The sequence below is a fragment of the Culicoides brevitarsis genome, chromosome 3, assembly GCF_036172545.1.
Source record: "Culicoides brevitarsis isolate CSIRO-B50_1 chromosome 3, AGI_CSIRO_Cbre_v1, whole genome shotgun sequence".
Classification (NCBI taxonomy): domain Eukaryota; kingdom Metazoa; phylum Arthropoda; class Insecta; order Diptera; family Ceratopogonidae; genus Culicoides; species Culicoides brevitarsis.
The window spans coordinates 24,840,330-24,905,726 of record NC_087087.1 but is presented as its reverse complement, the minus strand read 5'-3'; the positions used below and the strand labels follow the sequence as shown (position 1 = coordinate 24,905,726).

At 28.7% G+C, this 65,397-nt stretch overlaps 9 protein-coding genes across 15 annotated transcripts; 4 read left to right on the top strand and 5 right to left on the bottom strand.

Annotated features, from left to right (window-relative positions):
* The first annotated feature begins 7,212 nt into the window (after positions 1-7,212).
* Positions 7,213-26,874, top strand: LOC134834292 (uncharacterized). Its single transcript, XM_063848913.1, has 7 exons — positions 7,213-7,720; positions 14,610-15,037; positions 15,102-15,168; positions 20,907-21,398; positions 22,499-23,352; positions 24,196-25,807; positions 26,416-26,874. The coding sequence occupies exons 1-7, from the start codon at positions 7,213-7,215 to the stop codon at positions 26,712-26,714; spliced, it is 4,260 nt and encodes a 1,419-aa protein (XP_063704983.1). The 3' UTR covers positions 26,715-26,874.
* Positions 26,875-28,629: 1,755 nt separating this feature from the next.
* LOC134834263 (colorectal mutant cancer protein) lies at positions 28,630-33,771 on the bottom strand. Of its 3 annotated transcripts, XM_063848854.1 has the most exons (5): positions 33,419-33,771; positions 33,235-33,359; positions 31,387-31,657; positions 29,912-31,325; positions 28,630-29,220 (listed from the first exon to the last, which is right to left on the bottom strand). In XM_063848854.1, exons 1-5 carry the CDS (start codon positions 33,492-33,494, stop codon positions 29,037-29,039), a joined length of 2,070 nt encoding a protein of 689 aa, XP_063704924.1. In that variant the 5' UTR covers positions 33,495-33,771; the 3' UTR covers positions 28,630-29,036. The 3 variants fall into 3 exon arrangements, with proteins under 3 accessions (XP_063704924.1, XP_063704923.1, XP_063704925.1); XM_063848853.1 differs by lacking the exons at positions 33,235-33,359; positions 33,419-33,771 and adding an exon at positions 32,516-33,115; XM_063848855.1 differs by lacking the exons at positions 33,235-33,359; positions 33,419-33,771 and adding an exon at positions 32,762-32,780.
* A 1,254-nt stretch (positions 33,772-35,025) lies between these two features.
* LOC134835123 (intraflagellar transport protein 43 homolog) lies at positions 35,026-35,514 on the top strand. Its single transcript, XM_063849988.1, has one exon. The coding sequence runs from the start codon at positions 35,084-35,086 to the stop codon at positions 35,492-35,494; it is 411 nt and encodes a 136-aa protein (XP_063706058.1). The 5' UTR covers positions 35,026-35,083; the 3' UTR covers positions 35,495-35,514.
* LOC134833214 (endoplasmic reticulum lectin 1) lies at positions 35,491-38,495 on the bottom strand. Of its 3 annotated transcripts, none has more exons than XM_063847455.1 (4): positions 38,160-38,495; positions 37,402-38,106; positions 36,284-36,343; positions 35,491-36,178 (listed from the first exon to the last, which is right to left on the bottom strand). In XM_063847455.1, the coding sequence occupies exons 1-4, from the start codon at positions 38,283-38,285 to the stop codon at positions 35,534-35,536; spliced, it is 1,536 nt and encodes a 511-aa protein (XP_063703525.1). In that variant the 5' UTR covers positions 38,286-38,495; the 3' UTR covers positions 35,491-35,533. The 3 variants fall into 3 exon arrangements, with proteins under 3 accessions (XP_063703525.1, XP_063703526.1, XP_063703527.1); XM_063847456.1 differs by having other exon boundaries at positions 38,163-38,495; XM_063847457.1 differs by lacking the exon at positions 36,284-36,343.
* A 1,757-nt stretch (positions 38,496-40,252) lies between these two features.
* Positions 40,253-43,114, top strand: LOC134834290 (E3 ubiquitin-protein ligase ZNRF2). Of its 3 annotated transcripts, none has more exons than XR_010162161.1 (6): positions 40,253-40,553; positions 40,716-40,947; positions 41,073-41,168; positions 41,228-41,333; positions 41,403-41,808; positions 43,052-43,114. XR_010162161.1 is itself a non-coding variant. In XM_063848910.1 (5 exons), exons 1-5 carry the CDS (start codon positions 40,476-40,478, stop codon positions 41,458-41,460), a joined length of 570 nt encoding a protein of 189 aa, XP_063704980.1. In that variant the 5' UTR covers positions 40,253-40,475; the 3' UTR covers positions 41,461-41,899. The 3 variants fall into 3 exon arrangements, 1 of the variants encoding a protein (XP_063704980.1); XR_010162160.1 differs by lacking the exon at positions 43,052-43,114 and adding an exon at positions 42,651-42,971; XM_063848910.1 differs by lacking the exon at positions 43,052-43,114 and having other exon boundaries at positions 41,403-41,899.
* A 1,928-nt stretch (positions 43,115-45,042) lies between these two features.
* On the bottom strand, positions 45,043-45,857 carry LOC134835406 (uncharacterized). Its single transcript, XM_063850282.1, has 3 exons — positions 45,730-45,857; positions 45,551-45,677; positions 45,043-45,483 (listed from the first exon to the last, which is right to left on the bottom strand). The coding sequence occupies exons 1-3, from the start codon at positions 45,855-45,857 to the stop codon at positions 45,043-45,045; spliced, it is 696 nt and encodes a 231-aa protein (XP_063706352.1).
* A 6,330-nt stretch (positions 45,858-52,187) lies between these two features.
* On the top strand, positions 52,188-54,061 carry LOC134836140 (UDP-glycosyltransferase UGT5-like). The gene is made up of 2 exons (XM_063851372.1): positions 52,188-53,462; positions 53,521-54,061. The coding sequence occupies exons 1-2, from the start codon at positions 52,204-52,206 to the stop codon at positions 53,822-53,824; spliced, it is 1,563 nt and encodes a 520-aa protein (XP_063707442.1). The 5' UTR covers positions 52,188-52,203; the 3' UTR covers positions 53,825-54,061.
* A 213-nt stretch (positions 54,062-54,274) lies between these two features.
* LOC134836141 (thymidylate synthase) lies at positions 54,275-55,801 on the bottom strand. The gene is made up of 2 exons (XM_063851373.1): positions 54,872-55,801; positions 54,275-54,806 (listed from the first exon to the last, which is right to left on the bottom strand). The coding sequence occupies exons 1-2, from the start codon at positions 55,619-55,621 to the stop codon at positions 54,597-54,599; spliced, it is 960 nt and encodes a 319-aa protein (XP_063707443.1). The 5' UTR covers positions 55,622-55,801; the 3' UTR covers positions 54,275-54,596.
* A 704-nt stretch (positions 55,802-56,505) lies between these two features.
* On the bottom strand, positions 56,506-58,812 carry LOC134834347 (UDP-glycosyltransferase UGT5-like). The gene is made up of 2 exons (XM_063848979.1): positions 58,538-58,812; positions 56,506-57,853 (listed from the first exon to the last, which is right to left on the bottom strand). Exons 1-2 carry the CDS (start codon positions 58,779-58,781, stop codon positions 56,550-56,552), a joined length of 1,548 nt encoding a protein of 515 aa, XP_063705049.1. The 5' UTR covers positions 58,782-58,812; the 3' UTR covers positions 56,506-56,549.
* Between the last annotated feature and the right edge of the window lie 6,585 nt (positions 58,813-65,397).

Here is a 65,397-nt window from a genome sequence, read left to right as displayed (position 1 = left end):
TATTAAATTAATTTAATTTTCAAATTTGATTTAAAATTAATTATTATTAAAATTTTAATTTAAATTAATTTAATAAAATATATTAATTTAAAAATCATTTTTTAATAATTTTTTTCAAATTTTTTTATTATTAAATTTTTTATAATTAATTTTATTTCAAAAAAAATATATAATTTAAAAATTATTTTAATATATTTTATTAATAAAAAAAAAATAAATAATAAAATATACACTCCTTTCTCGAATTAATCGATAAATAATCTTCATTCCATACAAAAATACAAACAAACAAAACAAGACTATTGAAAATTTTACGATAAAAATCTCGCTCGACATAAAATAATATAAATAATAAACATTTATTAATATATAATAAAATCATAAAGAAGTGAACATCATGAAATTCAAGTTGTTTTAGTTTGTTAACGATTAATATTATTATCATTATATATAAGTTTGTATTTTTCTACAAAAAAAAAATTGTCCTACTATTCCCGCATTTTATACACGAATTTGTGTTGTTATGATTTGCATTTTCAATTATATGTAAATTTAATAATGTTATATAAAATTATAAAAAATTTGTTTTTATTAATATTTTTTTATTGAACATGATTTTTGTTTGTAATTTTCTGTTCATATATAAAAGAATTTGTTGAAAAAGAGAAAAAAATGTTAATCTATAGACAATTTGTCCGGGAAAAATATGTACATTTTGCGGAATTCGTGAAAAAATGTGATTATCAATTAGTTCAGAGATGGATGTTCTCAAAGTATTTAATTCTCATAGTGGAACGAAATGTGTCCAAATATGTTTCAAACAGTAGCTGAAACCGTCATGATAATGTTTAATACAGTATAAAGTGAAGCTTAAACATTGTGATTACTTTTTTCATGCATTTTCGTTCACTACACGAGAAGGAATTATAAAAGAAAAAAACGGATGATGATGTTGATGTTGATGATGATGAAAAAAAAATATGTGTAAAAAGTGCATTAGCGTATGCTACATAACTCGAAGGCATCCAATCAATTATAATCCACTTCATTAGCTGTGTAATATTCGCACCATATCTCAAGTACGAGGACGTTCCATCGACAACTGATTAATGTCATGTAATGTATCTGCCGCGTAAAAAAGAGGCCTTTAAGCTGGCTGAGAAAGACGAAATTAATTGCTTAATTATTGTTGCACTAGTTTATGACATTTCATTGTTTTTCCACTAAAAGTCACCCGAAAAAACATGACAAATAACGTGCTTGTTATAACTTTTGTGCCACACACAACGCTCACCATTGTCACTAAATATTTCAATCAAATATCAACGAAAACAATCAAATAGCACACTTTAAAAGTCATGTTATATTATGAAATACAAAACAAAAAAAAAAAACGGAGAGAAAGAAACAAAGCAAACAAAAAAAAACACGTTTATACGAAAAAAAATATACACAAAAATGTCTAAATATCTATCAGATTCGAATTTCCACGGAAACAATACACTGTCGAATCCAATACGTTCTTGAATGGTTGGTGACCACCGCGCCGTTTTCGATGCAAATCAAGAACTCAATTAAACGAGCACATAATTGACGATTTTCTTTGAAAATTTGTACGGATAGTTGGCATGAACGGAGTTTTTGTGCCTCTTTTTTTGCGCGAATTTCCAATCAATGAGGCAGCTCCCAATGAAGAACGAAAAAAAAGTATTTAACGAAAAAAATGTGCATGACAAAAACGAGATTATTATTTTTAAGAACTTGTTGAAAAAATAAAACAGAAGCAAAAAAAAGAATATATTTGCCAGTTTATCATAAAAAAAGAAGGATACAGAGCGAAATGAGATATGTTGAAAAAATTTTCGTGGAATGAATGGCTTGAGCGTATTTCGTTCTTCTGTATTAGAACTGAATACAAATTAGAGTGAATATGACAAGAGCTTTGATATCATAAAAAGTAAAATTTTAGTTATACGAAATAACAGTCAAGAGCTACCAAATTTTTTGCCAAGAAGTTTAAGATGTCAAATGTGATGATAGCATTTATTAAAAAAAAAGCTACTGTCGTATTGTTGTGCAGTCGTAAGCAATATTTTTGAGAGTCGACCCTTGACGAATGTGCATTTCCCGGAGAACTGTAATTGAGCCCAGCTTCTCCTAATAAATTGCCGAAATAGCAATCGGTGTTGGATCTTTGAAAACCGAGGGCACAAGACGATACAAAAATTTCGTCGATCGCATGCGAACTTCGTCAAGCGATGGAGTCTTTGTTCGTCTTCAGTAATTTTAGTTCGATATAATTATATTCACAGGATAAATTGCCAAAATAGCGATTCGGTTCGATTCGATCATCTGAAATCGATTTTAAGAAACATTACGAATATTTTTCAAAAATTTCGTTCAGAACCATAGATCACCTCGTTAAATTGTTAAAGTTAAAAACCAGTTAAAAAATTTATTTGCAAGGTTCATTCTTCTAGAGCTTTTAATTATTTTTTTGAGTAGATGCCTGTTGAAATTTACTTACTAAACGTCAACCATTTCTAGACTTAGAAGCATAAGACTTGCTTAGCTTAAAACACTTGAATGACTTTCTCTTCTGCTAAAAAAAAGTTAAGGAAGATAAAAATGTCAAAATTCTCTAAAAAACTTTGATTTAAATTTCTTACCTCTTCCGGATGGACATCGCACAACCGATAAGTAGCAAATTTTTCTCCATATTCCCACAAAATTCCCACTAAAAACAGTCAGAATTGATTTTGCACGAGACTAAATTTCATTCAATATAATGACGACTATACTAAGAGTAGTAAAAGCGATAAACAGAGTAAAAAAAATACAATTTCTCGGTTACCTACCGCAATGCATTGTACTTTTTCAGTCATCTCACTGGTGCAATCATAAATGCGCAAAAACAAAACAAGCAAGGGAGAAAGATGCAAAAGCAAAAAAAAAAACGGAAGATGTTTTATAAATGATTGCTTTTCGCGCGTCGTCGTACCTTACTTGCTGTTAAATTTATAAATGAGTTCTAATAACGAAACGCGCATGCAAAGGAGTAACGAGAAAAGTGTAACAAGACGATTGATTGCGTCGATACATGCGCAAAATATGCAAATTTCTTACCTCGTTTTTCTAGTAAATAATCCGCTAACGATGTGATTGGTACGAAGTACGGCGCATGTCCTTCTGCTAAAGACTTGCATTTCACACAAGTAACGAACCGTTGCCCAAACTCCGTGTCCCATTCGAGAATCAAGGTGATAATGATTTAATTTGTGTTTATTAAGAAGTTAACCTCGGTCCCCTTCTTTAAATATTAGAAGAAGAAAAAAAACGAATAAATCTTAAATAAGGGTCTAATATTCTAATAGAAAAATAAAATAATTGACCTTCTGCCCTCCTCTCATCTTTTTCTCCCTCTTCTTCTTCTTTTTTTTTGTGCCGTTTATGCCAATTCTATGCAGATTATTGATCTGCTGACCCTTAAAAAGGTGTCCCTTCTCACTTGGCCAGACAATGAAAATAAAAAGTCTTAAGTGGCTTCTAATATAAAATAAATAACAATTTATGTGCGTTAATAGTTCCTTATTTCCTTTTTTTTAAGTTTTCGCAAAATATTTTTAATTTAATGAATGTTGTGTTGACGTTCGCATGGGAATCTTTAAAGAGAATTGACGAAAATATTTTTATATTTATTTATAATTCTTATGATTTATGAATATCGTAAGAAAACGAATGAAATTGGAAAGAGAAGAATATTAAAAAGGAAACAATTAAAAACGAATGTTCTAAGGAAGTTGCAATCGTCATAAAAGATGAAGAACAGAAGCGCTTTTAATTTTATTTTATATCTTGATATTTTTTAAGAAATCTCATTTTTTATTAAATTATTTTAAAAACATTCATTTATTTAATTAATTTATTTTATTAAAAAAAAATTTATTATAATATTTAACAAATATTTTTTTAAAAATATTTTCTAATTAAAAATAATTTATTTAAATATTTAACAAATCAAATTAATTAATTAATTAAATTAAAAATTTATTTTATATTAAATTACTTTTAAATGTATTTTAAGCCTGTTCGAAGTTTTGTAAAAATAATTTGGAAAAAACTTACCTGATAAGTTCCTCAGACACCTTCCTTGTCCAATCAACTGATTTTTTGCACTGAAAAAATAATTTGCCAAAAATATTAATTTTCAAGACAAAAAAGTCAGCCTAAAAATGAAACATAAATAAACATCACAATATTCCAGCTATTTAAAAATACAAAAATCCAATAAAAATTAACACAAAACACAACCGGCAACTGTCAGCCAAGCCACATTCCAAACTCATAAGATGCCTCCTTTTCCTAAATACTGAAAATATGAATCAATACAGACTAACCGAAAAAAAAAAAATAAAACAAAATTTCAATCAAAAATTAAACAAGACAAAAATAAGAATAATAATAATAAAAACCACACTGCATAAAAATTCATTATTATCAGGCTGCTCTCGCGCATATTTGTGCATTTGATTATTTATATTTTTCCATTCCTTTTTGTTCCTTTCTGTCCAGTACTCGTGGAATTTCATACCCCAAATATGTAATAAATTTCATTTTTTCTTCCACAAAACGAAGGTTTTTTAATTTAAAAAAAAAAAATTGTGCAATCTTTCGGCGCGAAATAGTGATAAAAATTACAAATACAAAACGAATAAAAAGAAGAGGCAAAGAATGAATTCCGAAGATTTATGAACAAGCCAAAAAATTAATAATATTTTTTGATGATTTCTTCTTGCACAAAACTTTTATATTTTTATTATTAATTATGTTTTTTTTTTCGATCTTTTGTTGTTATTTTGCGCTCAAAAATTTCTTATTTTTATTAAAGTTGGAAAAATAACTGACGAGAAATAAAAAAAATCGTCTCTCAAATTAATTTAATTAACATTCTCCGAATTTTCGCGGAGAAAAAAAATATTGAGACACCGAAATTGCTCGATTCCCTTGACAATGACCGTTGCCTTTATTATGTATGACGGAGGATGATGATGGTGCCACTTTTGCAACTCATTGTAATTCATAACGCCAGTTGCTGCTGTCAACAACTCATTCATTTATTCAATTATCGGTAATGTACCTCGTTATGCAATGAACCGCAAAAAAATAGAAGAAAACGATAGAAGAAAGAATTTTTTTGAATAAAAAGTTGTAAAAACTTAAAAAAACAAAAGACCGCACATTGAAAATTTTTGAGCAATATTTCTGGCGGAGAAACATGGCAGAAATATTTTGTCATTTATGTTTACCTCAAACACGGGTAAATAAAAAAAAATATTCTCCAAAAAATTTTGTCGGCAATGTTTTTACAGTAGTAGCAGTACATAAGTAAGTAAAACATTTTTGTGAAACCTGAACTGGCTCCTTGTCTTCCTCGCACAAAGTCTTGCATAAATGCAACACAAAAAGGTATGCAACACGTTGGTGATCTTGTTTTCACCACTCTCTGTATTCACGCGAAAAAATTCACGGAGGAAAGAACAAATATTTACGCTTCATATTAATTTACTTTATAAAAATTAAAAATCAATATGAAAATATGTGAAAAATTTGTGTTACTTGTCGTTCGTGGCATTTGTGGTTTCAGACGAGATCGGGAATAATTTTTTTTTGTGTTTTTGAATTTTTGATGAGTATGAAGGAGAGTTTGGAGTTTTAAGAGATTTTATGAATATGATTTTGAAAGACTTGAAATTTCTGAACTTAAACGCTAAGGCTTTAGAATCTGGGCTTCTTCAAAGTTCAATTTAGAAGGAACTGCTTCGTAAAGAAAGTACTTTTTCAATGGATCCATCTTTTGCAGATGATATTGAACAAAGAGCTTTTAGAGCTTAAGGTCGTCTAAAAACTTTCACGAATCGATCGAAGGTGTTATTACTCGTTTCATTTAATTGTATTCGTTTAATCTTTTGTAATAAAATGAGTTCTAGGCTCCATTTGTCAAGTAATTTGGCAATCTAAAATCACTTCTTCTTCGAAGCTGGCTAAGTTGTCAGTTTATCAGTCTAATATTCTGGAACCAGACCAATTTTTGTTTTTTTTTTTTCAAATAGGGTAGGGTTTACAAGATCCCTTTTAGGGTCTACTATGGCTCGTACTGCGGTCTCTAAAAAGTCCTATTGTATTTCATACTGTGATATCGTAAGTTTGCTCAGTAAACGCCGAGGAATGGGTCTTAGCTTTTTTACAACATTTGAACCTCGTTGAAATAAACTCTTTGTTTCACATCAAGTAAGTCTGTGTCATTTAACATAGTCTCAAAAATCGCACATTGGCCTCTCAGCTGACCCTATTCTCCCATGGAAACTTCGGAAAACAATTCTTGAAGAATTTTTGAAGTTTTATATTCAAAAACCTAAAAAAATCAATTTCTGGTTATTTTGAAAGAATTTTGACTAAGTTTTAGTTAAAAAATAATAAAAACCCTTAACGTCACGGTAGGTGCCGTCTCGACCCTACTAAAAAAGTTAAATTTTTATACTTACCAATTCCTCATGATTTGCCTTAAAAAAATATTCTATGGGTTTTATCACTATCTAAAGCTTCATTGAAAGCCATCAATCCAAATTTTGAAGCGAATGACCTAAAAGAAAAAAAAAATATTAAAAACATAATCTCTTAAATTTGTCATTTAATTAACGTCAAATGGCATTACACCGCTCGCAAATTCCCCTCTAACGATCCAAACAGCATTGAATTACCAAAAAAAAAAACCAAATCTTGTCATTTTATTACGTAAGAAACCACAAAAAAGTCTTCATGGTCCATTAAAATGTACCCGAAAAAAAACTAGAAAAAGGTTAATTGAATTGAATTTCAAGCCAATCACAAAATACAAAAATCGTGAAGTAGATGGAATGGAAATAATCTAACAGGTCTCTCTGTGAATTCATTTAAATATTAAATTTTCGACATTGATTGGACCGCTTCAATTTTTTTTTGTACTTAATTATTAATTTGTTGTTGATCATTATTTCTCGTTGACCAGAAAAAAATGTAAAAATATGTAAATTTTGTCGAATCGTTAACCAAACTAACAAAATACATGAAAAAGGCATTTAATTGAATTTGTTTACGCCCCTGAACTAACACTTTATATTCCATTTTAGGTCACAACTCACAGCAACGATGGAAACAGAAAACCAGACCCTGTCAATGGTACATCGTCAAGCGTCAAATTTATCGCCGGTGCCAGAAATTCACGGATCTGTTACCACAAAAAATAAGCGGAAGAACTTTAATCCGCGTTTCACCTCAGCCACAGAAGATTTCGCGCGTGATCATGACAATAATTCGTCATTAACGACCACTGAGCTCACAGTAAAGATCGAAAAAGGCTCCAAATACTCGAGTGACGAAGAAGACGAACAAGAAACGGAAAACGTTGACACTCTGCATCGATTGCAGCAACAAATGAATCAATTCAATGAAAAAGATGTCGCTGAAAGACTCGCGCGATTTCCGTTAGCGGAGGAGAATTTGGCGAACGCGATTGAACAAACGCGCGCCAAAACCTTAAAAGATGTCGTCAGTCCGGACCAGGAGGCGAAATATCGGGATTTTGCCTTTAAAACGATGCAAGAGTTACTTAACATCTACGGATTGTCGCTGAGCTTCAACGACATGGTCGACGCTTTCAAACAACAAAAACTCCAAATGGAAAGTGAGTAGACAATTTTTTTTTTGCTTTTCCGGAATTATTTACTTTCTAACGAACTTCTCGAAAAAACGAAAGGATACACTTTCTCACGCACAATCCCTTCTTAAATCACAATTTTTACCCAAAAAAAAAACTTTTTTTTCTTGTAACATGATCTGTACAATTTTATGTCATTGCATGTCTTAGAAACCGAGAAAAAAAAACAAAAGGGTGAAATTCAAGAACAATTTATTTCATTTCATTTCACTTCTAAAGTTTAACCCGGATGATGTTGATGATGACGATGACTCACAACTCTTGCTCTTTAGTCGTCTGATCTTTAATTCATCATGAAATAAAAAAAAATCTTCGTGATTTAGGGGTTAAAATGCCGTGAATTCACACAATTTTTGTCCCTATTCAAGACGTTTGCAAAAAAAAAATCTTAAACTCAAATAGGGGTCTTTTTATACATTCACGTACGTACGTATGTCTGTACGAGTTCTGTATGAGCCATACGTAACAGGAATAAAGGTTAGACTATTAAGGTTAAACGATGCACCTTTGCATTCTTTCCGCATTACCCTCGAAGATCATCATTTATTCTCTTTTTTTATTTATTTTACTTCGTTTTTTATAGTTGAAATTATTTTTGCGTAAAAAAAGAGATAAAAACCTTTTTTATCTCCATAAATTACGAGATAGATAATTTGATCTCAAACCAAAATCATTTGTTGGCTACCTGATGTGAAATCTACAAATCATCTCGTAGTGAGGAAAAATTTTTTTTTTTAGGGAACCAAGACAGTTTTACACTTTTAGCTCGAGAATGAGATTTTTCATTAAAAAATAATGAAAAAACGAAGCAATAAATATAAATAAATAAAAATAAAATTTATCTGGAATACCTTGAAGCATTTAAATAATCATCATTTGTTATTTTGCTTCGTTTTGAGATATTTGCTGTTAACTGTAGGAAATACGATAGCAAAGTAGTCAAAGGCAGTAATTAGTAATGAATGTTTGTTTGTCCTTTTATTGTTATTTATTGAGACGTTTATTGGAATTGAGTTCATTAAACTACTTTTGATTGGACAAGAGCTCTAAATTTAAATTTTTGAAGGTTATTAATTACTTAAAAAATGAATAAAATGACTTAATTTAAGATTTTTTTTTCATTATCTTGTTCAGTTTAAACGAATATTTAATTCAGAACGCCATCTGATGATAAGTTTAGACAAAATCATGGCTGACAACGCCATCTTTTGGTAAGATCAGGCAAAAAAAAATAATCAGAACGCCATCTATTGATAAGTATAAACAGATTCTTGTCTTAAAACGCCATCTAACGGTAAATTTATACAGATTTTTGACTTAAAAGGCCATTTTGTAGGAAATTAAGAATATATTTTTGACTGAAAGCGCCATTAATTATATGGAGTTGAAATTGAAGAAAAGTAAAAATAACATTTTTTCAAGACGATAAAACTTTTCTGGTTCCAAATCGTTCCAAAACTAAAAAAGCTAGACAATTTGTAGACAACCTTTGCTCAACATGATGACAGTCTTATATATTTAGTAAAAATTTGACAGTTAAAAAAATGACAGACGTCAAAATTTTTGTTGAAACTTCAGTTTTTAAGCAAATTTAAGTCTTTATCAAATCATTTTTAATTAAAAAATAAAAAATAATTAAAAAGTTTCAAAAAACTCTAAATTAGCTTTAAAACTGAAATTTAAAAAAAAAAAATCTTTGACGTCTGTCATTTTTTAAACTGTCAAAATTGTTAACGTTTTATATTTTATTTCGCAAAGGCGGCTTACAAAACGTCTAGCTTTTCCAGTTTTTGAACGATTTGGAATGAAATTTAACAACGTCTATTTTTTTGATTTTTAATAAACAATAAAATTTAAATTGATTGGTTTTCGGAAAGAATAAATCCAGTCTCTAACCAAAAACCAATCCATTTAAATTTTCTTAACAAAAACTTAAAAAATCGACGCAATTAAATTTCATTCCAAATCGTTCAAAACTAACGCCTTGGGTTACCCGAAAAAAAAATATTCCTTTCACAAGTTATTAACTTCTCAAAAAATAGATTTATTAGACATGTTCAATCAAACATCCCACATTAGAATAGAAAGATTTTTTTTCACGTAATTTTTTTTCACTTCTAAATACTTCTTTTCAATACAAATATTCAAAAAAGGAGAAAAAAATTAAAACCACAAGCCTCCAGCTGTTATAACTCTTACATATTATTTATGAATATATCTCTCGAAAAATTTTACTCTTTTTTTTTGTTATTTGTTGAATTACGCGCGCGGCTGTGTATACGAGACGATAAAGACAAATATGAAGGAAAAAAAATTAAAAACATTTCCATCTCATTTCATTTTTATTTCTCGTTCTCTCCACACTCAAATCACACATGTGAACGATCATATATATATGCATGACTATTAAAATTAGAGTGTATTAAAATAAAAGCAACAAAAAAAAATAATAAGTGCGGGCATTCATAAAATATTTTTCTTAATGTTTCATTAAGTTCATCTTAAACGAACAAAAAAAAAATTTTTTTTTGATGAAAAAACAGACCAAAAAAACGTAACTAACTAGTATATTTTAACGTTGTTTCCAAATATGTAATAATAAAATATGATGAATTCCTCATCATCATCCGCCGAGTGTCGATCAACTAAGTACATACAATGTTTATAATGCCCATCATACATTTGAAGCTCTTTAACGCACCGCGCGCTTACTTACTTCTATCTTAAAATAATCTCGATTTTTTTCTGTTACTTTTCAAGTTTTAAACAGAAAAATATGTAAAATACAACAAAAAAATTCTTGATGAATCATGATTTGTATTTTTTTATAATATATTATTGATGAGCTTCATCATATATGAGCTTTTTAAAGAAGCATGATGCTGCGGAAAAATAATGACAAGAAAAGTTGGAATTTGTAAGAATAATTACAAACTGGAATGAAATATGAGTTAAAGTTGCACAACATTGTTTCATTTCACACAACTTTTTTTTTACAAATATAAAAAAAAATAAATACGCACTAACACATGTACAATTTACAATCCTTTTAAAAATAATAAATAATATAAAAGGATATTTTTACCCCTTTTTTAAACCTTTTTATATGTTTTTTTTTGTTGTAAAAGATGAAATTTCATCAGATGATCAAAATAACGATCATTTCAGCAATGCAAACATCTAACAACAAAAAATAATAATAATAGATTTTCTATGTTTACAATACTTTTTATAGTTGAATGCGCAGCTTATCAATCGATCAGATCAAGAAATTGAAAAAAAAATAAAAAAAAAGATTTAATAATACGAAAGAATTCAACAAGATTTCTGTCAATAAAAGAAAAAGAAAGGAATAGTTTGAAATAATAAAAAAAAAACTTTTATAAGAAAAGGATTTAAACTTTTTTTTTTAGTTTTATATAAAATTTGGCTCCAACTTGTATTTTATAGAAATAAATAAATTAATAAATAATATTAATTAATAAAATAAATTAATTAATTAAATTCATTAAATTAATAAAAATTAAATTTAATTCACATTATTATATTTTTTAAATAAAATAAATAAATAAATTATTTTTTAAAAATATTTTTAAAACTTTAAATTTAATTTAATTCAATTTAATAACTTAATTAAAATTAATTTAATTATTAAATTAATAAATTTTTATATATTTTAAACAAAATAATTAAATTAAGTATTTTTAAAATTTAAAATATTTTAAAATTAAATTAAATTATTATTTTTTAAAATAAAATAAAATTTTATATAAATATAAAAAAAAAATAAAAAAATTTATTTTTTAAAATTAATTATAAAATATTAAATTAAATCATATTATTAAATTTTTTAAATAAAATAAAAAAATAAATATTTTTTTAAATATTTTTAAAACTTTGAATTTTATTTAATTCAATTAAAATTATTAAATTTATTAAAATTAAAATTATTTTAATTTTTAAATTAATAAAATTTTCATATATTTTAAAAAAATAATTGAATCAAGTATTTTTGAAATTTAAAATTAAATAAATTATTATTTTTTTATATAAATATTAAAAAAAGTAAAATTTATTAATATTTTTAAAAAACAAATACCTATGAATTAATTAATTTTAAAAATTATTAAAAAATACAAATTAAATTTTTTTTCGATTGAATAATTTAAATTTTTAAAATAATCTCGAATAATTTGAAATTTTCTAATTTTTAAATAAAATTAATTTAATAAAATTTAAAAAAAATATTAAATATCTCAATAAAATAATAAAATATATTAAAATTTCAATAAATATTTAATAATATTTTTTTTTAAATTTCCCACCATTTCATAAATTCATTATTTCCCGAAAAATCGTTAAACAACATTAAGTAAAATAAAAGACAGATGTACACAATTTATCTAGCAATAAAAACATAACAAGAAGAAAAAAATTCCATTTCCCATATAACTCAACTTTTCATTACTCTTCAACATTAATTTCATTCAACATCATACAAAAGCAGACACTTTTTTTTGCTTCTTTCCTCAAACAAGGAAATTTGAATATTATAAAGAGTGCGGAGAAAAAAATTAAAAATTTTATGTATGAACATATGATTTATGTGCGTTTTTAGTTTGGAGAGAAAAAAAACACAGAAGGGTTATAAAATATATTTTTTATCTGGTTTTCCGAAAACAACAGCCGGAATTCCTATTTAAGTATTTTTTTATTAGATTTTTTTTATTTTAATTACTCAAAAAATAATGATAATAAAATTTAAAAAAAAAATTAAATTTATAAAAAAAATCGATCAATATTTTTTTTTCGCACGACTGATCATATATCATTAATAATCTCCCATATACAATTTTTATAACAATTTTTTCTTACACCTTTATAACGATCGTCTTACAACATTGTACATTTTTTGTATAGCTTTAATTTTTTTTTAAATTTTATTTCATTTCATTCCAAAAACAACTCCTTTAATGTTATGTTCGACTTTCTCTCAGTATTTCGTGAATTAACACTCAAAAAAAGTTTTTTTTGTAGTTAATTATTGATGTATGTTATACATTTTATGTACAGAAGCCCCGCATGAAACATTATACGGAACAATAATTAAAAAGGAAATCAATCAAATATTTGCACAATATTTAATTTTTTTTATATGTTTAATTTTAAATGAAGAGTTAAATAAAATGTGTGTTAGAAAATGAATTTGTTATAAAAAAATAAGGTAGTAAAAGTATGAGAAAGTAAAAAGTAAATAAAAATGAACGGAAACTATCATTTTTCATAGCAAACATTATTTTTATTAATAAAAAAAATATATCAACATCATCAATCTTGTATTTTTTTAAATTTTTTTTTCTTAATCCATTTAAAAAATATATATTTTTTTATAAGAGGACTTTCTTAACAATTTCATTATTATTCGATTATTATTTTAATTTTTATTCAATTTATAACGTATTGAATAAAATATAAAATGACACAATGTTCATGTTTAACTCAATCATTTCGTCAATCGTTTCACGTCATTATAATCTAACAATATTCAAATTCATTGTGAGGTTTATTGACACTTTTAAATATTATTCTTTTTTTTTCATCATATATTATTATATATTTTAGTAAAAAAATAAATTTAAATATCGTGCATATGTTTATTTTGAGGGGATTTTTAAATACACGTATGTGAAAGTGTACAGAAAAAAATATTTTCTTCCTTTTCCGCTCTGTTCCCATCTTTTCCATCCATTAAGAATGATGATCAACAGATTGATGCTGTTGATTCTAACCCTTTTTTACATTTTTTTTTTGTTAAACTTGAATATTTGTCACACAAAAATTATTATTTAAATAAAACGCAGATGTGTTGTTTTATTTTAAAAATATAACAAAAAAATTAATTTTTTTTTTTGATAACATAAAAATATTTTTATGTTAAAAATAATATTTATAATTAACATCTGGAGAAAAATTTAAAATTATGTTACAATCCTTTCCTTTAAAAAAAATAAAATAAAAAAAAAATTATCGGAACTTCTCCTTCCACAAAAAAAAATTGTAACCCGATCTTCAAAAATATATTAGCAAAAAGGTTAAAATTTCAAGAAAATTTTCTCACAATCGACCCTTTTATTTTTTCTACATAAAAAAATATAAGAAATTACGTAAACAACATATACGTAAAAAAAATCAAATCATGACTTGAGTGAGTAATGATCCTTTTAAAAAAATAAAAATCATTTCTTTTAAAAGGGGAATTGTTCTTAAAGATTTTTTTTTGTATTAAAAAATTTCACTGTCAAAGGTATACATTATTATTACCTTTTATGAACTTTTTTATATAATAAACGCACACGACTCTGACTTTTGTCCGTATACGTCATAGAATGCATCGGAACTGGATTAAAAAACCGACCAATAAATCGAAAAGTTGGAAAGAGAGGGAATGTTATTAGTAAAAAAGTAACAAAAAAAAATAATAAAAAAATAAAAAATAGGAGAAGTGTGAAGAACAGCTACCCTTTCACCCTATTTTCGATAAAATATTTTCAAATTATGAGATTTATTTCCGTCTCGGATTTCATTGTGTGTGACCTCTGTTATTTTTTTACCGAAAAAATTTTTTTTTTTAAAATCAGTCAGTCTTTGACAGACACTCGCCTTACACGGATCGATCCGTACTAAAGACACAAATAAAAAAAAATGAACTCTCAACTTGAACTTTTTACCACACTTTTTTTACTGAACTTGGCCAAGCAGCAACAGACACTGAACACAGGACTGATAAATCCTGAGGACAATGACAAAGAAAATGTTGCGCAAGTAAGTAATAATAATATTTTTGATTTTCTTTCAGGTAATGGGCCTCAGCTAGAGCCCCCCACGCCACCACGTACCCCTATTATCTCCGCATCGACAAGTAATGGCGGCGACGTAACGCGGACGCCAACGAAACCCGTGGCAACCAAACCCACAATTACGTTGAAGCCGACTTCGAAGCTGATGCCGGAACATCATCGCGGAAGTGTGTCCGACTTGTCGGAATGTGAAGATGTGAAAAAGCAGAAATTGAGTGATTTAGATGATAATTTTAGTGATCGCGAATCGAATAAGGCATACGACTTTAGTCGCTTCAATGACGACTCGAATATGAGCGATGCCGGCAACAATAGCGATCAAGATAGCGATATGGGTCTGACGATTGACTCAAATAACTCATTTGAATCACGACTTTCGCTACCAAACACACGAAAACTAATGGATAATAAATCACAAACACCTCTGGTGAGTAACAATAACAAAAAAAATTATGATGATTCGTTTTTTACAATTAAATTTTTTTTAACAGCCATTTTTATCGCCGTTGTTACATCTCGCCCAACTACAAAACGAAGCTGGAGAGAAACAATTATCAGGTAAGACTTTTTTTTAAATGTTTTTAAAAAAAATAAAAGTGATCAATAGTGAATGGAGTGTTGTATAAATTTTTCCGCTCAAAATGGAATTCAAAATCTAAAAATTCCTTAAATTTTAAAAGTGAAAAAAAAAAATATTTAAAAAAAATTAAAAATTGACCGAATTTTAATCAATTTTTTTAAAGCCAAAATTTCATGAGAAAAAAAATAATTTGTGAAAATGAAAATTAATAACAAAAATAATTATTATCAATAATTAAATTAAATGAAAATTCAAAAATAATTACTTTTTTACTTTTGACAAAAATGACAAATAAATTATCTAAAATTCCTAAAAAAATTTAAAATTTAACATTTTTTTAAGTTCAGTAAAAAAAATATTTTTTTTTTTATTTTAAATTGAAATAAATTTTTTGAATTATTTTTTTATAAATTTTTTTTATTAATTTATTAAATTTTTTTTTATTCATTAATAATTTGAATTAAATTTTTAATTTATTTTTTTTGTAAAAAAAATATTTTGAAACGAGAATTTGAAAAACTTAAAAAAATATTAATTATAAAATTAATATTTAAAATATAAGCTAAATTTTTTTTTCTAAAATAATTTTTACGAAAATAAAATAAAATAATTTTTGAAAGATTGAAAAAAAAATTTTTTTTGACCTAAAATTTTAATAAAAATTTATTAAAAAAAAATAAATAAATTAAATTAAAATAATTAAATCAAAAAAATTTTTTAAATTAAAGAAATTATTTAAATTAAAAAAATTATTTAAATATAAAAAACGAGTGAAAAAAAAGTAAAAAAATAAAAAATGGCCCAAAATTAAATCGAATTTTTAAAAATATTTTTTGGCAATGTTTTGAACTTCAATATTCCTATAATTTAAAAAATATAAAATCTTAACAATTTTTACTAAAGTTTCATAAGAAAAAATTTTTTTTTTTGATATTCATAAATAAATAATATTTACTTTAATTTTTTCTTAAAAAAGTACATTTTTGTAGGTAAAAAACTAATTTCAAAATTAAAAATAAATTAATTAAAATTTAAAATTTAATTTATAAATTTTTGTCAAAAAACTATTTTTTTTTATTAAAAAAATTTAAAAAAAGATTTTTTAATAATTTTTTTTTATCCTAAACTCATATTTGAAAATTATTTTTTCAAAAATAATCGAGTTTCATTTGGACCGACCTTAAAACTAAATTAAAATAAATTCGTTAAATTTTTGCTTGGTTTGAATTAATTGGAAATAATTTTAGAAAAAACTTGAAAATGTTCTATTGTCCATGTTGAAAAACTTTGTTTTTTGGCGTTTAAGCCTAATCTGCATCAGGATCCGCTACTGCTGAAAAAGACAAAATCAAATAAATTTAACAACATCATTAATAATTATAAAAGAGACAAAAAAAAATGAATGACCGCGTAATAAATAAGACATTTCCTCGTTTTTTTTTCATTTACAATTGAAATCAACATCAACGGATGTATCATGTGAAATAAAGAAGGGCAGTCATTCAACAAAATATAGGAGTGATAAATTGTCTAACTAAACCACGATGTTTGAAAGTTCACTTTTACTCAAAAAAAAAAAAAAAAAAAAATTACACTAATGACCAACCATCACCAACACATGATATGTTTATTAGGCAAGAGCTCAATCAAAACTTGTTTTGATGTGAATTGATCATTCATTTCTGCCTCTTTTTGTTGTCGCTCCAAAATAAAGTGAATGGAACGCAGAAAGAAAAAAAAATAAATTTCTCGTTAAAATCGTTCAATCCTCGGTAATTACAAAATATTCTAGTTATTTTATTCTCTAAATGAGAAACAATTATTTGCGATAAAATTGACTCGATATTTAAATTAAATTGAAAAATCAGAATGATGTGACAATTTATAGAGCATTTGTAAATAAATATATACATGCGACAGGCAAATGAATGGATGTAAGACTTTAATTTATTTATAGAGCAATTCTTTACTCTTTTTTGCGTTCAATTATTTGTAATTAAAGCATCAGAAATGACAGGAATTTGTTACTTCTTTGCAATTGAAAAAAAATTATTTCTATTTCTGAGTTAAATAAAATAAGTGTTTCTAAAAATTTCGCATTGATTTGTGTGTTCATTGTGTTAATTTTTATTCATTTCACGATAAAATGAAAAAAAAAACATTAGAACAAAAATCAGAGAAACACATAAAAAAATTTAAAATTTATTTGCCGACAATAAATTAAAGTTTGTACTGTGAGTTAAATTAATTTTAGTGCTATTTATTTTTATAATATTTAATAAGATCTTTTTATAAAAAAAAATAATTTTATCCCTGATTTTATCTAAATATTAAAAGTTAATAATAAATTAATTAATAATTATAAAATTATAAAATGAAATTTTTGTCTTAAAAAGGCTGAACATAATTTTAAAAAAATAATTAAAATTAAAAATATTTAAAAAATTTAAAAATTGAAAATAATATTTGAAAAAAAAATTATTAAAATTATTTTTTATGACAAGTTTTGAAAAATTATAAAAATCATGAATTATTAAATAATTTTTAATTAAAATTAAAAAAAAATCTTTAATTAAATATTTTTTAAAATTATTTTAATTTAAATCCTTAATTTAAATTTAATTAATTTTTTTTTACATTTTTTGGAATTATTTTCAATTTTTATTTTTTTAAAATTTAAATTTTTTAAAATAAAAAAAAATTAAAAAAAAAAACAAAATTTTCAATCATTAATTTTTTTAAATTAAATAAAAGTAATAGTTTATTTAATTTAAATTGAATTTTTATAATCTTAAACTTTTTTCTTAATTTAAAAACATATTTTTTAAATCAAATACATAAAAAAAAATTCAATAAACTCATTGGTAAAATAAAAAAAAGAGTAAAAAATTGAAATTAATATAAAATAAATGAAATAATTGAACAAGAGTCACAAAAAGGTCGCAACCAACAAAAAAAACTGTATAAATATAATTTTATACAAAAACCATTTAGTGATGGCGTCAAACTTGATATTTCAGTTTTATTTATTCAAAATGTGTGAATCCAGTTTTGGGTTTAGTTTGACTTGCCTTCGATTTGATATAAAATGAAATAAAAAAAATATCAAGTCGTAATAATATAATAATAAAAAATAACGATCGAGGAATTCTTATGATTGGTCTCTCTTCATCGGAATCCATTCACTCATCGTGTACAAGTTATACATCGTGTTAAATTTTTTTTTTCGATAATAATACTCAATTTATATACTTGTTTCATTGGCAGCATATTTGAATATATTTTAATCAAATTATTATTATTTTTTTCTCGGATATTTGTTTTGTGTTATAACTTCGTGTGTATGTAGCACTTCAAACCCAAAAAAAAAGAGAAACATTTAAATTTAAAATTCATTCCCACTTTGATATTTTTGTTAAAGTGTTTTAAAATATTATTAACCTTGATGAGCTGTTTCACTCGAAATTGGTGGTCAAACTCATTCATTTTTCAACAAAAAAAAAGAGATACTTGCTTTGAATATGTTCCTTAATTGGATGAATGATCATCTGAAATTTTAGACAATTTTTTGGGTAAATAATACGCAGTCACTTAATTTAAATGTTTGTTGCGTTAGATGATGATGATGGTAGTTTTCTCTAGTTATTTTACTCGAATTATGATTATTACCATACTTGAACACACCGAATAAATTTCAATTAATTCCAAATAAAATAATTAAATTAATGATGGACGATACATGTGTTAACAAAAGTTAAATGTTTGCGGCGCGGTGCGGAGAAAAATCATGTTCAAACAACATTTTTTATTTTATTTATTTTTATTTAATTTTAATGGTTTTTTATGAGCGGACAGAAAAATGTTTATAATTAGGTTCTTTATCGCGCATAGACAGATTCTTGTTTTGAAAGGGAAAATCTGCCTTTACCTAATTATTACACATCATGTAATTAATTTGAAGTATTCTAAATAAAATATGAAATATTTCTCGTTTTTGTCAAAGAGACAGACGGGAAAAATATGAGAAATTATCCATGAGAAAACAGTGGTCGGTTGTAGAATTTTATTAATTTTTGAAAATAATTAAAAATATAAATAAAAAAAAATAATTAAAAAATTAATTAATTAAAAAATAAAAAAAATTGCAATTTGAAGTTTAAAAAAAATTTTATTTTAAAATATATTTTTTTTTACATTAAATTAGTTAATTATTTAAAATTATTTAAAAAAAGTTAAATTAAAATTTCAAGTTTCAATTGAATGTTTATTTAAAATAAATAAATATTTAATTAATTTAAAATTAAATAAATAAAACTATTTAAAATAAATTATTACTAATTTTTAAATAATTTAATTTAAAAAAAATTAAACTAAAATTAAAATTAAAAAATGAAGCCTAAAATTTTAATTTAAAAATTAAAAATTATTTAAAATTTTTGTCCCAAAAACATTTTTTCAAGCCTTTTCAAAATTTTGTTTAATCAAAAATTTTATGGTATCTACATTGAGAGCTTTTAAAATTAAAATAATGGGACAAAAATAAAAAAAAAAATTTGGAGCGACCTTAATTTAATTTAAAAAATATATTTTAAAATAAAAATTTATTTAAACTTCAAATTGCAATTTTTTATTTTTTAATTAATTTTTTTATTTTATGATAAAATGATTTCAAATAAAAAAAAATTATTAAATAATTATAAAATAAAATTTTAATTAATTTTTTATTATTTAAATACTAAAATTTCATTAATTAGGAAAAATATTAAAAGTATTTATGATGAAAATATTTATAAATAATTAAATTAGCTATTAAAATTAATTAAACTAATTTCTAATTAATTATTTTTTTTTAATGTTAATTATTAATTTATTTAATTTAATTTTAATTATTTAGATTTTTCGGGTAATTTTTTTATTATTTTAATTTTTCGTGAATAAGTCATGAATTATTTTTTTTTGCTTGGTTTGAATTAATTGGAAAAAATTTTAACCTGAAAAAAAAATATTGTTAAAAAAATAATTTTTCTTACCTGAAAAAATTTCTGCTCCCAAAAAAGTATCAATCCGACCACTGTGCATCTATATCACAACAAAACCACTTCAAATTATGTCTGGATGTTTTTTGCGTGAATTTATGTTAAAAATTTAATAACAGAAATTCACAAGAAAATTTCACACTTAAATAATGTGGGACGCTATAGCAAATTATGATGATTTTTTTTGCTGTTTTTTATTTTTTTTTTGCGCCAAAACACGTGAAACGCTGTGAAATGGAGACACAATATGCAATAAATTTGTCATGTATTGTCAAGTGTGTTATGATTTTGCCGTAATTTCTTGGAAAATCTTTCATACCTCCACTTTTTCGGCATTAAAAGATTTAATTTTATTTCATTTTATTAATAATGAGGTCTTATTAAAAGTTTTACAAACAAATGGAATAAGTGCGACTTTTGAACATGGCACTAATTAAATTAACATGAAAACTCTGCAAAATTGAACAAGTAGGTAAAAAACGTGTGCAATCACTTTGAAATTTAACGGCAAAAAAATTATTTGCATTGTTCTCAATTTTTCATACGTTTTTAGCGTAAAATTGTTAGAAACGACGATAACAAGTTTAAAAATAGCAAACTGACCCTTCTATAATTTTTTTTTACTTCCTACTGTGGCCCCTTTTTTCAATTAACGTAATTTTTTTTTGTGTTTGTTGCAGATTACGCGAAATACTTGACCAAATACACGTCGTACATGGATTGCAACAATGAGCAATGTCAAGCGGACAACATGCGAGAACATTATCACTGTTACAACATCCAGTGCTATGGGCGTGTCTTGAACAAGAAAGAGGAAATAATTCGGCATCTCAAGTGGCACAAGAAGCGCAGCGAGTCCCTCAATCACGGCTTCCTGCGATTCAGCTCGAGCGACGACTGCAACTCGCAGTACCCCAATTGCCAGCACAACCGCAAACAGACACATTACCATTGCTTATACTGTGATAAATGCTACATTAGTACGAGTGATGTGCAGATGCATTCGAATTATCATCGCAAGGATTCCGTCATTTATAATGAGGGATTTCAGCGTTTTCGTGCCACGGAGACTTGCAATGCGGATTATTGCACGTTTTATCGGCAACGGACGACACACTTCCACTGTCGACGCGACAACTGTAAATATACGTTCAAAAATAAGGCTGATATGGGTAAGTTGGGAAAATTTCTTTAAATTGATCATTTTCTTCAGAAATTTTTTTTTTAAATCAAAAATATTTTTTTACCAAATTAAAAAAAATATTTTCGGCTAAAAATACAAATTTAACTTGTTTTAATTTAAAAAATTAATTTAAATTTAATTTAATTTTTAATTTTATTTGATTACCTAATTAAATTTAATTAATTTTGATTTTTTTTGTAATTTTAATTTTAATTAAAATTAAATTGTAATTTTGTTATAAGAACATTTTCATCTAAATAAATTTTTTTTTTCAAAACCAAAATTGCAAAAGATTAAATTTTTGAATTAATTTTCATATAAAAATTTTCGAATTATTTTCAAAAAAAATTAAAAATAAATTATTTTAATTAAAATTAAATTGTTTTGTTGGAAGAACATTTTCATCTATATAATTTTTTTTTTAAAAAAACCAAAATTACAAAAGATTAAAATTTTGAGCAAATTTTCATATAAAAATTTGAATTAAAATTTTCGAATTATTTGAAATACCTAATTATTAAAAATTAATATTATAGAATTTAAATTTAAATATTTTAGACCCTAAATATTAATTTAAAAAAAAAACAATAATACAAAAATTAGTCAAAAATTTCTGAAAATTTTTTAATTTAATTTAAAATAAATTTTTCAAAAAAAAAAAAAAATGATCAGCTTTTCTATGAAAAAAATCACACGTTATCTAAATATTCCATAAATTTATTAAATTAAATTTAAATGAATTAAAATTATTCGATTTTAGTCGATTTTGGACAAAAAAAGTGAACCATGTAACAATTTTTTTTATTTTAAATTCAAAAATTAAAAAAAATACAAATAAAAAAAAATTAAATTAAAAAAAATAATTCAAAATTAAAATTCACAAAAATCTCATTTTAAAATAATTTATAATAACGGTTTTATTTAAATTAATTAATTAATTTTTCTCGGTAATTTTCAAAAAATTCAGATTCAAAAAAAAATTATAGAATAAAACTCGAAATTTTTTTAAAAATTGCCTAAAATGCAAAAAAACTTGTAAAAAAATTTCCTTAGATAAATTTTTAATTTAATTTCTCATTTTTTTTCCAGAAAAACACAAGACTTTCCACATAAAAGACGAACAATTGCTCAAGGACGGTTTCAAAAAGTTCCTCAAGGCCGACGAATGTCACTTCCCAAATTGCCGTTTCAGCCTCGTGTGCAACCACATTCATTGCGTACGCGAAAATTGCAACTACGTCCTTCACTCTTCGGGGCAACTTCTCAGTCACAAGCGAAAACACGAACGCATCGATCACGAGGAAGCCTATCGTCGTTACAAAATGACGCAAAAGAACAACGACGGCAGCAGTTCATCGTCTCCCGGTCTTCACGGAGGCGCAATGTCACCCGAAGTCACCTTAACGGTTCCCTTCACCGAAAGTACGTCACCCAGCAACAATGCGGAACTAGTTTTTCAACAACTTCAGATGCAACAACCGTCGAAAAATGCTCCTGCGAAGAAAGTCGTTGAAATTCACAAAGAAAGTGAAAATTTGGAAGATGGCATCCCAAAGTCAATTATTCAGACGTCATCTTTTCTGGAAAAGGCAACAACTGTCGAAGAAGTTGAAAATATGATTCGCACGTATTTTTCGGACAATTGCACGAAGCAACGTGATGAGCCGTTGAACTTGAAGCATGAAGACGAGCCAAGTGGATTAATTGAGTGTTTCATGACTTCGAATGATCCGCATTTGCATTGTTTGGTTCCCGCATGCGAAGCAGTCTTGCCAAAGAGCTTAAACGACATTTCCGAGCACATGAAGATGCACGAATTGACCAAAAATGGCGAAAATATCGGAAGTGGCTCAAATTTGCAGCAGATAACGTCGATCGAGGGATTTTTCAACCGAAAACGCGGAAGACCTCCAAAGAATCGCGTCGTCGAGGTTTATAATAATGTAAGTTTTGCTTGATTTGAATATTTTAGATTAATTTTTTTTGACCCATTGCACATTCTGAAATTTTGTCCCAATGTAAATTTTTAAAACTTTCCCAATGTACATTCTAAATTTTTTCCCAATGCACATTTTAAGTTTTATCCCAATGTACATTTAAAAATTTAGACCCAATACATATTTTAAAATTTTTGCCCAATGCAGATTTTAAAGTTTTGTCCCTTTGCATATTTTGAATATTTTGCATTCTGAAGTTTTATCCCAATGCATATTCTAAAAATTTTTCCCAATAAAAACATTTTGAAAATTTCCCCAATGTACATTCTAAAATTTGTCCCAATGCATATTCTGAAACTTTCTTCTAATGTACATTATTGAATTTTGTCCCAATGCGCATTTTAAAAGTTTGACCCAGTGTAAATTTTAAATTTACATTTTTCAATTTTGTCCCAATGAAGTTTGACCCAATGAACATTTTCAAAATTTTGACCCAATGCACATTTGAAAATTTTGTCCTTATGCACATCCTGAAATTCAGCTTTAATGCATATTTTGAAAATTTGTCCCAATGCACAGTTTGGAATTTCTTCCGAGGCAAATTTAGAAATTTTGTCCTAATGCACACTTTAGAATTTTGACCCAGTGCAAATTTTAAAAATTTTTTGCTTACATATTCTTAAAAATTGTCCTCATATACATTCTAAATTGTCCCCAATGCACATATTAAAATTTTCCTAATGCACATTTTCAAAATTTTGACCCACTGCACATTTTAAAAATCTGACCCAGTGCACATTTTATTTAAAAAAAAAACATAATAATGATAACTTTTTTTTTTATTTTCAGTCCCAAATGCCACCACAAGCCATTTTCACGAGTTTCAAGCTGGAAAAGCACGATCAAGCGCCGTCTAAAATCCCCCATAACAACAACAACAACGAACAATCCTCATCCGGATTCAAATTCCCCAATAATTCCCTGTCTTCGTCTTTGGACAAAGTCCGTATCTACCAACCGACGGAAAAATGTCTCGATTCCGGATGCATCTATGATCAGTGCCTTCATTTCCATTGCGCCTATCCGCGATGCCATTTCGTCGCCAATTACTCCAACTCCATGGAACACCATTTGGACGAGTTTCACGATCAAATCAAAATTCTCGAAAATTACGAATTTTTCGACAGCAACTACGATTGCGGCAAACAACCTTTCGAATGTCCGAACAACAAAAATAACAAGCACTTCCACTGCGGGAAGTGTCAATACAGCTTTTTGAATCCGGCAGAGATGGAAACGCACATTTGTCGCTTGCTCATCAAGAGTTCCAACTCGTCGGAGCAAAAAAGTGAGATTAAGTTGTTCAAGCCGCACGCGAATCTCGATGAAAGTCACAAAAGTGACGAAAGTCTGAACAAATCCACGTCAGATGACGATAAAGTGTCCGTGGTTCGTGCCTCCGGAACATTTTTCCCCGAAAATTCGGATCCCGAGTCTCTGAATACCTCTCAAAACTCGTCTTTTGATCAGTCCTTGTGTGATCGCCCGTTCTGCAAATTGAAGCGAAAGACGCATCAGCATTGCGATTTGTGCAATCAAGCATTTTCTGATGCCGCCAAGTTGGAAATTCACATGCTGAAGCACCAGGCGACGAAATTGGGCGCGAATTTCATGGATGCCGAACGGAAACGACTTGAAGAGAACTCGGTGGAGCTCTTGCCGATTCCGTCGACGTCGAAACAGCAGCAACAACCCCAAGACTTGAGTAAGCCTAGTCACGAGCTCGACGGTTCCGGAGCTTTTCCCGACAATTTGGCTTTGCAAAATTTCCATTTGGCGCAACTTGCGTTACAATATCCCTTCTACTATCAAGGCATGAATCCCTTTTTGGCGGCTCAAGCGGGATTTCCGGGACTTTCTGGATTTCCTTCGGCTGCCCTTGAACCTCAACCTTCCACAAGTTTGAAATCTGGTCCCGCAAACCCTCTTATTCCGTCTCATTTCTCCTTCCCAAACTCCCTTGAATTGACCAAAATTCCCCCGGAGCTCCTTGGACCGATGGCAGAGTTGCAAGAATTTAACAAAGGCACGGCGGGAAAACGTAAATCCGATACGGAACACGCTTACGAGCTCACGAATCGCATTAAAATGATGAAAACGGCGAAGAATGCCGCACAAGCTGCTGGCTTGAAGATGTTCAAAGACGAGCCAATTCCCACGGGATATCTCAAATTTCGTTTTAATGAGGATTGTAACTTTCCGAATTGCGGGTATCGCAATCACCAAAGCCATTTCCATTGTTGCCGGCAAGATTGCTTCTACAGTTTTTGTGATAAGACGCGTTTTGTGCAGCACACGGCACGGCATGAGCGTCTGGATAAGTTGATGGGTGATGATTTCAAGCAATATCGCGCCAATATGCGGTGTGGCGTCGATGAATGTGCTTACAATAAGAATTTAGGTGAGAATTTTTATTTAAAAAATTATTTTTTTTTATAAAATTAAATTAAATATTATTTTTTAATTAACTTAAAATTAGTTAAATAATTAAATGAGATTAATTTATAATTAAATTATTAATTAAATTAAATATTTTATTTATTTTTTTAAAATATTTTTAAAAAATATTAATTTAAAAAATTAAATATTTAAATAGTTTTTGAATAAAATAAATTAAAAATAATTTTATGAATTTTAAACATTAAATTCAAATAAATTTTTGAAAGATTAAGAAAATAATAAATTTTTAATTAATTAATTTAATTATTTGATTTAATTAAAAAATTGATTTGTTAAAAGTTATCACAATTATTTAAATTTTAATTAATTAATTAAATTTAATTAATTTTAATTAAATTATTTTTTTAAATTAATTTAAAAAATAATTGAAAATTACAATTATTTTTTCCTAAAATTTACTTAAATTCTAAAATATTTATTTTTTATTTTATTTAAATTTTCAAAAAAAATCAATTAATTTATTAATAATTTAAATTATTTATTTTAAATTTAAAAGTTATTTTCAAAAATTTAATTTAATTCTAAATTTTATTTTTTTTATTTTTCCAGGTCCCAACAACAAATCCTCCCACTTCCACTGTCTCAAATGTGATTTCATCTGCTCGGACACGAACAAAGTCGTGGCACACCGACGGCAACACAGCAAAATGGAGTACATCCGTGAAGCGGGCTTCCGCAAAATTGCCAATAACGAAAAATGCAACTCCAAGGACTACGACAGTCCGAATCTCGAATGTCCGTACTCGCTCAAGCAAACGCACTATCATTGTCTCACGTGCGACGGCAATGTCCTGAGTCGCGCACAACTGAGTGCACATCGGCACCGACAAACCTCGACGTCGTCCTAAACTAGAAAAAAAATTGTAGATTTTAAGTTTACCTCAATTTCAATCGGTAGAAATAGTTTAATTTTAGAAAAAATAATTATTTAATTTAAAAAAAATCTCTCTTTTCTTACCAATAAATTTAAATTCTTCTTAAAAATGTATAAAAACTGCAATCCGTACTTTTTTATCTTTTTTTTTCAATCGATTTTGTACAAATAAAACAAAATTTTGTAAATAATTGAATGAATGAATTTTAGTGTCATCAAAACTAGCAACTAGTGCCATTGTTTTACTATGTTAATAAATCTTAATTTTCATGAATAAATTTTTTTGGGTATCTTTTTATATGAAAACTTAAAAAAAAAACAAATTAAAACAATTTTCTTTTATTAACTAATAATTATTTAAATGAAAAAAGACATGATGTCAAGATGAGGAGCAACAATTGTAATCGAAAATATGACAAAGTTGATCAGATTATGAAATAAAAAGACATTTTTAAAATTAAAATTTCGATTTTTTTTTTATGAAAATTTTCTTGGGTAAAAAAAGGCTTCAGAATATTCTCAGATGATTTTAAATTTTTTTTTTATAAAAAAAATAGTTTAAAAAATTTCTCAGATTTTCGAAAAAAATGTTTCAAAATTTTATCAAATGTAAAAAGAGCTTCAAAAAACTTAGGATTTCTTAGTCTTAGACTTTTGAAAGTAGTTCCAACGATTTCTCAGATTTTTTAAAAATTTTCTAAATTTTTGAAAATTTTTTCACAATGAGTAAAATTTTTGCTCAATTTTGTTGGAATTGTTGAAAAGACAATTTTTTGGAATTTTGACAGGAGCTTTTGTTTAAATTTTCAGTTATTTTTGGTTTGCTGGCACTTTTGAACCATTTATGGATAATGTCGTCTAAAAATATTATCAGGTAATTTTCTAAAAGTTTCTCAGATTTCAGAAAAATGTTCTTAAAGCTTTTCAGACCTGTTAAAAAATTTTTAGAAATATCATAAGATTTTCAAAAACAATTCTAAAAATTTCTCAGATAACTTTTGAAATCTTTATCGTTCTAAAAATTTATCAGTTTTTTTTGGAAAACATTGTAGATTATCCAAAAATGGTCTTAATACACTCAGTTTTTCAAAAATTTTTCTAAAAAATTCTCAGATTTTAGAAATTATTCCTAAAATTTTTTTAGAATTTTTACTTTTCGGGAATTGTTCAAAAATCATATTTTTAGAATAAATATGCATCGAAAATCATTTTTCATATTTTCTCAAAATTTCGAAAATTGTCTAAAAAGTTCTTTGATTTTCATAAAATGTTTTAATAATTCGTTCAGATTTTTGAAAACTTCTACGAATAAAAAAAATGTTCTAAGGATTTATAATGTTTTTTTTTAATTTAAAATTTTGAAATAAGTTCTAAAAATTTTTTAGATTTTCAAAAATTTTTTCTTAAAATTTCTGACATATTTAGAAACTTTATGTAAGTTACTCAAATGATCAAAAAAAAAAAAAATTCAGAATTTCAGAAATTTTTAATATTTTCCTTAAAAAACCATCTAAAACCGTCTTAGATTTTCGAAAAAATAAAAAAAAAAAACAAATTTTAAATATTTACTTTAAAGAATATTTTTTACTTTATTCAATTACTCATATATTGCTGATGCTAACAAGTTTTTGTGCATTTTACGTACGTTTTTTGTTCTTTTATTATAATTTAATTTAATCATAATATTGTTTGATGTTAATACAAAAAAGATACAAAACTTAATAATATATATTTTGATCTTTTCAATTATTATTTAATATAAAATATAAATATAAATTGTATAAAAAATGAATTAAAAAATGCAAAATTATTTAAATTTCTCTGGATCGACTAGATAATATTTATGTATTAAATATATATTTTTTCTGTATATAATATTCATAAGGACACTGAAGAAAACAATGATGAACAATATTAATTCTATCTATAATTAATAATTAATTAATAATAATAAGAAAATTAAGGCTAACATTTGTTCTGCAATTCTCGCGTTGTTTTTGTTTTTTTTTTAAAGCATTAAAAGCGTGTGTAGCTTTTATCTAATTTTTTTTGTTCTATTCTATAAATATATATATAATTTTACGTTAGTACCTTTTTTCGTTTACAGACAAAAAGAGGACATTTTACAAAAAAAAAAGGATTTTTAGCTTAAATTATAATTTTTTAAATATTTAGATTGGCTTCGTTTTTATAGGAGCAAAAAATGTGATTTTTCTTGGATTTTTTTTAAAGATAATTAATTAATACTTGAAGTTTTTTTTTTATGTAAGAAAGTACATATTTATCCATGTAAGGATCAAATCTCTTTGAGTTGCGTTGGTTGAGTGTCGGGTTTTGTACTTTTGTCGTCGCGGTCATCTCGGTTGTTTGTGGTGAGATTGTTGTTGTTTGCCAGAGATAGTTGCAAAAGTTGCTGCTCGAGCTTGTTCATTTTCGCCTGATATTTTTTCTTGCATTTTTCCAAGGATTTATCGAGACCCCTGAAAAAAAAATAAAAATATGGATTTATTTAAAATGCGCATTAGGACAAATTCTAAAATGTTCTTTGGGAAGTAAATTCAAAATATTCACAGGATAAAAATTTTTCTTTGGGAAGTAAATTCAAAATATTCACTGGGTAAAAATTTTTCTTTGGGAAGTAAATTCAAAATATTCACTGGGAAAAAATTTTAAAAATGTGCTTTGGGAAGTAAATTCAAAATATTCACTGGGAAAAAATTAAAAATGTGCTTTGGGAAGTAAATTCAAAATATTCACTGGGAAAAAATTAAAAATGTGCTTTGGGAAGTAAATTCAAAATATTCACTGGGAAAAAAATTAAAAAAATGTGCTTTGGGAAGTAAATTCAAAATATTCACTGGGAAAAAAATTAAAAATGTGCTTTGGGAAGTAAATTCAAAATATTCACTGGGTAAAAAATTGAAAGTTTGCTTTGGGGAAAAAATCAAAATATTCACTGGGATAAAATTTTTAAAATGTGCTTTGGGAAGTAAATTCAAAATATTCACTGGGTAAAAATTAAAAATGTGCTTTGGGAAGTAAATTCAAAATATTCACTGGGAAAAAAATTAAAAATGTGCTTTGGGAAGTAAATTCAAAATATTCACTGGGAAAAAATTAAAAATGTGCCTTGGGATAATTAAAGTCGGTAAAAAAGTATAAAAAACTTACATATTGGTCTGTCTTAACTCATTGATATGACTTTGGTGAATTTTAGAAAATTTCTCGTTACTTTTTGATTTTGTCGCTGCCTCCAAGGATCCCACGAGTCCCTGTATGCGCGATTTCAGTCTCGATTCACGTGATAATGCCTCGACCAGTTCCCGTTCAATGTTCACGGCATACTCCGCTTCAGAAAATGAGCTTCGATCTTTCGTTGCCATCGCCAGCAAAGCTTCCGAATCATGCAATTGCCCTTGCAAATGCAATAAAGACTCTTGCAACGTTCCCAATTGCTTGTACAAATCCATTTTTTCACGTTCTGAGGACTCGACACGGGATTTGTAGTCGTTCAGCTCTTGCAAAAGCACCGCAGTTTCCAGATCGATGCGTCGACTGTCATTACGGGACCTGCCTCGACTACTTCCCATGGGACTTGGCAGCTCTTCTTTGCCCGAGCGACCATAACTGAAGGGCGGCTCAAGGGTAACGGTTGTATTTTGTGTCGTAAATCGCTGTCCCTTGAGTTTGGAGACGTGTTTCCGTAACAAAAGGTCATCGTCGTCAGTCCAGGGCTTCAAATCGTCAGTCGATTGCAAGACAACAGGCTCCTGCCACGGTCCCGAACTATTTTCGGTCATCGTGTCGTCACTCAAGCGATTGAGTAAATGACGTGCGACGGTTTCAGCTGCCTTTCGACTCTCATTAGCGCTCGGCGCTTTCTCCAAAAGACTCAATTTGCTCTCCAGCAGTGCCAACATGACGTCATAAGCTTCAATTGCGCGATCACTACAGTTCAGGGCTTGCTGCAGGGCAATGGCATTCGATTCGTATTTTCCACAAAGAAGGTAAAGTTGCTCGCAATGCTCCTTGCTCTCGGCTAACGTGAGTGTAACAACGCTATTTTGTACTTTCAGTCTTTGGATGTCGGTTTGCAGTTGTTGAATTGTCGTTTTTTCGTCTTCCACGATCGGCGACGTCTCAATTTCAGCCGTTTCCTCAACATTTCTTCGTAATTTCACCCGTTCCGTGGATTTACTGACGCCAGCTAGCTCACCCGGGGACTTTTTCGGCGTTTCTGTCTCCCGTTTGTCATTTTCCACGTCGAAAATGTCCGCCGTTTCGCACAAATCGTCACTCGTGTAGTTCGATTTGTTGTCATGGACACTTTGATCATCGCGCGGAGACTGCTGCGTAGCCAACTGCGACTGTAATAAAGCAACTTGAGCTCGTAAATGCAAAATTTCCTCTTGTAACGCTTCCATTTGGATGTGAGACATTTGCATCGGTGGCAATGGGGAGCAAGGCGACGTGGATTTTGCACTATTGGCATCGTCTTCTACCTCTAAATGGTGGTCCGGGACATGGTGACTGCCTTCGACGTCGGAATTGTAAACGGAGCCTTCTTGAAAACTCAATTCTGAAACTAAAAAAATTACAAAAACATTAAATTTCAAGGTAATTGATGAAAAAAATGATTTTCTTACCACTTCCTTCGCATTCAGGCTCTTCTAAAATGGCATTTTCTTGTTGCGCTTTGAGTTTTTTCTGGAGTTCGACGATCAAAACGTGCATTTCGGTGATGCGACCTTCATTTGCAGCTGCCAAGGAGTCAAAGCGACGTTGAGAACGCTCGCGTTCGTTGAAGGCTTCCTGTAATTGACACTTGAGAGCATCTTTTTCCAATTCAGCACGATGCAGTTTTGAACGTAGCTCGAGAACTTCATTGTTGAGGGCAGATAATGCAGCGACGTGGAACTGGAAATGAGAAAAAAAGGTAAAATAAGGTAAATTTTTGAAGGAAAATTGGTTTAAAAATGTCAAAAAATAGCAAAAAGATGAGTTTCAAATTTTTAACGGTCATTTTTTGAATTGACATTTCTAAATTTTTAACAAAAAATTGACTAATTAACAAGAAATTATAAATTTTTGAACAATTTTTTATGATTTTTAACTTAAATTTAATATATTTTGAATTTCTTGGGTTAAAAATTTGAAAAAAAAAATTGTTCTCAATTTTATAACGATTAATTTTTTGAATTGACATTTACGAGATTTTCACAAAAATTACTCTTAAGTTTACGAACTGTCAAGAAATTTATAGTTTTTAAATATTTTTTAATAAATTTTCACTAAAATTTGATTTTTTTTTTCGTAATTTTAGAACAAAATTTTAATAAATTCGAAAAAAAAATAATTTTAAAATTTGTAACTGTCATTTTTCAAATTGACATTTACAAATTTTTAATCAAAATGAACAAATAATTCACAAATTTTAAAGAATTTTTAAAGTTTCTCGTTAATTTTTATACTTTTTTTACTTAGATTTAAAATTTTTCTTGTCAATTTCAGACCTCAAGTTTGTTCAAATTAGCGAAAAATAAATTTTCAAATTTTTAACGGTCATTTTTTGAATTGACATCTACAAATTTTTGATAAAAATTTGATTTTTCACTATTTTTTCCGCTAAAAAATTAAAACTTTTGAAAATCTTTTAACAATTTCTTTTCTAAAATTTTTAAAAAATTCATTTTTTGCGTAAATTTAAACAAAATTTGAAACACTTTTAAAATTCTTAGGCCAAAAAATCAAGAAATCATGAATGAACTGTCATACAATTGGAGTTTGTGGTTTCGGCGCTTCCGTCACCAAGTCATCTGTGTATTCCGTAATGAAAGGAATGCCTCCCGAATCATTTTGAAAAATATTTTTCGCGCCGCTCGCATGCGGACAACACAACCAACTCCGTGACCTTGGCAACTTCGACAACGAATCTCGGCTCCAGTCACGCTCGAGCAGCTCGCACGGATCGTCGTACACGCGTTCCCCGCAATCGACACTATTATTACGCAGCTGGTTAACCTTCGGTGTTTGCGATTGATTATTGTGGTGACGGTCGATAATTGCGGCCACATTGCTGCCAGATGGCATTTCGCTTGCCAAAATTCCATCGCAACGCGCGACTTTTTCGCCTGGCGATGTGGAATTCATGTCGCAATCGCCTCAAAATTTAATTTTTCACTTTTAGAAGTTTTTTGTTCAAATCCCAGTTTTTGCCTTTAAAGCTTTTAATATCAATAATTTGTCATTATTTCACGTTTAAAGTTGATTTTTTGAGTATTTTTCACAATTTTTGGTATTTTTGGCCTCTAAACGGGCCCAAAAATGACTAAAACACTAAATATTTACGGAGAACACAATTTTCATGTTGAAAATTTTTTCTCTCATTTTCCACTCAATTGTTAGTTTTGGAAAATGACGTAAGAAACGTCTCTCCCTGTCATTCATTCATAATTTCTTGCTTTCTTTGTGTGCGTGTACGAGCTATGAATTACCTTCGAAGCCAAATCCAACATTGATTCGCCGCCGTCTGTGGCAACAACAGGTCGTAACGGGCTCAAATCTCGCGCCACACCGGAATCCCATGACTGAAATGACTGCGATGTGTCGGTATTTTTGTCTAAAAATCAAAATTTTTCCATTAAAAGACGAGAAAAAGGCAAAAAATTGAATATTTACTGTGTTTCGTGCTCGATTTTGCCCGTCTGTTGGGCGATTCTTTCCCAAATTCGTGTTTGAAGTGATTTCCTTGCATTTTTTGTGTCTCTCACCGCTGCATTATCCGAATTTCTTTCAAAATTTCCAATTTTTTTGGATTAAAGGGATTAGGAACAAGTGAATTTTATGGGATGGGTGTGTTGCTTGTACGTAGACGATGCAATTTATGCCAAAACTTTACGAATTTCAACGATTTTCAATGAAATTTTCATATTGCACGAATTTTACCGACTTTTAGGAAGACGTTTAATACTGATTTTGTAGTTTTTTGATATGTTTCGGTGCGAAATTGATAAAAAATTGGAAAAAGTGTTCTGTTTTGGTCTGAAAATGAATCGTAAAGTGCAATTTTTCGTAGGGTTGCCAATTGTTCATTTTTTTTTGGTGAATAATTGTTCATTTTGTTTTTGGTTTTTTTACACAAAAAGTTCAAAGAGATAAAAAGTTCAATAATAAAATATTTAAAATTCAGACAAAATTATCCAAAGACCAATCTTTGTAAGTTTTTTTCAAAGTTTTTAAAAGAAACTTTGTTTCACAAATTAAATTTTTGTCAAAATCTAAAATTTACCCCAAAACTATGCAATCAACGTAATTTTGAAAATAAATCGAATAGATTTGATAAGGTATGCAATGATTTTTATACGCCATATTTGAGAAATTTTCCTTAGTTTTCCATTAATTGATTAAATTTTTCTGTTCCAAAACCTTCTTTGAGCTTAAATTGACACATTATAAAAATATCAAAAAGATTCGTAAAACATAATTTGTGGGAACCCATTTTAAAATTTATATGGCTTGACAATCCTTTACTATTTTTCACCATTTTTATTTAAAATATAGGTATGGAAATGAATATTGTAAAAACTGACAAAATCATATGAAAAATTATCAATTTTAGCCCATAACTCAAGAAAAGTAGAAAATGTTTTTGATTTTCTCCTACCTTTTAAACTTCTTGAGGATTTCATAGAAGCCATTTTGCAAAGAATTTTAATAATCTAAAAAGGAAGAAAGTCTGAAAATTAAAATCTCAAAAATATCAATTTTTGTTTTTATTAAAACCAGTTCAAAAACTAATATTTTCTTCAGTTTTTAAAAATTATTTTGAAAAATTTTCAATTTTGCTCAGAAAATTATTATTTTAAATAATACCCTCTACATTTTCAAAATTGATGTTCAAAAAAGCTGAAATGCAAAATTTCAGCTCAAAATATTTAAAAAAAACAAAAAAATTCGACATTTATTGAAATAAAAAATTTTTGTCAGAATTTTTAATATCTAATTCACTTAAAATAATATTCTAACCACGAAAAATATTTTTTTTCCAATAATCTGTATTATTTTTAAACCATTCAATGCCTTAAAATACCACATTTTTTTCTGCGAAATGCGGTAAAAAAATAAAATCAAATTTTTGAACAAAAAATAATGAACTTTTTCATGCTATAACATACTGGCAACCCTAATTTCTCGTGATTGGTTAAAATAAATACATCTATTAAACGACTTCAACCAATCACGAAACAGGATTTTGGAACCAATCAGAAAATTGTTTGAGACATAAACAAATTTCAATTAAATTTCTTGTTTTTCTTCTTTTTTCTAAAAAATATCTCCAAAAAAATGGCAAAACCTGGCTGGGGAAGTGCCTCAGAGACGAGTCGTCGTGGCAGTGACAAAAATACATTAAACGCTTTAGAACAAGAACGTTTCTTGAGCTCTTTAGATCTCGACACCGCTGATATTCCAACGATTCCTGACCTCGATGACATTCAACCGGACAAACTTTCGGACACAGTGAAGCCCAGCACGAGCAACTTCACAATAAAAAACTCAATTCGGGAATTAGACTCGGAATTGCTCAAACAAACATCCGTTGAAGGCCTGGATTTGATGATTCTCGCGAGAAAATGTCTCGCCAAAGAGGAAGATTTGAAGGAAGATGACGTCCCATGGACTTGGAACAGTATTTTCGTAAACTTTTCACAACCAGAGAAAAAAGATACCGAACCGGAAGTCCAAAAAAGTGATTAAAATTCATAAATTACTTTATTTTTGTTGCACCGCAAATCACTAATTGCCCAAATCGATCTCATTATTGTTACTCAAGTCATCATCGTCTGTCGCTGTGAATTTATCAAACATCGAAGGAACCAAACCATTCTCATCGGCCAAATGAAGAATGTCGCAAATCAAGCTACTTTGCACAGATAACTCGTATTCGCACGTTCGTGGCTCCAACAAGTACAGCGAGACACTCGATTGACTCACCGCCTTTTCCAAACACTTCAATTTGACCTCCGTTTGTCGCGGTTTTCCCGTTTTCTCGCAATGTGTGCCTCCGGTGTAGAAATGAACGATTTCCGTGCGAGTTTCCTTCGGCGCCGGACGTTTATGGGGGTTTTTCGTGAGCCAGTCGATGTGCGCGTCACGATTAAAGGCGCCCAAAATGAGACTCGTTTCGCCGTTTTTGTCGATGTGATATTGCCGCACGTACCGCCCGTAACAAAGTTCGTATTTCCACCATCCGGAGCCCCCGTTGAGGCAAGTGCGACCTTCGAGGAAGTCAATTACGGGCTGTTTGTCGGTGGGTAAGTCGTATGCCGAGAGTTTTGGTTTGACTTCCTTGCCGGTGAGTGCCTGTTCGAGCGAAATTGCGTCCTTTATTTGCTCATCCAGCAAACCGCCTTCGAAAAATTCCATTTTTAGAACGCCGTCCTGTAGAAAGTAAGAAATTTTTGTAAAAAAAATTATATTTAGAAGGTAAAAATGCACAAATTGCACTAAAAAAAAGTACAAAATAAAAGAAAAATTTAAAAATACCTTAGGATCTACTTTGAAAACTGCATAAGTCTTGTGATCTCGGGAGGACTTTTGCATATCCTTAACAAGCAAATCATATGAAAAATAAAATAAATTAAAAATTAAAGCTACAAACTACAATAAATAACGGCTCATAATGCTAATTAAAAAAGGGTCTAACGTTCAATGCAATTTAAAAAAAAAATTTTTTGACAAATTTCATAATTTTTCCAACAATTCTTATATTATTTAATTTTTTTTTTGTTTTTTATCTATTTTAAAAATTTTTAAATTAATTTTATTCTCTAAGATTCTAATCAAAATTTTTTTTCTAATTTTTTTATTTTTATGAATTTTAAGAATTTTTTTTAGCACTATTTTTTAAATAAATTTATTTAATTTAAAATTAAAACAAAATCTTTATAAACTCTATTTTCCCTTCAAAAAAAAAATATTTTAATTTTTTTTAAAAAAAAAAAAAAAAATTAATTTTTTAAATTAATTTAATTAAAAAAATTTTTTAAAAAAAAAAATTTTTAAATTTTTTTTTTTTTTTTAAATTTTAATTTTTAATTTTTTTAAAAAAATTTTATTTTTAATTTTTTTTTTAATTTTATTTTTTTTTTAAATTTAAATTTTTTTTTTAAATTTTTTTCAAAAATTAAACAAAAATTAGAGTTCATGTGTTTTTTAAGGTTAAAAAATTGTCTATAATATTTTTAAAAATTATTTTCAAAATTTTCATCAAATTATTTTTTGATTTTATTTTTTCTAATTTTTTCCCTCAAAATACTAAGAACTATTTAAATTTATTTTTTTTTATTTCAGATATTTAATTAGTTTCACTCATTTTTTTTTATCTAAATTATTATTTTAAATTAAAAAATTTGAGTGATTTTTTTAAATATTAAGATAAATAAAATTTTTAAGATTAAAAAAAAAATAAAAATATTCAATTTTAATTTTTACAAAGCAATTTAAATTTAAAATTTCAAGCGATAAAAATTATGAAATCTGTCAAAATTAATTCAAAAAATAAATCAAAGGTCATTTCATGGAACTTTCACTAAAAATACCAACAAGCTAACACAATTCCTCATGCATTCTAGCAACATTCCCCTAAAATATTTTTCTCTTACCCCAATTTTCTGATATTTCGTTTTCAGACTTTCCGCTTCCATCGCCAACAAAGATCTCGGTTTTGTTGCTGCATGACCCGCTGGATAGCAACTGATTGGGTTCTCTGTTTGCTTTTCCGGCTTGTACAATGGATGCGAACACAGCAACGGCGTCAAAATTATGATTTCGTAACTGCAGGTCATCGTTTCCTTCAACGAATAAACCTCATTTTTGCCTTGAACGTCGCAAACGTACATCACCCGTGTCGTTCTTGGAGTCCCATTCAAATCGCATAACGTGCCATCGACCATATTCACACTCAGCGTTGGCAGCTTCACACCTTCAACTTTGGTAAATTGCACTTTTTCGTGCTCTTTCTCGATATTTTTGTACTCGTCCAGCAGCTTTTCCGTGAGTGTTTGGTTCCATTTGCCGAGCATGTAGTCCTGCGCCTTGATTGTCTTTCCTTCGCGTTCTTCGTGGAATTGTTTGATGTACCGCCCGTGACACACTTCGTAAGTCCAATAAGACTCGATGCGATAGGAACAGGAATTTGTGAGGAAAAGTGGAATCAAAAGCTCCACAGGACTCGGAATTTGCAAATCTGTGTCGAGTTTTCGTTCTTCATCTTTGTCCGTGATGATGGGAATTGTGCAGCGATATTTTTCGTTGCGATGTGTCGTGAGGAAGATTTCTTCTTGTTCCTCTTGTTGTTGTTTGTCCAGCTGAAAAAATTAAAATTTTATCAGAAATTCGATGAAAAACAAACAATTAATACCACGTCAATGTTTTCGGTTCCCGGCCATTTTATGATGTGCAGGATGGAGTCGTCGAACCCGCTGAACTCATTTGACTTTACTATCACAAAAAGGCTTAATATTGACACGAATACTAAATTTAACATTATTCTAGAGGTGGAAAAGTGAAGTAAAGTGAACTTTCTGATAGCGCTGATAAGACTTGAATTTTTGGTTTTATGTGATTTGAACTTTTTTAACACGTCTCGTTATTAATTGAGGTCTTTTTCTCTTGTTAGAGGTCAATATTGACCTGAAAATCGGGTTTTTTGACCTCAGAACTTTCAAGAGACTTAAGTAGATAGTCAGAACCAAAATATTGCTTGAGACGAATGAAAGTGATAAGGACAGTACAATTATGCAAGTTTTTTCTGATTTCTAATTAATTTTTTCTTTTCTTTTCAGAGAGCATCAAAATGATGAAAAAATTTTTGGATCCAATCCGGAAAAATATCAAAAATATCATCAATATCAAAATTTCATAGTCCGATGGAAAAACAAATTAACGAAATGTATGAATATAAGATATTCGAAAACAAAAACTTTAAATCTACTTAAATGGCTTGTCCATTAGCGCAAACTTCCATTAGATCCCTAAATCAATCTACAAAAATTGTGAGCTAAACTCAAGAAAAAAATAAAAATGTAATAATTTTGCGAATATAGCAAGAAAATCACCTTCAATTTCGATAACTTCTCCCCACTGGCTTTAAAAAAATGTAAAAGGAAAACAATTCGCTCAATGTAAATTGATGATCACCAATAAAGCTCTAGGTCGAAGTCGGACTTCAATTAAAATTAATCTGATACTATCAACCTGTTCCAGGTTTGAAAACTCATCGGTATTTTACTATTGAAAATGTTAATATAGACATATCAGATGATATGCTTAAGCATTTAAACGTAACGATTAATAATTTTGTGACATTTTATAATATTTTGATGAAGAATCAAGAAAATAATAATTAAGTACAAGAAGAAAATCTTGAAATAAAGAATGTCTAAAATTATAATAAATTTATTTTGAAACACGAGCAGTCCATGAATTCATTAGAAAATAAATATGCGTACCGCACACACGTTACAACTGAAAAATAAAAACACGTCTTGAGTATCTTTGCAGTTAGAGTAATTGCATCCTTAATTGTACATTGTTTTGTTATATGGCGCCATATGGGGATTGTAAATTACCTTCTTCAATTTTGGATTATATTATTGGAGAAACGCAAATAGTTTATTAATAAACCAAATGTATGATACTACGTTTTGTTCCTTTTGCCAAATGTACCACATAAATCAGATGAATTTGTTTTAACTATTCCAAGTGCAAAAATAGATTTTACTTTGAGTACAGCTTTATTCAAGTTCTGAAATGAAACAAAAACGCTAATGCTTATTAGGCATAATATCTGGATACACCTGTTTAGTTCGATCGGCTAAATGCTGATAATGCTTTGAAGGCAATCTCCGGGAAAAATACAACGATACCACAATAACGGCATATGAAACAATTGACCGCCCCATGCAGCTCCAATTTGAACTGAAATGAAATTTCAACTAAAATAATTAGTATTCTCCCTCAGCATAAAAAACACAAATATCGATTTTTATTACAAATTTAAAAATTGAAACTAAATTTCTCTGCTACCAGTGGCGGATTTACCCTTAAGTTGATAAAGCTAAATAAGCCCCGAGCTTTCTGTTAAACGAAATTCTTTAAAAACTACCAATAACCTTAAGCCCAGTTTCCTTAGACCCGAAATTTATTTAAAATTTTAAAAATTTATGGTAATTAAGAAAATATAGAGAGATCGAAAACTTAATTTAAAAATTCAAATATCATCAAAAGCTTAGTAAAGAAATAGTTAAAAAACTCCAAATTCTATCTCAAAAAGTAAAAACTTGAAATAATTTTGTTAATTTTTTTTTTCCTCTTAATATTTCAAAAGTCCATAAAATCGAAAACACTTTAAATTATTGTAACGACCTAGTTTAGCAAAAACATTCCAGAGGAGTATTAAAAAGTTGCAGGTCTCCGTGCAGCCAAAAGTGAGAATCCACTTCGACGACAAAAGATACACAAAAAAAGGATTGAACTAAGAAAGGTCCGCAATTACGACTTGTTTTTTTTTGCTGCGTTTCTCGCTGTTTTCGTGAATTGCCGTGTGCGTGTGATCTTTTCGGAGGAGATTCGGAAAAAACGATGCGAGGTGTCGTGAACGTCGCTGTACCCTGTTCGGTCAAATCGGTCCTTTGATCTGAGTCGACGACGACGACCAAGGCGACGACACACAAGTATGGTGGATGTATTTTCCTCCTGCTGCATTTACGAAAATTTTCAACAACAAAGAATTACAAAGCAAACTTTTAACACGGTAAGTCCGCCGTTTCCGATGGATTTTGTCACAGTTGCGACGAGAAAAGTGACTTTTCTTTCGCCGTATATAAAAATTTATACACAACACACACACATACTAAAAGAAATTTTCCTTTGTTCTTGATTTTCCCTTTGCACCGAACTTCCGGACAACGGCCAGTGGGTGAAGATGGGAAATCGTTCGGGACGCAATTTACAGGCTTTCGAGGCGTCAGTCAATGCGGAAGGTAGCTCAGCTGACGAAAGTGGCAACAATGCCATCGCATTCCCTGGCTCAAATCTACAGACGTACGACATGTCCGTCAGTCCCGACAGCAGTTCGGCAGACGACAGTGGCGGAATAGGACGTGGTGTTTTCACCTCGCTGCCTTCACACATTTGGTCATTAAACGGTGAGTCGACATTTTTTTCGTCACTTTTCCACTTGACACACTTGCAGCTGCCCTAAAAATAGCTCGCAATGACACGATAAGTGCACGATGCACTGATAAAAATACCAAATTTCGACTCGTTTCAGGTATTAAATGCCCAGTTTGTAGCAAATTTATATTACCAGACGATATTGAATGTCATCTAGTTATGTGCCTAACGAAGCCTCGCTTGTCATACAACGGTAAGAATTTTAATTTTCCCTTTCTGACCGGATTTTCATTAATTTTCCGTCATTTTCAGAGGACGTATTGAGCGATGCCAAAGGAGAGTGCGTTATTTGTTTAGAGGACTTGTCACCGGGCGACGTAATTGCACGTCTCCCCTGTCTTTGTATCTATCACAAAGGGTAAGGCGTCTCCTTTTGTCCCAAAAAAATCCTTTTTTAACCGAAAAATTTCCCTTTTTTAAAATTTAGATGCATCGATCAATGGTTCGAAGTGAACAGATGTTGTCCGGAACATCCAGGCGATTAGTCCTCGTCACACGCGAATTATTTTGAATCAAATGTGCTGTCAACTGTGTTAAATGCTAATCAATTACTAAAAAGAAAACAAGACAAAAAAATTACTGAAAAAAGGACTGAGTTCGAGTGATGAGTGAGAGAATTAATTTTACATCACATCACACACCAGAAGAAGATGAAAACAAGACCAGTGCTATAAAAACACTTTAATTTTAATACAAAATAAATGATAATGATAAAAATAAACAAAACCAACGATCTGGTGCACTATAGTGACGCGACACGATCAATTCTGTAAAAAAAAAATAAATCCAAAAAAATTATCCAACAGTCAACAAAAGTAACAACAACACGAAAGGTAACAAAAAACAAATTTTAAACCGTTAATTAAATAAAAAAAAAAATTAAATGATAAGGACTTAGTCAAAATATTTAATAAATAATAATAAACAACATATAGATAGGCAATAATATGTCGACTCGACGAGAAAAAACAACAATTTTTACAAAGATTTCAATTCAGGTGAAAAATGGAAGAAATGTTGAAGAATTGAGTGTTTATTAATTTAATTAGTCACTCAATTTTAATTGTTTTTTTTTTGCTCAAGCGAAGCTTGAATTTTTATTAACGGTTTGAACATTATTTTGACAGTTACAAATTTTGACGTTTCTCAAATTTTTTTTATTTTTTTTTTTTTATATTTTTTTTTTAAATTAAATTGTTTTTTTCATTAAAAAATTTTACTTTTAAAATTAAATGAAAAATTTTTGACATTAAATAAATTTGTCATCTGTCAAAATGTATGACAGCTGTCAAAATTTTAATTAAAATCTTATCAATTCAAAGTATTTTATATTAATTATTTTTTTAAAATTAAATAATTTTAGACCTGAATTTAAAATTAAAAATTGACTTTAATTTAAAAATTGATTGATTTCGTTAAAAGTTGACATTAAGAGATTTGTTTTAAAATTTTTGACATCTGTCAAAATTTTACTAATTTCAAAAGTTGTCAAAAATTCTTTAAATTTTTGAAATTTTTTTTATAAGATAAAACTTTTTAAAACAATTTTCTCAAATTATTTAAATTAAAATGTTTTTTTTACAAAAAAATTTTTTTTTGACACCTGTCAAATTTTCTACTGTCAAAATATATCAACGTAGAAACTTTTTAGTTTTTTTTTTTCATAAAAAAAAAGAATGTTGGAACAAAAATTTGTCAGACGTCAACTAAACCACTAAATATGTAAATATATCAATAGTAGACTAAAATATACACATATTATTATTTAGAAAAGTAAACAAAACAAGCAACATTGAAAAACTAAGCTAACAGAAAAAAAGTTTGAACTTTTTCTTTGCTACCCACAACTATCTAATAAACTCTTTGAATTATTTATTTTCTAAATTGATTATTACCTTTTTATAGATTTTTAACCTTTTTCTACTATTTATCATTTTTTTATTATTTTATTTCTTTTTTTTATTAATAAAATGACGTTTCTCAATGAATGTTGTTAATTGGCCAAAAATTATAGAAAAAATCGCTTTTCTCGTGTTTTTTTGTTATATTTATCAAAATAGCAAATAAATTTATAAGGATGATCATCAGAGATGGATTTTAATGAATAATAATTAAAAATATATAAATAAAATATTTAGGACAACAACTTTAGCTCTAATGAACATTATTATATAAATAAATACATAAACACATAAAATAATTAATTATTAAAAAAAATATTGAACTAAAATAAAATAAATGAATAATAATCCGTTAAGGTTAGGAACAGCAATCATCAAGAATTATATTTAAAAAAAAAAACACAAGATCATACGAAGAATTACTCAATTTTCTACTGTTTTATGATAAATAATGAAAATTAAATAAAAAATATAAACATTTGATAACGTACTGTTACTCCGATTGTACTCACAAAACGAATCTATGGAATGTGAGGCAATAATGTTTCTTTTTTTATTATTATTGATAAAATAATATCTGTACTTTTTTTTATTGTCATTACTATTTAATGATGTGTTCTTTTACTCTTTTATCGATATAAACAACTAAAAGTTGTTGTAAAATTCTATTTTCGCTCTGTTATCGACTATTTTCTTTATCATTATTAATATCTTTATATTTTTTTATTGAAAATAAATGTTTCTAATAATAGATTTCTTACAATAATGTTAAAATTTATAACTTTTAAACATGATTTTAATGATAATGTTGAGAATAATTTTGATAAATAATATTTTTATTAAATTTTTAATATTAAAAATATTATTTTTTAACATTATTTTTATAATTATCATTAATATTAATATAATTTGTATTAAATTTATTATAAAATAATTTAATTTATAATTAATTATATTTAAAAAACATAAATTTAATTATTATTTTTTATTTATAATGATAAAATTTATAATTTTTTTAACATAATTTATTATAAAATAAAAAAAATATAATAAATTTTGTATTTAAAAGTTATAAGTTTTAGTATTATTTTTTTATAATGTTAAAATTTATAACTTTTAAATATGATTTTTATGATAGTTTTGAAAATAATTTTAAAAAATAATATTTTTATTAAATTTTCAATATTAAAAATATTATTTTTTAAAATTATTTTTATAATTATCATTAATATGAATTATAATTTGTATTAAATTCATAACGAAATAATTTAATTTATAATTATTTAAAAATTATAAATTTAATTATTATTTTTATTTAAATTATAAAATTTATAATTTTTAAACATATAATTTATTATAAAATAATATAAATTATAATAAATTATGTTTAAAAGTAATAAATTTTATTACTATTTATTATTAAAAACATTTATTAACAATAAAAAAATTAAAAATAATGAATAACAAATTAATTAATATTATTATATGAGAGACTAAACTTAAATTGTGATAAATTAAAGTTAAATTTTAGTTTAACAATGAAACTATTAGAAGACTATATTTAGTAATATTTTATTATAATTACATCATATATCTTTATAATTAATTATTATCTTAGTTATCATTATATAAACATATATTATTATTAATTGAAAGACATTGTCTTTATAAAAAAAATGTGTAATCCTTTATTAATTTTAATGATTTATATTCAAAGAATAATTAATTAAAAAAATAATTTGAAATCAACATGAAAATTGAAAAAAAAAAAATCAGTAGAAAATAATCGATCAATGTAAAATAATGAAAAAGGAAAAATTTAAGTGTAACTTTTATGTTAAATAAAAATCAATGTCCACTCAGAATTGAAAAGCTGAAAAAAAAGCTGTAGGCTCATCATTATGCATTGTAGCTTAGAAAAATTAGGAAAAAAAAGAATGAAAGTTCAGATTTTATTCTACTGTAAAAAAAAGAACTAAAAATTAAATTAATGATAAAAAAAATGATTGTGGACATAGTATTACAACTTAAAAATTTCGTAATATATTTGCATTGAAATAAATAAATAAAATAAAATAAAAATACATTTTTTTTATTTATTCATAATTATTATTTATTAATTATTTAAGTACTTAACAAAAAAAAATTAAAATTAAAAAAAAATATTTAGGAGTAAAGTTTATTCATCTGTAAATTTATCCAATCCACGTACTTGGAGACATCAACAAAAGCGAAAGTTGCATCAGTTTCTCGTGTTTTAGGCCAAAATCGAGTTAAAAGTCCTGCGATGTGTTCTTTTTTCGAGACTTTCACCGAATTTCTGGATAAATTTGGGATACAAGTGAGCGGTTGGGCACCTAATAAGGGACTTATGGTGTCAGAATAGGACGAAACAGCACAAAAACTTCCATTATTTAAGTATAAATTCGTTTGAAAATCCGATAATTGCAGATTTTTATCACAATTTGTTGTTGGAAAGACTTTTATCGGGGATTGACTAGGAGTGTGACGGAAGTAGCATGATTCGGAATGAGCATTAGAGGATGGTAAGCACATATAATCGCCGTTTGTGATGGTTTTGAGTTCTTTATCCAAGACTAAAAGGGCCTAAAATGTGATTTTTAATTATTTTTCTTTAATTTTTGGCATTTCAAGGTCATTCAAGGTCACTTACGACATCATGTGAATATTGTCCGTCTTCCGGTTTGAAGTTACTATGAACCATCTTTCGAATTAATTTGAAATTTTCTTGTTCAAGTCCTTTGTGTTCGATTTTCACAGCTAAATCCCAAATTGAAGTACTAAAAAAACCAAAAAATATTAAAAATCTTTAAAAAATCAAATAAAACTCACTCATAAACGCATCGGGCTGTCGTCAAAATAACTTTGCTACTCAACATCACGCCACTACAAAGTGGTTCCGTGCCTTTCCGATGCATCACGTACGGAACAAAATCCTTTGCATTGCTTTTTCCGCACATTTCAGCGACTTTTCGCCACGAAAATCGATTCCATTTGGTCGATTCTGCCTCGAAAAACTTATTAAATGACGCTCCGTTCACGGATCTCTTGGCTTTGGTGCAGCAAAAATCAGTGCAACTCGTGAACAAATTGCTGCGAAAAAATTAAAAAGAAATAAATCTGGATTAGAAGAGTAATAAATTGTAAAATGTTGCAGCAAAAGATGCAAGAATGACGGCAACACAATAAAAAAATATAAATTTTTATGACATCACTAATCACTACGCGGTAATTTTTCTCTTTGTTACATGTTTCAACTTCTTGGTGGCAAAGTAATTCAAAAGATCATTGAACACTTCAAGTCAAGTGTGTGTAGAAGGAAGAACGTGGATGACCCATCGAGAATAAAAATAACAACAAAAACAGAGAAAAAAAAAGTAAATATCAAAAAAATATAAAAATTTAATAACGAACGAAGATATGAAGAAACGTTAGAATTGTTAAACACACAGACGCGATACTCGCGCAAAATTAACCTTTTTGGCTTTTGTTTATTAATTCCTGTCGTATTTAGGTTCAGTATTAAATCATCACCTTTATAAAGATGTAGCAAAAATACGCGCAAAAATCGGTCATAAGTATCATTTAGATATAAAACATAAAGATGATTTTTTTTTATCATAAGGATGTTCATTAATTGAGTGAAACTTAAATTCAAAATTGAAAAAAAAAATTAAAAATTATTTTTAAAAAATATTTTTAATTTAATTTTTAAAAAATATTTCTGAAGCTTTGCAAAAAAAAATAAAACAAAAATAAGCTACTAAAAATCACATATTGAAATCTTCAGTAATTGAAAATTTTTCCTTAAAAAATTAATTTTTAAAAATTTAATTTTTTTATGAAAAAAATTTAAAAATTAAAATTAAAAAATAATTAATTTTGAGCAAAAATAGCTTAATTTTTTTTTTTAATTTTTCCTTAAAAAATTAATTTTTAAAAATATAATTTTTTTATGAAAAAAAATTAAAATTCATTTAAAAATTAAATTAGAAAATAATAATTAATTAATTGAGCAAAAATAGCTTAATTTTTTTTAAATTAATTTTTAAAAAATTAATTTTTAAAAATATAAATTTTTTTATGAAAAAAAATTAAAATTCATTTAAAAATTAAATTAAAAAAAATAATTAATTAATAAGCAAATAACTAATATTTTTGTAACAAAAAATTAATTCTTTAGGAAATTTTTATATTTTTTTTTATTTAAATTTTATAAATAAAAATTTGTCAAAAATGTTGACTCAAAATTAAAAAGAACTAAAGTAACAAAAAAAAAATTAAAAATTAAAAATTCATGATTTTTAATAAATTTAGAAAAATAACCAAAAATAAAAAAAAATAATTTTATATTTTATTTAAATTTTTTTATTTATTTTTTTATTCAAAAAATATTTTGAAAGCGCTTTCAAAAAATCAAAAATAATTCTAGTGGAATTCTAAACTAAATTTTTAAAATTTGTCTATTTAAAAAAAAATTATCTATTTTTTTTGATGACCAGGAAGAATTTTTAAATAACGAAAACGAAAGTAAAGTATTAATTTTTTAATTAAATTTTAATTTTTAAATTAAACCGATTTTTTTTTATCTCATTTTCGTTTATTTAATTTTAGAAACCTGAGAGAATTTTTTCAAATTTTCATGCTTAAACGCCAAAAATTTAGGTTTAATATAAATTTAAAAAAATTAAAAATTATTATCATTCATTAATTTTTAATGAAACTCTTATGAGTCCCCTTAACACTTTTTCATTATCTTCTTTTGTATTTATAAATTAATACGAAACATGTTTGTATTGAATCCCATCGGGATAATAAATTTTTATGTCGAAGAATTTGCCGAAGAAGTTCCTCTTGCTTTGCGAGACTTTTTGATAAACAAATTTTTAAGTCTCAAAAGTATTTTTCTCATCTTCCTTTGTAAGATTTTATGCATAACAATTTTTTCCCACGCCCAACTAGAATTTAAAAGGAATTAAAAAGAGACAATTGATTGATGCCACAATCCCTTTTGAATCATCAATTAACCATCTTCGTCGCGTCACTAAATGATTGTTATTAAAAGTGCATAACAATCATAAAACTCCACTTACTTACTTAGCAATTCATTAATCAACCTTCCTACTTTGCACACTCACACGGTTATCAAGATAAAAACAAATGAAGATTCACTCACCGTCTGTAGCTCGGTGTGATTTCATTCGACACTGCGGTGCACGGATTATTTTTGCAGGAACAATTTTTCGTGTTGATATAGACGGATTGCGATTGTGCATTGAACGAAGGCTGCATAATTCACGACGATAGAAAAAAAAAATGATTGACACAAAATTCTTCCGAATTAACAACTTTAAATCTTACCAATGCATTTTCGTGCTTAAAAAGTTCTCCGAGCAACAAAAGACGCAATTTTGTCATTTTTACTTTGTTATAATCCAATTTCTCGTTAAAATCGACCTTTTCGTAGAAACTGTTGGCACTTTGTGACGGTTCTGAATTCGAAGCCGTTACGCAGAAAATTAGCATGATTAGCACGGAATTGCATCGCAGGATGATCGTCATGATTGGAATGCAGAACACAAACTAAAACTTGTTGAAAGTGAAATCGCTCACGAGACGAAGGAATTTCTTCTATTAATTTTTTTTTTTGCAATTTTGATCCGAATTCCACGACTGTCGATTTCAAACTGATGTTAGAGTGACTTCTCGTTCCTCGGACGTTCTCTTCTTAAGTGAAACAACATCGACAACGACGACGAGACATGTAGTACAACGCGTGAATACGAGAAACAAAAAAAAAGAAGAAAAAATTGATGTACGCGACACAAAACAGCAACAACAACAGCAGCGATCGTTCGGAAATGTATGTTAAACTTATGGACATGTAAGTATGGTGATGATGAAGAAGAAGAGTAGAATTGCCATAGCATAGTTCCAATCCATCTAGTTACTTACTTACTTACTGACTAGCTTTACACTTGTTTCTTCCATTTCATTTTCGTGTCGTGTTTGTACTACATGAAGATTGATAATAGAGATTCTTTTTTTGTTTTGTTTTCTTTTTTTTTTCCTCAACTTTTATTTATAACTATTTATTATTATCGTGTGTATCGTCGTGGTGGATGCTCTTTGTGTGCTACTACAACTATGATTTGTCATTAATTTTTACACATCGACTCAAATGTGTCTTCTTTTGAGGATGGGAATGTATAGGAAGGACATTGACTTTGTCAGCAAATTAAATTCTTTCGTGGATTTATTGATGAGTTGCAGAATCAATTTTGTGAGATAAGTAATTTTTATCAGAATTATGTGTCATCCTAGTCATTATCAGCACTTTATTTATTAGCGTTATAGGTCTTTAATAGCTGCAAGAAAAAAATACAGAAGTTTCGTTTATTGTTTAAATGGTATTTTAAACGATTTGGTGTCTCTTAACCGTGATCAGCTGCAATATTTGAGCTTTTTGTAATCCTTACGTTCTTAAGTTCTTAAGCAAGTATGACGAATTCATTACATCATCTCAAGTTCTGTCATAGCTTGAAAGATAAAGAAGATGCTTCTCTATCATCTGTTGATTCTGACTTTGGCTTTTGATGTTATCGTGTTATTAGTTCACTGACGAGGTCAACTGCTCTCAACTCTATATGTGAAATTATTTGCATTATACGGAATGAAGTTTTTCCATAATATGTGATTAAGACGTCATCATACATAAAACACTAAGCGAATCTTCAAAGCTTCAAATGGGAAAATGAAAAATTTCAAAATCATGGTTATTGTTTTTGAAGCAGCTAAGCCTGGGACTAGGCTAGAATTTGCGGGCAAATTAATCTTATGGTCTTTCGCATCCCTTTGGTTGATTAAAAATTTGTCTCGCCTTTTGTGTGATAATGTTGTGGTTCTTGATATCAGGTCCATCTTGCGATGATTTGGGCAGGTATACTTTTAAACGTTCACATTTATTGCACTTTTCACGTAATTCAAAGCGTTTCTTTTAAATTCTTGAATACTATCTCAGTCTGTTTTATATTGTTTCGACATTTCATTAAAAAGTCTGACACCGTTGTACCACACTGAATGTTGTTCATTGAACGAAATTTCTTGTCTTGGTCTTTTTCTCAATACTCACAGCCAAGTAATTCGGAAGTTGATTTTTTGTTGCCTTAAAAATTAGTATCAAAACATTAAACGATATACGTTGATAGACGTATATAGTTGGTAATATTTGACAAACAGTGCTTTCTCCAACTGGGCTGCAACCATTCATTTGTATAATGTCAGTTTTGTTTCTTGTGGAAATTTTTTTCTATTTTCATTTAGAAAACCAACCATTTTTGACATCTTTTGTTTAACATGTTGTGCATTTTTCTTTAAATTAAGTTTGTCATCAATTATCACACCAAGATATTTTTTTCGTTAAGTTTCTGTATCCAGATTTCAATTTCACAAGTATTGTACTTACCTGTTTTCTTTGGTTTTGAGGTTCCTTGGCTCTGAGGATATTTAAAAAAAATCGTTAGTTTCGTTAATTAGCTCCAAGTGAAGGTCCAAAGACCTATTGTGATCTTACGAACTACACCTATCTAAATCAGTTAGTCCGATTTTTGTAAGAACTTGTAGATTTTTCTAAGCCGATATCCTCCAAATTCTGGATCCAAGAAGTAACCCTTTGTTATCTTTATGAAAACCGGTCAATAGATATTTGCCTTTCTTACTAATTTTATTGTCATATCGTCGCATCTGAAATTGAGAGTTTTATCGTTAGTCATCGATTTCTCTGATGAGTTTATTAGTAAACAATAATCTCGTGATAAATTTCTCTTCTTCTATACAAATGACTCAGTTTGGATTCACTTTCGAATGATTAAATTTAAAATGAAACTGATTAAAAGTGTTTGAGTTACTATTCATGATGTCTTAATGAATAACAATCTCTCATTAAACATTGCTAAAAAAATCCGCTATTATCACAATCTCTAAACATCTCCGACGACTTTTAAACTAAATATTAAAATTCACCATCCATCCATCGGAACATAAATGGTAAGTGATCATGTGCACTAGAAGAAATACTTAGTTGTCTTCTTGTACCATAGAAGAGAATCATAAGCGAAAAGAAGAAGTGTACAAAAAAACCGGTCAATTATTATCATTATCGAGCCATGTTGTACGACGAAATTTATTTTGATGAAACACATCCGATTACGCAAAAAAAAAGTGTAATTGAATTGGAAGAGTAAGTACAAGCCAAAAAAAAAAACGAAAATTGTGTAACTGTTTCAGAATATTTTGATGGTAAAAAAATTGATCGCAAGAATAAATAACAGAATAAAAATAATAAGTAACAACGCGGTCAGTGAGTGTGAATCAAACAGATTTGCCGGAGGCGAATGAAACTTGTCAAGTATGCTTTTGATCATTACACGGACAGACGATTTTTGGTGCTTTACTTTTGTAATTGGGCGAGAGTCGCTTGAAAAAGAATGTTCGCAAAAACATCCAAACAACAAAAAAGGAAGAGAAAGAAAAGAAAGATGAACTATTACAAAAGGTGAAGAAGAATGAAACAGAACGTATCGGAACGCATTGATCAATTACTTGGCGAAAAAAATGTCGATCAAAAAATGTGTTAAAAACAAAAGAATCTGTCAAGTGAAAGAAAGAAATCTGCCAATTCATGTGAAGAGCGAACGAACAACGGTTTGTCGTGTAGGTGAGATGACAACTGATTTTTTTTTTGAATTGAATACAAGAGAAATGTTTCAATCAATCAAAGAGTGTATTGACAATTGGAATTCTTCTTATCTGGAGCAATGTCACGGATCAAAGTCTTCATGTGGGAGATTTTTGGTGTTCATCTTGAACATTCTCAAATTTTATAAAATATTCATCTAATGGGTAAGTTAGGGCTTCTAAGGGCTTGCAATGAGATTTTAGAAGGAGGTATTGTAAACTGGGTCAAAAATGATGTCTTAGCTTTTAACCTGTCATCCCAAATCGGTACCTTTTAATTAACCAAGAAGGTTCAAAATGGCTTCAAAGAGTTCTAAGTAAATTCTAAGCACGATTAAAGTCAGTAAAATCGAGTCTCGACTTCTCACGGAATTTCCTTGTTTCACACTTTTTAGTTCGCTTCAAATTAAAAATTTATTCATTTGAAATTCAAAACTTACCTTAAGAGTTTGAAGATCTTTTGCTTATCGATAAGTGAATCGAATCTTATCTCTAACGCGATATGCCATATCAATTCAAGGGTTCACTTCACATCCAGTTGGCTTCTAATTTCATTGATAGACAGTCACAATGAAGTTCCTTCTGTTATTCGCTTTTTTAGCGATTTCTACTTCCTGCATTGATGGAGCTCGCATACTTTGTTACTTACAATCTCCTGGAAAATCTCACGTTCTTCTTGCCTTGCCAATATGTGAAGAGCTCGCTGCTAGAGGTCATCAAGTTCTAACCTTAACGAATTACAAATTTGGCAAGGACACTGCCAACTTTACGAATGTTGTTGTACCTGTTGACAGCTTCAGTGATGAATTGAAGGAACTAATGGCATCTGGACAATTTTCCTTTAAATTTATGAAAATAGCTTCACAATATTTTCGAAAAACTGCAATTGATACGTTGGAGTCTGAGTTAGTGCGGGAAATGATGAAAAGTGCCAAATTTGATTTGATCATATTTCTCAGCGTGATGTTGAATGATGTTCAATTAGGATTAGCGGATCATTTTAAGGTGCCATATGTGGCTTTGTCACCCATGGGAAATATGTTGTTGAATCGACAACATGTTGGATCGCATTCACTTCCAGCAACAGTTTCTTCTCAAATGCTGGGTATCAACGGAACTATGAACTTTTGGCAACGTGTGAAAAATTTCCTGATGAATATTTATGAATACATCATGGCTTTCATCATAAATTACATGAACCAAGCAGATTATGAGAAATTTTGGCCATCCGACAGATATCGTTCTTATGACGAAATGAAGAGAAACATCTCCTTGATCTTTCTCAATGGACATCATTCTGATTCAGGCGTCATTCGTCCTCTTTTACCCACCGAAATTGAAGTTGGCGGGATTCAAATCAAGACGAAGCCAACTCCATTAACAGGTGATTTGAAAAAGTTCCTGGATGAAGCTACAGAGGGCGCTATTTTATGGACTTTCGGATCAAACGTTGAAGTTTCAGGAGTTGAACCAGAAAAAATCGACATCATGTTAAAAGTTCTTTCCAAATTAAAGCATCGAATTGTTCTCAAATGGGAAATTGACGACAAATCTCGTCTCCCTAAGAACGTATTTGCTCAAAAATGGCTGCCACAAGACTCAATTTTAGCACATCCAAATGTCAAATTGTTCATTGGACATGGGGGCGCTGGAGGATTAGGCGAAGCAAAGTATCATCAAGTCCCATTATTGGCAAGTCCATTTTTTGCTGATCAAATGAGAAATTCTGAAAAAATTGAAGAAGATGGATGGGGACGAGCTTTTAAGGTTTCTGAAGTTACAGAAGAAAGTTTTACGGAAATGGTTAACGACATGTTGACGAATCAAAAGTAAGTTTTTGAAAAATTAAAAACAGTTTGCTTGAAGCTAACTTGAAATTTTCATCAGATATCGTGAAACAGTGAAAGCCTTATCCGACAAATACCGCGATCGGGTATCATCAGCATTAGACACTGCCGTTTTTTGGGTGGAATATGTCTTGAAACATCATGGAGCGCCACATTTGCAATACTCTGGAAAGGATTTGAACTTTTTCCAAAGACATTCTTTCGATGTTTTAGCATTTTTTGCCGCCATTTTGTGGATTTCTTGGAAACTCTTGAAATTTTCTGTCAAATTTTGCTGTTCAAAGTGCTGCAAAAGTAAAACTCAAACATCGAAAAAACTGAAAAACAAGAAAAAACAAAATTAAAGAGAATTAAGCGCCAATTAGTTGGAATTGCATGTAATTCGGTAATTATTATCAGCTGATTAATGAATGAGAGATAAGAATTTTTTAGAAAATCTTATCTCAAAAAGTAAACAAATAGTAAAATCTATTGAGTATTCTTGATATTTCCTGATTGCCAAAGTTCAGGAGTCAACAAATTTAGATTAATTTACGACTTTAAAATTTATCAGTGCATTAAAAAGTAAATTTCCATAGAAATTTGCACTTATTATCAACTTTTCATGAAAAAATTCAAGGATTAGCGTACCTCAGGTCAGTTTTCTTCTGACAAGTTCATTGACAGATCCGGAAGTGGAAATATAAAAAAAAGGTAAAAATGTTTTGTTTATAATTTCTTGGGTTGAGGCCATAAAATAGTTTTGACAGCTAAAATTCATAATAAATGTCAAAATTTTATTGAAATTTTAATTTTTAAAGTAATTTTATGCTAAAAATAATACAAATTAACATTTATTTTAACATATTTATTTAAATTTTTTTCAGCGTTTTGACCAAATTTTAAGTTTTAAATACTAAAAATTTCCATTTTTAAAGTAATTTAAACCTAAAAATTTTAAAAATTAAAATTTTGTAAAATTTTGACATTTTTTTAATAAATTTTTTCTGTCAAAACTTTTTTCGGGCCAAAATACTCGATTATTTGTATTGAATCTAAGCTCTAAATGCGATGAAACCTGTTCTTAAATACTATTTAAATGTGGAATACAATGTGATGCTTTGAAGGAACTTCTGCTCAAACAGCCATTTCCATGTTAATCTTTGGATAAGGTTGATAATTTTCGATTTCAAAGTCCTCGAATTTAAAATCATCGATATTGGTGACCTTTCGTTTAATTTTTAGCGTTGGGAATGGTCTTGGTTCACGTGCGAGTTGCTCTTTCAATGGCTCAACGTGATTCAAATAGACATGGGTGTCGCCTGTTGTATGAATGAAGTCTCCAGGCTGAAACGAAAAAACTTTAAATTTCCTATTTTTCGAAAAAAAAAAAAAAAAAAAAGATTTCTTACCTTCAATCCACAAATATGAGCAATCATGTAGGTCAAAAGTGCATAACTGGCAATATTGAAAGGCACTCCGAGTCCCATATCAGCTGATCTTTGGTACAACATGCACGAAAGCTCGCCATTAGCGACATAGAACTGCACGAGACAATGACATGGGGGCAGTGCCATTTTCGGGATATCGATGGCATTCCAGGCACTCATGATGATACGACGATCGCAGGGACGCGTTTTAATCGTATTGATAACTTCTTCCAGCTGATCGATGCCTTGTCCGGTGTAATCGTCGTGGCATGTTTTGTATTCGGCGCCAAAGTGTCGCCATTGGAATCCGTAAACGGGACCCAAATCTCCTTCTTCGCGATCCGTGAATCCCATTCCGTCCAAAAATTCGCGCGTGCTGTTTCCGTCCCAAATGTGGATATTTTTGTCCTGCAATTCTTTGGCATTTGTCGAGCCACGAATGAACCACAAGAGCTCCTCAGCAACGGCACGCCAGAAAACTCGTTTCGTTGTCAAAAGTGGGAAACTTTCGCGCAAATTGAAACGCATTTGGGCACCAAAAATCGACAAAGTTCCGACTCCGGTACGATCGCCGCGTCTTACTCCCTTTGCGATGATGTGACGAATCAAATCCAAATATTGCTTCTCGTCATGTTCCTTTTTTTCTTCATGTCCATTCTGCTCGGGATGCCCATTCAAAATTCCATTAACTTTTAGTGGAGAAACTCCGTTTCCATTTAAAACTTCGGTCATTGTTTAATTTTAATTTTTTTTCACAAATTTTTAATATTTTTACGAAAACTAACTTGTCACAAGAACGTCGGAAAGTCAATTAATGATCAAGTTGCACTTTCTCGCTATTTATTTACTTTTTAATCGTGATATGAGGTGATTTTTTTGCGATTCAGAATCGACTTTGTTTAGAAATGAGATCTAACAGATGGTTTTTGGAGGGAAATGAAGACACTCAAACAACTCAATGAGTGGCGTCCCAGCTTACAAAAAATTGTTGAATTAGAGAAACTGATAACAGATGGCGCTTTTACTGGATTTTGATTGGTTTTTCATTGACCAATCAAAGAAAGAGGTTTAAAATATTTTTACTGAGGTTTGTCGTTTTTTTTTTTGTATTTCAAAATATTTTTTTTTATTTATACAGGAGCTGCAAGTGATTCAGAACAGAGCATTAAGATTGAAAACGATATGAACCAAAAATAGCAAGGTAAGGCTAATATAACTACCTAAAATGTTTCAGGTTTCCTGCTGTTTTTCGAGATTTTAAGATCGAGTATCTAAAATGTAAGAAAATACTCAAATTTACCTAAATTTATTTGAAAAATATCAAAAATCTATTAAAATCAGTTGAAAATTCGATATTTGCACAGGTTTTCAAATGTTCAGTAAAAATGATCAATTTTGTAAAGAAAAATATTCATGAGCAGGATGAAAAATAAACTTGACAAAGACACAAAGCTGCTACTTTACAAGACCTTGCTGCAACCACACATCGACTATTGCTGTAGCATTTTGTTCCTTTCAACCAATGAGACACTGAAAAAGCTGCAAATACTCAAAATATCTAATATCATCCTGGAAGGATGGACCAAGATAACAAATAACAATAACAACAGCTTTGTCTTTAAATTTATTTAAAAAAGTACTTCAATCACATCAAGTCTGGTTACTCAGTCTTACTTTTTCCCGTTTTTCGGCGACAACAAATACATTTTACTAATTTGTACGGCAAATAAAGCACCAAAAACACAACAAACGCCATCAATCCATAAACATCCAAATTGTAGTATTGCAAATTGTTCAACTTTAACGCTGATGATTGCATAAATTTAGCACCTTTGTGTCGCACCACATACTCTATCCAGTAAATTGCTGTTTGAAGAGCATTCGATGGTCGATCTCTAAATCTCCTAGCAACTTCTTTACTTTTAATTTGATACCTATCAGTTGCGAGCATTTCGTCCAACATTTCCTTGAAGGAAGTTTCAGTTAAATTTGTATATTCCAGCAAAAGTCCCAATCCGGTATGACGAAAACTGACCATGTTGGTTTTTTGGTCGGCAAACATTGGAATTCCCATTAATGGGACTCCGTGATAAACGGCTTCTGTAGTTCCGAGAAGCCCACCGTGCGTGATGAAAAGTTTGACATTTTTATGAGCGAGAATTTCATTTTGTGGCAACCATGTTGAAGTGTAAAATTTTGTAGGATCAACTGTTTTGCCGGATTCATGATCCCATTTCCATACGACTTTTTCCTTGATGGAACTGAGACCTTTGATAATAGCATCACGTTTTTCTGGTAGCATTGCATTCGGACTAATAGTACTTCCCATACAGAAATAAACGACACCTTCATCGCTGGAATCAAGGAACTTTTGAAGATCTTCAGGTAAAGGTTTGAGCTTTTCATCAATGTGAATTCCTCCAACTTCAACAACGTTACTCATGAACGGTTTCGGACCATTCAAACTAATGTGACTGTTGGTTAAAACCATGGAAACAGCAGTTCTCCGTAATTCGTCCAATGTTGGCTTTGGATCTGGGAAATTCTCTTGATAACACTTTTCATTCGCTGGATCAAAATAAACTTTCATCATGACATCGAAATACAAATTTCCGATTGTATTAATGAGACGTTCTTTGAAACTCATTTCTTCGGGCAAACCAAGCATCAAGTTTGGCACAAAGGAGTTTGGGCTATTGGATCCCGTGTAATATGTGACAAATGCACTTAAACCTAATGTGGAGACGCCAATCACTGGAACTTTGAGATGATGTGCCAGACCAAGAATAGCTTCGTTAATGAACAGTTCGTACAACATAACATCAAATTTTTTGCCGGATTTCATCAATTTTTGAACAGCAGGATCTTTTAAAGTTGCTTCGTTAACATCCATACCCCATTTGAGGAACTTGAAGAACATTGAAGGGTCAATGGATTCTGTCTTGGAAACAGCATTTGCGTAATCTGCAAAAAAGGTATGTTTAAATTATTTAATCATAATATTTCTTTCAGATAGCTATTATAGAGCAGATCCGTCAAGTGTCAAGTTGTAAGTTCGTCCATGATGTCCTCAATGATAAAATAAATTCTAGTCATATGTGCAACGCATTTGAATTACGTCCTACGACCTAAGAAGACAATGTCCTTTTGTAGAGAAGAGAGCTAAGACTAATTTTTGAGACAAACTCTACTTTGAACCGTTGCATCAGCATCTTTAATTCAACCTTTGATATGAGTGATATTGATTTACCAACGAAGAAATTAACCTTACAGGTGAGAGAGAAATTTTAAACTGAATGGGCCCGATCTGAATGGATCTGAGGGAGTACTGTGATATTGTCAATGTCAACTTGGCTAAATGGCGGATGACCAGCAAAATTTAAATGATAGCGAAAAAATGAGGTTTTTATGCTTTGAGCTTTTTCCTCCAACTACAATGTTTTTATCTTTAATTGATGAAATAAATAAATTAACATTAGCAAAAGCTCTACAAAAAGCACGGTTAACAAAGCCGAAACCAGATAAATTTTCCGCCATCAGAACTCCAGCTGGCATTATATAACTCTCCATGATATACTGATACAACTTAACTTATCAAAGCTTAGTCTAGTCATATCTAATCTAATCTCTTCTAAACTATTATCTCACCTATGAAGGACTGATCAGGAATCGTTGTCGTAATCTCGTGATACGTCTTCGGCGGATTCTTTATCTTAAAAGGACAGATAACGGTAACATCATGTCCTGCTAGTGCCAATTCCTTCAACAAATGTTTTCCAACGATAAAATGAGACTTCATCTGTGTTGGAAAGACAGCGAGAATATTTGCCGCATCACCATGATGAAACACAAAAAAGCTTAAAAATATGGTAATTATAGTTAAACGCGCCATGTCGTCGAGTAACGAGAAACGTGTAACTAGACGAACGATCAATGAACGACTGACTTAAAATCTCAATAATGATAATGCCGCATAGACAACTCGTTTCGGCGTATATTATTATTTATCAGAGATACACATATGGGAGACACCGAACATTCCATTCATTAATTCATTTATACAACCAAAACAACAAAATACAGCTGATTCGAAGGTCATTCCAATTAATCAAAGTGTCTGTGTTTTCAGTGACGAAAAAAGATTCAAGTCATCATCGAGTCTGTAGTAAACAAGAGTTATCTCGTGTGACCGACATTCAAGTTACAGAAAGACGAAAGAACAATATTGATCGAATGTGATAATACTCAGAAATGGCCATTATCATCATCACCATTAAAAAGCAAATATTGCCATGATAATGCACAAAAACGCACGAGTGCAGATAATGACTGAATTTTTTACTTCGAGTAATTCGTAGAATAATATTCTCTTATGAAATGTCGAATGTTGTAAATTAAGCCGTAAAGAGAATTTTATGCTTTCATATTTATTTTCCAAGAATTTGTCATGAAGGAAAATGAAATTCTGGCAAATGCATTTTGACAACCGAAATGTTATGAATGAAATATTGGTTTAGCAAAATTACACAAATCATCCTTTAAATTTAATGTAAAATTGATAGATTTAGGAAGAAAAACTAAAAATTTATTTTTTTACGAATGAAGCGTTTTCTTAATGAGGTAATGGTCTAAAATTTTTTAAATTTTTATTTTCCTAATTTTTTGTGAAATTTTTAAAAGGTTTTTTGTGTATCATTTAAGTTTTTACCAATTTTTAACAAATTATAAATTATTAAAAAATATCAAATTTTTTATCAAGAAAAACTGTAAAATTAATATATTCAACCTTATTAATTTTCAAAATTTTTGTAAAAATTTTTTCTTCAAAATTTAAAAATTTTGGAAAAGGAATCATTCCTTTTCAAGATTCAAGAAGAAATTTTTTAATAATTTAACTAATTTATTAAGGTTCAGATAAAAATCTCTTAGTTTTTTCCCATAAAAAAAATCATCTCAAAATAAAATTGAACCGACTTTCTAGACAGAAGGAAACCTCATGACGATAATTTTTCATCATACAACCGTAAAAAAAATTTTTAATGTCACTCAAGGCTTTATAAATAGATGAGGGAGGTAAATCATAAAATAATTGCAAAAAATTCAAGTCTACGAAAAAAAGCTTGATTTTCGCTGTGCAATTTACTCCCACGTACATTCTGTCTCACTTCGTTAGTAAATTCAATAAAAACACTTATCTAAAAATAACCATAACCTCCTCCGCGCGGTATTTTATTATTTTAAAATTTTAAATGCGAAAATCCCAAACCGATATCGATGTGCCGGTAACGACGCGAGGACTCACAAATTGATTTTACCACAATATCTAAACTAAACACTCGATATATTGAAATTGATATTATTGAAATCATCGGTGCGGCGGTATACATAGGTACATCTGTTTTGATGCAATAATAATAATGATATGATAATAACACTGAAAATGAGACACATAATAATAATATGTCGATGTGTGATATCAAATGTGCCACAAAATATTGAACGAACAAACCGATATGTGACATATTTTTGCATTAAACTGTAATTTGATGTTGATTTTTTCTGTCTGTTTTGGAGCACAGTCACCTGTAAATATTTGCCATTTCATTGCGATGCGATGCCAGCATCTTTTGCCAATTTGATAACTTACATGGAAACTGAGAAAAATGAGAACAAGGATGAAATTTGGGTTTTAAAACATAGACATGAGCGTAATTTGGTTCAATTTTGGTCACGTGGTTTAAAAAAATCAAGTGGTTCAAAAAAGTTACGTGGTTTAAAAAAGTTACATGGTTTAAAAAAGTTACATGGTTTAAAAAAGTCACGTGGTTTTAAAAAGTCACGTGGTTATATAAAGTCCCGTGGTTTTATAAAGTCACGTGGTTATATAAAGTCCCGTGGTTTTATAAAGTCACGTGGTTTTAAAAAGTCACGTGGTTTTATAAAGTCACGTGGTTTTATAAAGTCACGTGGTTTAAAAAAGTCACGTGATTTCAAAAAGTCACGTGGTTTTAAAAAGTCACGTGGTTTAAAAAAGTCACGTGGTTCAAAATAGTCACGTGGTTTAAAAAGTCACGTGGTTCAAAAAAGTCATGTGGTTTTATAAAGCACGTGGTTCAAAAAAGTCACATGGTTTTATAAAGTCACGTGGTTTTAAAAAGTCACGTGGTTTAAAAGACACTTCAGACACGGAATGACATGAAAACATTTTAAATTATTCAAAATGCGATAACCGAAAAAAAAACTTTTGTGAAAATAATACCATCGATGCAATTTTTCTTCCTTCGTCATGTCTTCTCTGCCATGTCGTCGTATTTGTGGATGTGAGTTATTTGAATAGTACGTTTTGTTTGCTTTCGTGTGCCATTTGGCATCAATTTATGATGAAAAAAAAGTGTAGAACATCCATAAACACATCAACAAAGTAATAACACTCGTCGCCACGTTGCAGGAGCAGCTGCTGTTTCTGCCTTTCCTCTGTTAACGCGACATACCTGTCAAAAGTGATATTTTATGGTAAATTTGATTTGTATTACTTCGTCGTTCACCGACATCAATTCACTTAAAACTTTATGAGAAAATTCATATTTCCTCGTTTCTCGTCCAGAATGTGGTTTGGCACAACTTTTCGCCTGACAAAAAAAGTCTTTGCTTGGATGGAAAATGAAAATTAAAACCTTCCAATCCAATTTACCAAACCTCGCACACATTAACAAATAAAACGGCTTTGAAAAAAAAAAAAAAAAAAATACGAGAAACGTATTTTTGTGCATTTCGACAAATAATGTGATGGAAACAGAGAAAAAAAATCCTAATGCCACAAAACCATGATATATTGGGAATTTAATGCCACTCGTTTTCTGCAAAAAGGATAGATGAAAATATTGCAAGGATATTGAAAGGAAGAAAATTGATAGGCGCATCCTTAGATCCGTCAGTAGGGTTGCCCACATTGTTCAGTCAAAGTACACACAAGTTTTTAATTTTACTTCACAGTATTAAAAAAAGAAAAAAAAATCGTTTTTAATAATTTTTTCGAATTTATTTTTAAATCGAGTTGTTAAAATTTTTGAAATGCGCACTGGGTAAAATTTTTAAATTCACATTGGGACAAAAGTTCTAAAAGTGGTTCGTAAGGTGAAGCCATAATTCATATTTCCATTGCGGCTTAATTTAAAATGTGTACTGGGGTTGAAATTTACAATGTGTAGAATTTTCAAATTGTGCATTGGGGTAAATTAAAATAAAAAAATTGAATTAATCTCCAATGCAAATATGAACTTATGGCTTTTAGAACCCACTTTTAAAACTTTCAATGTGAATTTAAAAATGTTACCCAGTTCACATTTAAAAAATTTTAACAAATAAAAATTAAAAAAAAACTCAAATTATGCATTGGGGTAAATTTGAAATTAAAAAAATAAAAAAGTTGTAAAAAAAATTAAACTTTTAGCTAAAGTTTAATATGAGTATGGTTAAAATTGTTGAAAATATGCACTGGGTTGAAAATTTGGCCTGTTCAATTTTTTTAATGAAAAGAAATTTTAAATTGTCTACTGGGTTGTGTTGGGTTTCAAACAAAAATTAAAAATAATTTTTTAGAAAAAAAAATAATTTTTCACATTTAAATTTTTAAAAAATTATAGAAATCTGAAGTCAAATTTTTAAAATTAAAAAAATAAAACTTTTTCTCAAATTTTTGAATTAAAAAAAATAAAAATTTTGAAACATCCTAACGAGTTTTTTTTTTATTTTGAGCTTTAAACGAATTGTGTTGAAAACAGAATAAACGGAAAACACATGCATCATCCAAGTTCAATACCCTCGCTTTGGGCAAACAATTGAAGCTAACTGGTTTCAGTTTTCGACCATCTCTACGGTAAAAAGGATTAGAATTAGAGTCGAAAACAAAATCGAGGAAATCCTTAAAAGAACATTTTTATTTAAACAAATTTATTTTTATTGAAATCCGTGATGATCCATCCTTTGCCGATAAAGCTCAACATTTTTTTTTTATTTTGTCTTGCGAAGAAAAATGTTGATTTATCGAAAACGTTCGAAAGAAGACCCTAGCCAAGTTACTTACATAATCGGTACATATTGGTATCACTTGCAAAAAACAGCAGTTTTTCTCACACACAAACACTTACTTTGTCATTTTTCATTCATCCTTGCACACACTCGAGATGCTGTGCAGCAAACGAGAGAATCAAAGATAAAATCATTACAACAACAACAACAATAAAAGCACCACCGAAAGATCAATATACTCGTTGTGTACGTGGAAATGAAATGGTCGGATAGTCGTTGTGCCAAAGTAAATATCATTCGCATTGCATAACACAATAACAAAAATATTCTCTCACACATTTGTCTACGTACGGGACTCTCATTATATCATCTGATTTTTATTTATGCGGTACTCAGCATGCTTTTTTGTCGTCGTGTGGCTTTGAAACACGCAAAAACGATGCAGGATACGAATTTTCTCTCGCTCTCTGCTATTCGGTCGTCATCGGGTTTTATCTCATTTTCTCTTTCGAAATGTTTTTTTGGTTTGGACATTGAAATGATTGAAACAAAAACATGAAAAATTACGGGGAGTCCCAATCGACATTAGCTGCACAGACCAACGGATGTAACGTAAAATAACGTCATAATAATAAGGTACGTAGCTGACTGGATATATGGACTTATCAAATTTTTATGAAGCTATACTTTTGTTCGACATTCATGTCTGTTATCTGTTCCACTTCATGTGTTTTAACAAATTAAATTAATAATTTATAAAAAATGTTAGGGTTGCAGGCTCAGTCGGATGGAAGGAGGTAATTAAGTCGTCATTTGTGGACAGCAGAATTATTTTTTTTTTTCAAAATGAGGCTTGGAATGAAAACAAAATTCTCATGAAGAGATGACGAATTAGATTTTAAAGTATTCGACGAACTTAGGAAATTTTTTTTTTATATTTTTGTAATTTTTTTTTAAATTGAGAAAAAAAAAGCAAAGCAACGCCTTAACATATTTTTTTTGGTTTGTCCTAAATTAATTAAAAATTAAAAAAAAAATATTTTGTTTAATCCATTTTCTCCCATTTCATGACTTAATTTTATTCGAAAATTGTTCAAAAATAAAATTTAACAAATTTCAAAATAAGGTAAAGCAACGCCTTTTTCAACTTTGTGTCTAAAATGTATCGATTTTCTTCAAAAAATTTTTCCTTTATTTATTTCTTGTCGTTAAAAGCCTTGAAATTTTTTTAGTTTATGAAGTTTAGAACGAATCAAAGATTTTTAAAAGTCAATGAAAAGGCAAAGCAACGCCTTTTTAACTTTTTGTCTAAAATTTATAGAATCTCTTAAAAATTGTTTTCTTTTATTTATTTGCTTTTGTCAAAAGGCTTAAAATTGTATTTCTTTTTAAAATTTGTAGTAAATCAAAGATTTAAAAATTGAAAAAAGGCAAAGCATTGCCTTTTGTACAATTTATTGTAAAAATAATTTTCACTTTATTTTTTGATCTTTTATTTTTAAGCTTCACTAAACACCTTAAAATAAAAAAAAAATAAAACGAAATTTGAAAAAAGAGCTAATCTTTGAATTTCGAAAACTCCATCTCAAGACTAAAAAGTAAAGCAACGCCTTTTTTTAACTTTTTGTCTAAAATTTAACGAATCTCTTAAAAATTGTTTTCCTTTATTTATTTGCTTGTGTTCAAAAGGCCCAAAATTGTTTTAGTTTATGAGGTTCATAGTGCATCAAAGGTTCTCTGAATTCGACGAAAAAGCAAAGCAACGCCTTTATTTATAATTTATTATAAAAATAATCTTCACTTTATTTTTTGATCTATTATTTTTAGGCTTCACTAAACACTATAAAATAATAGAAAAAAGACAAGATTTGAAAAAGAGCTAATCTTTGAATTTCGAAAACTCTATCTCAATATTAAAAGGTAAAGCGACGCCTTTTTTTCGTTTTTTTTAGTACAAACCAAGTAAATTAAAATACGTTTGAAAGTTCGTCGAATAAAAACCAGATAAAAAACGCATTTTGAATACAAAAATATCTCTAATCGCAGTAATTCTTATCACCAAAATAAAAAATTCTTGCGGTTGCGAAATTTCTCAAGACTCAAGATCTCAGTTCCTTCCCAACTTTCAACTCGTTCACAACGATGAATTTTATCACAACTTTATTTCTCGTTTTATCGACGAGTGTTATCACAACACAGTCCATTGAATACACTTGCAACAACACAAACAACGACATTTGTCAATTCTCGAGTCTCTCAATCAACTCCTCCTCGTTCTACTACATGACATCTTCATCTGTGGATCCATTGAAAATCCACACACTCCAGATCATCAATTCCACCGTCACGTTTCTCTCTCGCGACATTTGCCATCACTTTGCGAATCTACTTCAGATGTCAGCGAAAGGAATTAACGCGAAAGTCGTTCCCTCGAGTGCCTTCGCGTCGTGTTTGGCTGTCAAAAAGATCGATTTGTCCCA

Coding starts and splice junctions, on each gene's coding strand:
- LOC134834292 (XM_063848913.1), top strand. CDS start 7,213: ATGGTACATCGTCAAGCGTCAAATTTATCGCCGGTGCCAGAAATTCAC. Junction 7,721..14,609: donor ACAAAAACTCCAAATGGAAA/GTGAGTAGACAA, acceptor ATTTTCTTTCAG/GTAATGGGCCTCAGCTAGAG. Junction 23,353..24,195: donor TCGTCGAGGTTTATAATAAT/GTAAGTTTTGCT, acceptor TTTTATTTTCAG/TCCCAAATGCCACCACAAGC.
- LOC134834263 (XM_063848853.1), bottom strand. CDS start 32,890: ATGAATTCCACATCGCCAGGCGAAAAAGTCGCGCGTTGCGATGGAATT. Junction 31,658..32,515: donor CGAAACCACAAACTCCAATT/GTATGACAGTTC, acceptor TCTCATTTCCAG/TTCCACGTCGCTGCATTATC. Junction 31,326..31,386: donor GCCTGAATGCGAAGGAAGTG/GTAAGAAAATCA, acceptor TAATTTTTTTAG/TTTCAGAATTGAGTTTTCAA.
- LOC134835123 (XM_063849988.1), top strand. CDS start 35,084: ATGGCAAAACCTGGCTGGGGAAGTGCCTCAGAGACGAGTCGTCGTGGC.
- LOC134833214 (XM_063847455.1), bottom strand. CDS start 38,285: ATGTTAAATTTAGTATTCGTGTCAATATTAAGCCTTTTTGTGATAGTA. Junction 38,107..38,159: donor GAACCGAAAACATTGACGTG/GTATTAATTGTT, acceptor TAATTTTTTCAG/CTGGACAAACAACAACAAGA. Junction 36,344..37,401: donor CGAAATATCAGAAAATTGGG/GTAAGAGAAAAA, acceptor TTGCTTGTTAAG/GATATGCAAAAGTCCTCCCG.
- LOC134834290 (XM_063848910.1), top strand. CDS start 40,476: ATGGTGGATGTATTTTCCTCCTGCTGCATTTACGAAAATTTTCAACAA. Junction 40,948..41,072: donor ACACATTTGGTCATTAAACG/GTGAGTCGACAT, acceptor GACTCGTTTCAG/GTATTAAATGCCCAGTTTGT. Junction 41,169..41,227: donor GCCTCGCTTGTCATACAACG/GTAAGAATTTTA, acceptor CGTCATTTTCAG/AGGACGTATTGAGCGATGCC.
- LOC134835406 (XM_063850282.1), bottom strand. CDS start 45,857: ATGTGCGGAAAAAGCAATGCAAAGGATTTTGTTCCGTACGTGATGCAT. Junction 45,678..45,729: donor ACAGCCCGATGCGTTTATGA/GTGAGTTTTATT, acceptor TGGTTTTTTTAG/TACTTCAATTTGGGATTTAG. Junction 45,484..45,550: donor GACAATATTCACATGATGTC/GTAAGTGACCTT, acceptor ATCACATTTTAG/GCCCTTTTAGTCTTGGATAA.
- LOC134836140 (XM_063851372.1), top strand. CDS start 52,204: ATGAAGTTCCTTCTGTTATTCGCTTTTTTAGCGATTTCTACTTCCTGC. Junction 53,463..53,520: donor GACATGTTGACGAATCAAAA/GTAAGTTTTTGA, acceptor AATTTTCATCAG/ATATCGTGAAACAGTGAAAG.
- LOC134836141 (XM_063851373.1), bottom strand. CDS start 55,621: ATGACCGAAGTTTTAAATGGAAACGGAGTTTCTCCACTAAAAGTTAAT. Junction 54,807..54,871: donor CTCATATTTGTGGATTGAAG/GTAAGAAATCTT, acceptor TTTTCGTTTCAG/CCTGGAGACTTCATTCATAC.
- LOC134834347 (XM_063848979.1), bottom strand. CDS start 58,781: ATGGCGCGTTTAACTATAATTACCATATTTTTAAGCTTTTTTGTGTTT. Junction 57,854..58,537: donor TCCTGATCAGTCCTTCATAG/GTGAGATAATAG, acceptor CCTTTTTTGCAG/ATTACGCAAATGCTGTTTCC.